The sequence below is a fragment of the Diceros bicornis genome, chromosome 2 (assembly GCF_020826845.1).
Source record: "Diceros bicornis minor isolate mBicDic1 chromosome 2, mDicBic1.mat.cur, whole genome shotgun sequence".
NCBI lineage: Eukaryota > Metazoa > Chordata > Mammalia > Perissodactyla > Rhinocerotidae > Diceros > Diceros bicornis.
The window spans coordinates 8,104,213-8,176,301 of NC_080741.1; the positions used below are offsets into that span (position 1 = coordinate 8,104,213).

Genomic DNA, 72,089 nt, shown 5'->3' on the forward strand with positions numbered 1-72,089 from the left:
CTTTGTTTGTTCTTCTTTTTCTAGTTCCTTTAGGTGCACTATTAGATTGTTTGTTTGAGATTTTTCTTGTTTGTTGCGGTAGACTCGTATTGCCATAAACTTCCCTTTTAGAACTGATTTGCTGTATCCCATAAATTTTGGCATGTTGTATTTTCATTTTCATTTGTCTCCAGGTATTTTTTTATTTATCTTTTGATTTCTTCATTGACTCAATAGTTGTTCAGTAGCATTTTGTTTAGTCTCTACATATTTATGGCTTTTCCAGTGTTCTTCTTGTAGTTGACTTCCAGTTTCATACCATTGAGGTCATAAAAGATGCTTGGTGTTATTTCAATCTTCTTAAATTTATTGAGACTTGTTTTGTGGCCTAATATAAGATCTATCCTGGAAACTGTTCCATGTGTATTAAAAAAGAATATGTATTCTCTGGTTTTTGGATGGAATATTCTGCAAATATCTACTAAGTCCTTCTGGTCTAATGTGTCATTTAAGGCCAATGTTTCTTTGTTGATCTTCTGTTTGGATGATCTATCCATTGGTGTAAGTGGAGTTTTAAAGTCTCGTACTATTGTTGTGTTGCTGTCTATTTCTCCTTTGATGTCTGTTAATAATTGCTTTACATATTTACATGCTTCTATGTTGGGTGCATAGATATTTACAAGTGTTATATCCTCTTGTTGGATCGTTCCCTTTATCATTTTGTAGTGTCCTTCTTTGTCTCCTGTTACAGTTTTTGTTTTAAGTCTATTTTGTCAGATATAAGTATTGCTACTCCACCTTTCTTTTCATTGCCATTTGCATGGAGTATCTTTTTCCATCCCTTCACTTTCAGTTTGTGAATGTCTTTAGGTCTGAAGTGTGTCTCTTGTATGCAGCATATATACGGGCCTTATTTTTTTAATCCAATCAGCCACCCTATGCCTTTTGATTGGAACATTTAATCCATTGACATTTAAGGTAGCTTGATAAGTATGTACTTATTGTCATTTTGTTACTTTTTTCTGGGTGTTTTAGTAGTTCTTATCTGTCACTTTCTTCTCTTGCTCTCTTCCCTTGTGGTTTTATGGCTTTCTTTAGCATTATGTTTGTGTATTTTTTGTGTATTTATTATAGGTTTCTGGTTTGTGATTACCATGAGGTTCATATATAATAACTTACATGAATAAGAATCTATGTTAAGTTGATGGTCTCTTAAGTTTGACCTCTTGCTAAAAGCCCTATTCTTTTACTCCCCTCCCCACACATTTATGTTTTTTATATCATATTTACTTCTATTTGTGTGTGTATATCCATTGACCTCTTATTATGGAAATAGATAACTTAATACTTTTGACTTTTGATCTTCATATTAGCTTCATAGGTGGTTGACCTGCTACTTTTACTGTATATTTGCCTTTACCAGTCATTTTATTTTTGATAATTTTCTTATTCCTATTTGTGGTCTTTTCTTTTCCACTTAAATAAGTCCCTTTAACATTTCTTGTAAGGCCAGTTTATTAGTGATAAACACCTTTGGTTTTTGCTTGTCTGGAGAACTCTTTACCTCTCCTTCCATTCTGAATGATAACCTTGTTGGGTAGAGTATTCTTGGCTATATATTTTTTTCCTTTCAGCACTTTAAATATATTGTGCCACTCCCTTCTAGCCTGTAAAGTTTCTGCTGAGAAGTCAGCTGTTAGCCTAGCAATAAAGTGTTTTTAAATTAACTATGTACATTGTTTTTTTAGACATAATGTTATTGCATATTTAAAATACTACTGTATAGTATAAACATAACTTTTATATGCACTGGGAAACCAAAAAATACTTGTGACTCATTTTATTGTGATATTTGCTTTATTGCAGTCTGGAACCAAACACACAATATCCCAGAGAAATTCCTGTATAAAGAGCTATCAACACTAAACAGTAAAAAAGGAATACAATTAGAAAATGGTAAAAAAACATGAACAGATATTTCACTGAAGAAGATACACAGATGGCAAATAAGCTTATGAAAAAGACGTTCAACATCACTAGCCAATAGGGAAATGCAAATTAAAACCACCATGAGATATCATTATATACCTATCAGAACAGCTAAAATAAATGTTGGCAAGGATTCAGAGAAAATGCATCACTCATACATTGCTGGTGAGAATGTAAAATGATATAGACACTCTGGAAAATTTTAGCAGTTTCTTATAAAAGAAGACATGAAACTACCGTAGAACCCAGAAATTGCAGTCTCAGGCTTTTATCCCAAAGAAACAGAAATGTATGTTCACACAAAAGTCATAGCAGCTTTATTCATAACCACCAAAATCTGAAAACAGCCCAGAGGTCCTTCAATAGATGAACAGTTAAGCAAACTGTGTTACATTCATAACATGTAATACTACTCAGCAACAAAAAGAACAAATTATTGATACATGCACCTCTGATGGATCTCCCGGGAACTAGACTGAGTGAAAAAAGCCAAGCCCTAAAGGTCACATAGTGTATGATTCCATTTATAAAATATTTTTCAAATAATAAAATTTTAGAAATGGAGGTCAGATTCCAGGTTTCCAGTGTTAGCAAGGAGGGAGAAGGTGTATGGGGCAACTGGAGGGAGGTGGGCATGGTTATGTAAGAGCACCATGAAGGATCCTTGTGATAATGGAATGTCCAGTATCATGACTGTAGTACTGGATCCACAAACCTACAATTGTGATGCAATTAAATACAACTAAATCCCCCCCTACACACACACACATGCATGCACACATGCGAGTATAAGTAAAGCTGGAGAAATCCAATTAAGATCAATTGTATCAATGTCAATATCCTGGGTGTGATATTGTACTAGTTTTACAAAACATGACTAGCGGGGGAACTGGATAGAGTGTTTACCCATATCTTACCAGGTATAAGACAGAGACCACATGTTTCTGAATCAGTTTTGTTATTCCTGTTTTTTTCTTACAGATACACAAAAACCTCTTTTTTTTTTTTTTAATTTTGTGCTTTCAAATGGACGCACTATTCCACTATTTGTCCCTTACTTTGACTACTAAGGAATTCAAACAAATGGCTCAAGATAGATACTTTAAAAATATCTGTTGACTGAAATGATAACAGAATAGTCATTTGATGTGTGCTTCAACTTCCTTGTCCCACTGGAGCTCTAAAGGCTGAATTTATTACCTTTCCAAATTGTGTTTGAAAATAGGCTGATATTCTTCATTGTATAAATTCAACTTCGAAACTTCCTCAACTTTTTTAGTTTTCTGATTCTAGATTCTTTTTCCTTGTAAAACACCCTGCAGACTTAGTTGAAATTACTGACATCTTTTATAATTGTATCATGTCCTCTGCTATGTGTAATAATGATATCATTCCAGAATTTATTCAGTTGAAATATATATCAAGTATAAAATAAAAGAAATCGTTAATAATCTGGACTTCACTTAATTAAAAACTTCTGTTCTGTGAAAGACAATGTCAAGAGAATGAGAAGACTAGCCACAGACTGGGAGAAAATATTTGAAAAAGACACATCTGATAAAGGACTGTTATGCAAAACATACAAAGAACTCTTAAAACTCAACAATAGGAAAGCAAACAACGCAGTTTAAAAAATAGGCCAAACGGCCGGTCCCGTGGCTTAGCAGTTAAGTGCGCGTGCTCCACTACTGGCAGCCCAGGTTCGGATCCTGGGCACACACCAACGCACGGCTTCTCTGACCATGCTGAGGCGGTGTCCCACATAGAGCAACTAGAAGGATGGGCAACTATCTACTTGGGCTTTGGGTGCGAAAAAAAGGAGGAGGATTGGCAATGGATGTTAGCTCAGAGCTGGTCTTCCTCAGCAATAAAAAAAAAAAAAGAGAGGAGAATTGGCATGGATGTTAGCTCAGGGCTGATCTTATCACACACACACAAAAGAAATCACAACCAAAAAAAAAAAAAATGGGCCAAAGACCTAAATAGACACCTCACCAAAAAAGATATACAGATGGCAAATAGGCATATGAAAAGATGTTCCACATCATGTGTCATCAGGGAAATGCAAATTAAAACAAGGAAATACCACTAGACACCTAATAGAATGGCCAAAATCCAAAACACTGACAACATCAAAGGCTTGGCAAGGATGTGGAGCAACAGCAACTTGCATACATTGCTGGGGGGAGTGCAAAATGGTGCAGTCACTTTGGAAAATAGTTTGGCAGTTTCTTATAAAACTAAACATACTCTTGCCATACGACCCAACAATTGGGCTCCTTGGTATTTACTTACAGGAGTTGAAAGCTTACGTCCTTACAAAAAGCTGCACCCGGATGTTTATAGCAGCTTTACTCATAATTGCAAAAACTTGGAAGCAACCAAGATGTCTTTTAGTAGGTGAATGGAAAAATAAACTATGATAAATCCAGACAATGGAATTATTCAAAACTAAAAAGAAATGTGCTATTAAGCCATGAAAAGACACAGAGGAACCCTAAATGCATACTTGTAAGAGAAAGAAGCCAATCTGAAAAGGCTACATAGTGCATGATTTCAACTATATAACATTCTGGAAAAGGCAAAACTAGGGAGACAGTAAAAAGATCAGTGGTTGCCTGGGTTGGGGCAAGGGGCGAATGGACAGAGGAATAGGCAGAGCATGGAGGATTTTTAGAGCAGTACAAATACTCTGTATGATATTATAATGATGGATATATGTCATTATACATTTATCCAAACCCATAGAATGAGAAGCCTAAAGGAAACTATAGAATTCGGATGACTATAATGTGTCAATGTAGGTTCATCCTTAGTAAAAAATACATCATTCTGGTGAGTGATGTTGATAATGGGGGAAGCTAGGCATGTTCGGGGTCGGGAGGAATATGGGAAATCTCTGTACCTCCCTCTCAACTTTGTAGTAAACCTGAAACTTCTCTAAAAAAATAAAGTCTTATTTAAAAAAGAAAAAAAAGCTCTATAACTTACCCCAAGAATTCACAATCCTGAATACATTCATAAAATGTCAATAGCTCTGATTCAGCCAAAAATATTTAAATCAGCAGATAATTTACTTTGCATACAGAAATTATACAAAAGAAGCTCTGTTAATAAATTAACTAATTGTTTATCTGCATTTGAGGACAGTGGCCAACTCTTAGATCTTTAGTCACAACATAAACACTCTTATCCTTGAATCTAAAACCTTGATGTCATAATAATTGTGCAAATTGTGGCGTCTGGGACTGCCATGTACAAAAACTGAATTTGAAACATCCTTTTCGTCCACATATAGTTAAACTGCTTGCTTGACTTCAAGAAATATTTCCTTTTCTTCTTTTTGCTGTTGGGAGTGCTGACCTCTAAAATTTCCTAGTTCCCCAAATTTTTATTGAATTGCATTAGGCATTTTGGGATTTTGCATAAATACATAAATATATGATGATCATATGGCCTAGTCAATAGTGAAAAAACTATACTCTAACTAAAAAATATTTTCATACATTTGATAGACCTACACATACATATTAGTCAGTCTGAAGTGGACCTAAGTTAAAAAACTGTTGGATAAAAAAGTAAGAATAAAATCTACATATATCTATATGAATGGACAGAAAAGTTATTTAATATGTTCCATGAGAGGAAAAAGAAGGAAATGTAATATAATTAAATTTTAAGGAACAGAACACACCTTTTTTAAAGGATTATTCTAATGTCCCTTTCTACATTGAATTGAATATCATAATAACATTTAGAACAAAGCTTATGACAATAGTCTTTAGATTCAAGACAGACTTTGGTTCAGATCTCAATCCCATTACCTGTTGGGCCAAGCTACTTTATTGTTTCTAAGCCACGGTTTTCTCTCTCCTTCCATCTTTCCACTGCTGCCACATGCCAGATAGCCCATGTTTATAAGAGTGATTTGTTCTTCCATTTATTCTCCATGCTCATGTAACCATATATAAGCACATCCAGCATATGCATAAATATATGCATGTTGTATATATCCATGTCCATATAGAGGTATGCATATGGGGTATTCCTTTTTAACAAAACATCACCCCATGTTTTTTAGTGCAATTACACTATACAAAGATCTAAGTTCTCTTTTTCTTTACAGCCAGTCATTTCTATTTGTGCCTCCTTGAGGTGACACTGAAATCATTTTGACTTGAGTTCTACGTGTTCCCGAAACACTTCAGTCACTCTTTTCCATGCTTTACTCCCATACTCTTGGAGATGCAACTCACTTACCCTCCATGTATCAAAGATCCCAATAGTATAAATGAGTTCAAGATTTTAAAATCATATAGACTTCATCAATGGACACAAAATAACATGAAAATGTATTTTTGAAACCACGGTCAATTGTATTTTCAACATCATAGAATGTGTGAAGATTCAGAAAACCAGTAAAAGGCAAACTCTCCCAATATTGAAAAAGAGAAAATCAATATTGACTTGTGTAAATCACACATGCACGCACACTTTGTATTAGTTTTCTATGGCTGCCTTACCAAATTATCACAAACTAGATCACTTTAGACAACACAATTCTATTCTGTCACAGTTCTGGAGGCTAGAAGTCTGAAAAGATGGTGTCATCAGAGTTGATTTATTCTTGGGGACTCAGAAGAAGAATCACTTCATGCTTTTCTCCTAGCGCTTGGTGGTTGCTGGTAACCCTTTGTGTTCCTTGGCTTATAGACACATCACTCCAATCTCTGCCTCCATTGTCACACGGTGTTTCCTTGTGTCTCTGTCTCTGTTTCCAAATTTCTCTCTTCTTATAAGGACACTAGTCATTGGATTAGGACCAACTCTGATTCAGTATGGTCTCATCTTAACTTGATTGTATCTGCAAAGGCCCTAATTCCAAATAAGGTCACGTGAATAGGTACCAGGGATTAGGGTTTCAACAGATCTTTTGGGGGGACATAATTCAACCCACGATCCACCTCAATGTGAATTTCAAGCAAATGTATAGTATAACTTTTATAAAAGTACGTGAACGTTTAGCAAAGGGAGTGGTGAACATTAGCAATTTTGTATTCTCAGATATCAAATCTCATAAAATGGACACATTTCCCTTTCCTGACTGCTACTAAAGAGAAGTCATGAGAACACCATGATGAACATTATTTTTAACATACATTTAGCAGAAACTTTAATTTTCATTACTGTGGGCAACAAATATAAAAGGAGATTATATAACAGGACAGTCTGAGTAGATTTTTAGCTAGTTGGACAATTACAGAAAGTATTGATTATTGAATTTCTGTCATCCTGGAAATTAGTCTCTAGTAGTGACCTATAGAATTCTTTATTTGTCCCAACATTTGTATCAGTGACATAAATGCAGACACGAAAAAGCAGGATTATCAACTTTCATATAAAAAATCTAAGAAAAAAGCTAACATGGTAGATTAACAGAATACAGATTCAAATGAACCCTAATAGGCTATATCTAATTTTAGTCATAAGGCTGAGAAACTAAATGGCTTAATGAAGAAGATGAAATTATATAGACAATAAAAATTTCTGTTTCTTAAAATCAAAAATCAGTTCCCCACATAGACACCATATCTGTAGCTTTAAAGAGCTGATTTAATGATATCTTCTAGGGCCGGCCCCGTGGCTTAGCGGTTAAGTGTGCGCGGTCCGCTGCTGGCGGCTGGAGTTCAGATCCTGGTCGTGCACTGACGCACCGCTTCTCCGGCCATGCTGAGGCTGTGTCCCACATACAGCAACTAGAAGGATGTGCAGCTATGACATACAACTATCTCCTGGGGCTTTGGGGGAAAAATAAATAAAATTATAAAAAAAAATGATATCTTCTAAACATGGTGAATCAGATTGTGTTCTTAAATTGCCATTGAATGAGTTTCTGGGTGAGACCTCCCTAAATTAGCTCTAAGTCAGCAGGTAAGGTTCCAAAAACAGTGAAAAACTTCCATTATAGGTGCTCTAGAGAGAAACAATTTCATTAACAAGGATTTCCATCTTTACTTACGTTTCCTGGTTAATGCACCAGAGAAGGTAGTTTGAAACTTAATAAGATTGGTGTTAAGTCCATCCCTAGGGAGAAATCTGACAATGAGAAACTTCACTCTGAAATATATTGCTGCTGGCACCCTGTTCATAGCAAATGCTGCACAGATAGAAATATTGTTCATTGTTCAAATACTCTCCTCACACTGATTAGTTGGAAGTAAAGTTTATTGTCTTGGTCTGTTTTATAATGTACAAACATTGTGGAAGCCATGGAGTACTTTGACTCCCCAAATTTTGAGGACAGCAAGGAGGATTAGCTTGAAAATGGCGAACAATTTGCCTCATACTCTTTGCTGGCAAAACCATCAGGCCATTACTTCAGTTGCTGCAAAGAGCTTCTCTCCCACCATGATCATCTCCCTCCATCCCCAACTTCAGCTTGCTCTCATTTTTGATTATCTTTGTATGCTCTTTTGTTAAAATTCTTTGGGTTCCATTTCCCTTGTCCCTTACATACAGAACCTACTGGACTAGACAACTTAAGTCAGGAAATAAAAGGTAATCTACCAAATACTAATAATTATAATAATTTCTCTAGTATACAATGAAAAGACTGACTCCAGGGTAACCAATGTTGGTGTTTAATTGCCACAAATATACTATAAGTGACTAATATGCCAATAAAGCTAATGCAATTGGGCCTCATTTAATACAACCCTATTGATATTTCATTGTATTATATAAGTATCAAACAAAATATTAGAAGGTAATTAATAACTCTAAGGAAGGTAATCTCAACGTAAGGAATCAGCAAGCATGACAAATAGAAATAACAACAACAACAAAAAAATGGGTGTTCAGTCTTAAGAAGAAAATATTTACGGAAAAGTGGATAGCTACTTACAAAAACATAAAGGTTTATTAAATTAAAGTAAGAAATATATTCTCTTTTGGAACAAAGAATAGAATCAAGAAACAACAAAGGATATCTTGTGGATATAGGTTTTGTTCAATAAAAGAGCTTTCCATTAGTTTGGCTTATCTAGCAATAAACTACTTAAAATTGTTATGAGTGTGTGAGAGTTGAGTTCCAATAATGATAAGTTAGCTTATATTGGAATAACTCTCCCATAGATAACAATAATAAACCCTGGAAAAAATATAAAAACAACTATTTGAAGACACTGGACAGAAGTCAAAAGTAGACAGAACCTGTAGGCACTCTGACCAGTAAAATAAGGGAATTATAATAACTGGGAGCCACATTTATAGCCTTCCCTGTGGGCATTCCCTAGTCCTCAGGTGCAGGGCAGCTAGAACTCAAGCAGACTCAGCTTCAGTCTTATTGACTTGTGAGGTCAGTGAAGAGATTTCTGGCTGCTAGAGTGGCTATACAATAAGGATAATCTCAGAAAACAGAGTGACAGAGGGAAGAACATTAACACATGCCTATAACAGCCCTCAAATCCTTGATTGACTGTTCAACTATACATGTATTGGGGAGACTCCAGTGATGTCAGCAGAAGTAGCAGCTTAAAGGACTGGAAGAGATTCCTGTTGCTGTGCACTGCAAGGAAACAGAGTTTGCAATTTGAGTACTGCCACGGATAGAGAGGCGTGGTAAAACCTTCAGGCATTTGATAGACTGGCCTTAACAATGTATAAACCAAAGGCTCCAGAAGTTAAAGATGATCAGCCTTAAACTGCTTGCCAGAGAATAATCCCCATCAGAGGAATAAGACAGGAATCAGAATCTCTACGATATAGTATCCACAATGTCCTGTACACAATAAAAAATTAACATACATCCTAAGAAACAGAAAATTGTGACATTGTTCAAAAAGCAGCCTATAGAAACAGATCCCAAGGTGAAACAAATATTGGAATAGACTAGTAAAAGAGGTATTATAAATATGTTCAAGAATTTAAAGAAAATGGTGGTCATAATGAACTAACAGATGTGGAATCTCAGCAGAGACAGAGAAGCTGCAAAAAAGAACCAAATAGAAATACTAGAACTGAAAATGGGCTTAACAGCAGATTGAAGTAAGGCCAGTAAACTTTGAAGAGCAACCCATAGAAATTATTCAACTTAAAGAGAAAAATAATGGAAAAAAGTAAACAAAGTCTTGGTGACCTGTGAGGCAACATTAAGTGGTCTAACACACATTTAATTGAATTCACAGAAGAAAAGGAGAGAGAATGGGTTAGGGAGGTAATTTAAAGAAACCATGGTTGAAAGTTTCCCAAATTTGGTGAAAAATATCAACCTACATACCTATGATGCTCAGAGAACTTCAAGTAGGATAAATAGGAAAAAAAACCACACATTATAGACCAGCTAAAAAAGTCCATCTTAAAACCAGTAATACAATCCCACCAAGACAAAAATGGAAGAGAAACTCTTGGGGAAGAAAAGATAAATCTGTCCACCCAGAATTCCATATCCAGCAAAGATCCATTAAAAAAAAAATGCATGCGAAATAAAAATATTTCTGGGGGCCAGTCCAGTGGCATAGCAGTTAAGTTCATGCACTCTGCTTTGGCCGCCTGGGGTTTGCAGGTTCGGATCGCAGGCGTGGACCTACGTACCTACATACCACTTATCAAGCTATGCATGGTGGCGTCCCGCATATAAAGTAGAGGAAGATGGGCACAATGGTTGGCCCAGGGCCAATCTTCCTCAGCAAAAAGAGGAGGATTGGCAACAGATGTTAGCTTAGGGCTAATCTTCCTCACCAAAAAAAAAAAAAATATGTATATATATATACACACACATACACATATTTCTGATAAAAAAAAAAAAACTGAGAGAATTTGTCTCTAGCTGTTCTGCACTACAAGAAATAATAAAGGAAATTCTCCAGCCTGAAGGGAAGTGACAACAGATAAAATTCATATCTACAAGAAAAAAGGAAGAGCACATGTAATTGTGTACATGTCGGTAAATATAAAAACTATCTTTTTTGTTCGCTTAATATCTGTAAAAGACAACTTACTGCTTTAGCAAAACATAATATTTTATTATATAGTTTATAATTTGTGTGCACATAAGACATGATAGCAATGGCACTGTGGGAGATCAAAATTGGCCACCTCAAAATATGTCTTCTTGGGCCGGCCCCGTGGCTTAGCGGTTAAGTGCTCGCACTCCGATGCTGGCGGCCCCGGTTCGGATCCTGGGCGCGCACCGACACACTGCTTCTCTGGCCATGCTGGGGCCGCGTCCCACATACAGCAACTAGAAGGATGTGCAACTGTGACAGACAACTATCTACTGGGGCTTTGGGGGAAAAATAAATAAATAAATAAAATTAAAAAAAAAAATGTCTTCTTTACCTTGATTATTTTCTATGATGGACATTTGACCTCCCCCACTAACTGCCTAAACGAATTTAACTCTGCAGTATGGATAGACTGGGAGGGTTCTTGCTAAACCCATACTTATCAAACTTCTGTTTACCAAACATTTACCTTTGTAAGGGAAATCTCCATTTGTAAAGGTATCTCCCTCTCTGTTCTGGGAAGAGGGGGGATGACCTTATCTCTAGAAACTCTTATCAGTGCTGAAGGTGAGGACTTAAATCTGCATACTCTTGATTGCTGTGCTTTCTGATGGTCTCTCATGGCTGACTCCCCCAGCCCCAACATCCTCCTTTGTCTTTACCTAAATCTATTTAAGAAGAGAACCTCCATCATTTGTTGAGAAACTCAGTTTCCCCGGTTTATCTCATGTATACTTATTATAAAGTTTTATTTGATTTTCTCCTGCCATTCGGTCTCACACTGATACTGAGCAATGAACTCGCTCTGGTCGTCGAGATCTGAACCAATTAATCACAACGAGTTAGAGATTGAGAAACGAAGTTTAATTAGATTAGCTGGCAAATTGGAAGACAGGTGACTGTCTCAAAAACCCATCCTCAAAGATTACAGAATCTTGCTGTACTTATACACGCGAAAAGGGCAGTGAAGAGGGTGTCCAGGGATGTGGGTCTCCAAGCATGACAGGCCCCAGGTATCACATTGTTCCATTCTTCTGTCAGCTGTGATGGATACCTTGTAGGTGTGTTTACCACCTGTGGTCAGCCTGTTCCTGGAGAGAAACTCATAGAAAAAAGTTTTTAATTTATCAAGCTATTGGGGAGTACATACATAAGTAGAGGCCATAAATCAGGACAGCATGTGAATTTTTTGGAGTATGTGCAGCTCAGCGAGTAGTCACACAGAGGAGGGGCTGGGGCCATTTAGTGTAACAAGATGGCTGCACTTATGCTCACTTACACTCTCAATTTAATTTGTAGCCCAGCCAGAAAGGACCCAGAGTGGGTAGAGGATAGTCTTCCTCCCCTTCAGCACATAGGACTGAGCAACCAAAAATTGCTATTGTAAATTTCTTAATTATACATGAAGAGGTACCATATTAACTCTAAGCAGACTCTGGTAATGTAAGAACAAGCAGTAAAAAGAAAATAACACAAAGAGATGTAGACAAGGAGTAAGAGAGCAACTAAAATAGGATTAATACAAAAGATAGTGAATTTGTCACCCCCTGAAGTATTCAAGTTGAACGTCATCAGATCAAGAATTTCAGAAAGACATGGGTTTGAATCATCCTTCTTCTCCTCAAAACTTGTGATTTGGGGCATATGACATATTTTCAATTATTTGTTTATTCACTCAAAGCAATATGTTTCACAAGACATGTTTTGCTCTGGAAGTTTTTGGCATCTTACCCGTGGCCATCACGGATGTCTACGCTCATAAGCTCAATTTCCTGATCACTCTCATGAATTTAAAACAGAGCTAATAAACAGTTTCTATTTCGCTGTAGTTGGCACCAGCCTATTTCATGCTTTCAATATAACACTCTTTCTGTATTTGGGCAAAGTCCTGTACCATTATGACTGAGAAATACAATATGAGCTTTTAAAATCTATTCTCACACGCATAACTAACAAACAGCATACATACATAGGAAAACGGAAAATTCCAGAACTCCACTCCCATATGTCTTCCCCTATCCAAACTTCTCCCATTGTGGAGCCCTGCCAAGTACTCTTCAGAGCTTAATCTAATTTACTTCTGTCCAGTAATCTTGATTCTTTACAAGGTCAGGAACATTGAGATTCTCCCAGTTCAGGTCAGTGAATCGTGCTCCTCTCCACAGACCACCACGACGAGAACCTCATTACTTTGAAAAAAGCATTTGTGCCTAACAATGCTAACTAACGAATGGCTTTTTCTCCCAATGGCAGAAAACACAGGCAACCCTGCTCCCCTGCCCCTCTTTCCTGGCGTCCCTCCCACATCAACTTGGTCTCCTCCAATCCCGTGAAAAAGAAAACAAAAAAGCCTGGGCCCCGCGCCTGAGTGTTTCCAGCCAGCATTCCACGGCCAAGGCCAACTCTCTCAGCCAAGGGTCTGCGGGAGGGAGCAGATGCAAACTAACGGGGCTCTTGCGACAGAGTGGCTTCTCCTGTTCCCTTCCCTGCTCAGCCACCTCTCAGCAAAGGCCTTCCTCGGGGGCTCTAGAACCTGCCTCTCTGATTAGAGGCCGCCGTCGACCTGCCCTTACCTTTGCCTGCCCCTCACTAGAGAGCTGTGACACCTGGTTTTTCTCCATTTCCCACGCGCCCTCGTTTCTTTGGAAGCCGACTCCAGCAGCGGCCCTCCCGGGACCCCCGGCCTGGGCGGCGGCGGCGGGCCGAGCGCGGGGGGCGGGCCCCGAGTCTGGGGGAGGGTCCGGGGGCCGGGCCACGCCCCCCGCCGCGCGCCGCCCCCGCCGCCCCGGGTTCCCGTTTGTTTTTAATTCGAAAAATCCTCCTCTTCCTTTCCCCGCCCCCTCCTCGCGCTCTCCGCTCGGCGGGTGCGAGTCGACCCCGCGCCTGGCGTCGCGGGCGCCGGCGGCCAGCGGCCGGGCGGGGAGCGGGGTCCGAGGCCGGCGTCCTGGGCTCGCAGCCCCGCCCGCGCGCCGCATCCTCAGGTGGTTGCCGCAGTTTCGGGGCGCCCAGCGCCGCGCGCGCCTGGGGGGGCCCGCGGGGTCTGCAGCCCGGGGGCGGGGCGGGGCCCTGCACCTTCACGTGGGCGCGGTGCCCGGGAAGCAGGCTGTGTGCGGGGGCACCTCCCGAGGGAACCGCGCCTGGGAGAGCCGGCTGCCCCCGGCCCCCCGTCCTGGCGTCTCCCCGGGAGGAAGGCGCTGTGAGGGCCGCCCTCGGCCCCGCGCCCTCGGCCCCGCAGCCCGGGCCCCCGTGACCCGCTGCTCTGGGTCTCCCGCAGGCATCACCGCGCGCAGCCCCCGGACTCCGGCCAGGCCCACTCGCAGGTAAGAGGTTTCCCAGAACTTCTTTTCTGCGTGGCGGGCGGAGGGGCGGGGATGGCACGGCGGGTCCCGCGTCTCGCTTGAGCAGTTCTGGCGAACTGGAGAGAGAGAATTTATTTCGGGGTGTACTGGCTTTGTTTTTATAAAATAAAACGTGTGTATTTCAAGACTTAGAATTTTCTTTCATTTATTTTCTGATCTTGTTTATCTTCTCTTAGGATCTGCAATTTGAGTTTGTAGTTTTACGTTGCGTATTTAAAATGTAGTCACCAAAACTAATACAGTTGAAGATATAGTTATGCACTAAGGTTGATTTCCCACCTACTTAAAAGGGTATAGATTCAGTATTTTAAATTGCGTGTCACTACATTAGGAATAGAAAGATAACCTCCATCTATCTCTCTATCATGGTTAGTCTTGAAACACTAACATTATTTCCATTGAATTTGGAAAAACCGAGAATCACACTTTGACATGGCTGTGAATTGTATTGGCCAGTGACAGTAGGCAGGAGAGCACATTACCATTCTGATTAGGAAAAAAGACATAAACATCACTTGTTGCACATAATGTGATTGTATACCTTGGATGGCTACAGGAGACAACTGAAAATCTCGTAGATAAAATAGGAGAATTCAGCAAAGCGTCCATCTTCATCTAACCGTAATTTACAGATATCTATAGATATTATATACATAAACTAGGAAGTACAATAGAGCAGAATAAACCATTCATTTTGGCATGAAATAATACAAAATTGAAAAATTTATTTAAAAAATGTATATGAAATTCCAGGGACATATGAAAATAAATGTATATATGAGAATGCATAGGTAAAAGTACAAAAAAAAAGGTATAACATTTTTCTAGGTAAAGATATCATTTCTCTAAAAGAAGATATAAATTAAACAGATTCCTAACTGAATTTTTTTTGTTTTTAAAGCAACTGTTGAGCTCCTGGAGAAACAAACACTTGCCGGGAAGATTTAAATTAAAGGAAAAATGTACATATAAATGGACTTTATTACATAATCAAAGGTATTATGAAGCTATAGTGATTAAAAGGCAATGGAATAGGGAACAAACCTACTACCAGACAAACGGATGAAACTGAAGAGACAGATTTTAAAATAAAAGGAAAGCTGACATTTGGTAAACATACAACTTAAATCAGGGGGTGGGAAAGAATATTTGATTATGCTTGGACAATCAGGTATTTATTTGGGAAAACTAATAATAAAACTGGAACTTTCCCTCCCTCTTAACACACAAGTATAATCTAGATGACATACTAATTTAAATCTAAATATATGAAACGTAAAAGTAAAAGAAGAAAACCTGAATGAGTTTTTGTGAGCACGGCATGGGGGGAAAGCATTTTTGAGATTGATACAAAAACCCAGAGCCCGTTTAAGTATGTGATTCTTATTAATATTTGCATGCAAAAAACAGTTACAAACAGGGAAACTGTTAGAAGAACTGATTTTACTAATATGCCTAGAACTCTCATTAATGACATCGTCAAACTGGAGAGGATAAAAAGAGTCAAATCAAAGCAAAAGAAATGCAAATAATAAGCAGTATAAAGACTCCGCCACACTAATTATCAGAAAAATGCAATTAAAGTAACAGTTTTTGCCTGTTTTACTGATTTCAAAAGTCTGATAATACTCAGTATTGCTGACAATATGATAAGAGAACAAACTTCGTGGAAATATATCAGTAAAACTTTTTTATGCTGATAGCCGTTAACATTTTTTTCTTTCTTTTTTTTTGTGCTGAGGAAGATTTGCCCTGAGCTAACCACTGTTGCCCATCTTCCTCTTTTTGCTTGAGGAAGATTCACCCTGAGCTAACATCTATGCCAGTCTTCCTCTATTTTGTATGTGGGTCGCTGCCACAGCATGGCTGCATTATCTGGGGTGTAGGTCTGCATCTGGGAACAACCCGGGCGACCAAAGGAGAGCATGCCAAACTTAACCACTAGGCTACAGGGCTGGCCCCTTAAATTTTTAAAATATTCATTCACTTATTGGAATTTATCATTCTCCTAAGTGTGCAAATAAAAATCTGTGTCAAAGATGTTCACAGTAGGATTGTTTGTAATATAGAAAACGGAAACAATTCTATAACCACTGATTGGGATTTGGTTACATAATTTATGGTACGTCCAAAAATGGAATAATATATAGTTTAAAAAATTTGATAGCTCTAAATGTTCTGACTTGGAAATATGTCCAACGTATAAGTTGAAATACAAAAAACAAGTTGAAACACAGTATATATATCATCTATATTTATATGTAATATATAGAGTAACAATATTTCTATAAATAATTTAGAATATAGTCTGAATTGTATTATGTATATTCATGTTCTGTTACATAGTTCTAAAATATATGCATGTTTATAAGGAAAAAGTGATATTATAATAGGAAAAATAATAAAATAATGAAGATCCTGAGAATATAGTTAGTAATTTATACAGAATAATTCCTTTCTAGATATATTAGTTGTCATTCACTGTAGAAGAAATATGTTTTCTTTCACAAAGCTTTTCATATTGTTCTCTTCATTTACTTTCTCTTAGAATATCCTCTTTCAGCTTCTTCCTTTGAAAATCGCTTCCTTTATCTCCTTCCTTAGTATCGATTGCTATGATGTTTCTTGTAGGCACACATTTGGAGAATTTTGACTGTTAACTTTTCACAACCTGTTAACGTTTTTATAAACAGCAAATACAGGAATGTTCATACTCTTTATATATTTTAGCAGAATTGTACTAAAATTTACCTTTATAGTACTCATCCTTTGGGATGAGAAAGAGATGCTATCCTTTAGAAAGGAAAATGTCTAAAATTGGACTACAAAAAATAAAAAAGGATGCATGGCAAAAATGCAGTAAAAATAAATGACGTTTTGAAAAAAATTCTTAAATGTGTAATACCATTCATCTGAATGACACACACACACACACACACAACATAAAAAACTAGCAAACAGAAAAATGGACAAATGACAAATAGGCAGTTCACAAAAATGGTGATGCAGGGGCCAGCCCGGTGGCATAGTGGTGAAGTTTGCGCACTCCCCTGCGGCAGTCTAGAGTTCGCAGATTTGGCTCCTGGGCGCGGACCTATGCGCTGCTCATCAGGCCATGCTGTGGCAGGCGTCCCACATACAAACTGGAGGAAGATGGGCACAGATGTTAGCTCAGGGCCAGTCTTCCTCAGCATAAAGAGGAGGATTGGCAGCAGAGTTAGCTCAGGGCTGATCTTCCTCACTAAAAAAAATCGTGATGCAAATGACTTTTAAACATATAATAACAACTGCTCGACTTTCTCATTATATGATATGGAAAATAAAACTAAAATGTATTTACCTTTCAGATTGGCAATGACAAAAATTTTGATAAAATATCATGTTAGGAATATAACACATTTTTGTCTGGTATGTGAATTGATTCAAATTGTTTGGAGAACAGTTTGACAATAGATGTCAAAATAAAAATGCTGAAACTTTGATCCAGGTCTTCTGCTTCGAGGAATTTAATACACAAATACGTAAAGAAGTATGTATAAGTTTATTTCAGCATGGTTTGTAATAGCATACATTTGGGAACAATTTAAATTTACATCATTAAGTAGCCAGTTAAATAAATTGTGGTGCAGCTGTTAAACAGAATAAGTTTATATGAACCGCAATGTAATCAACATAAAGATACTTTAATGAATGAAAAAACAGGATACAGAAAGGTATATAGAAGCCTGCCATTTGTATTAAAAGGCATATATATTAGTTTGTGTATGCTTAGAAAATCTCTTAGAAGACAAAAAATCTAGTATCTGGTTGCCTTTTGAGATGGGAAATGGGGATCTAGGTAGGAGGGATTCTTACTTCTCCTGGTATAAATATATGTGCTGCTCGACTGGTTTATTCTAGTGTTTGTTTACAGATAACACTTATTTTAAAATATCTGTTTTTATAAATGTATGGTTTCTTATCAAAAAGATTTAATTGTGGGTCACATGATATCCTATTTTGTTACAATTTTTGGTACTAGAAGACTATCCAGAAAATGGCATGATAAGGCATTATCTGGTAATCTTCCAGATATCATAATTGACACAGTAATGTTTCCTTAAGTGTATTATATAAGCATCATGATAATATTCTGATATTTTTTGTACTCCAAGTAATGTAAACATTTCCCCCTTGAAAGCTAAAATAGAGAGATCTGATATTCTCCTTAAGCAATTTCAACTAATTTAATATGTTTAATAAAAGTTATCTATGGGGGCCGGCCTGCTGGTGCAGTGGTTAAGTTCACTGGTTCTGCTTCTGCAGCCCAAGGTTCGCCAGTTTGGATCCTGGGCGTGGACCTACTCACCGCTCATCAAGCCGTGCTGAGGCGGCATCTCACATAGAAGAGCTGCAACTCTACAACTATGATACACAACTATATGCACAGGGGCTTTGGGGAGAAAAAAAGAAAAAATAAAAAGAGGAAGATTGAGCAACAGATGTTAGCCAATCTTCCTCCAACAAAACAAAACAAAATTATAAAAAAAAAAGTTATCTATGAACTGTGGCTATCAGTTTGCTCCCATTTAATCTCATTCTTTTATTCTAAAATAAAGCCAAAGCCAACATCCAATTCTTAACATTTGCTAAAAAGAAGGAAATATCGTACCATAAACCTTTTGCTTAGAAGGACTCATGGTGTGTCTAAAGTAAGAAATACATTTATATAGGTTATAAAAATATAACAATATAAATTGATTAGATTTTGCCAGCATTTTCATTTATTTATAGTGAAAATCACAATTTCTCTCAAGTTTCTTGTAGGATTGATTTCATGCAAAGATATAATTAAATAAATATACATTCAACCTATAGTTCTTTTTTTTCCCCCAAAGCCCCAGTAGATAGTTGTATGTCATAGTTGCACATCCTTCTAGTTGCTGTATGTGGGATGCGGCCTCAGCATGGCCGGAGAAGGGGTGCGTCGGTGCGCACCCTGGATCTGCACCCTGGCCGCCAGCAGCGGAGCGCGTGCACCCAACCGCTAAGCCACGGGGCCGGCCCCACATATAGTTCTAATGAAAGATTCTATGTATCGCTGGGACATTTCTACTGCGTGTTTATCCCAAAGTAACAGACCTAGGTTTATCCTGTCAGTGCAAGCCTCTGTAATGCTTTTTTTGAATAGGATAGTTTCTTAATTCCAGCCTATGTGACAGGAACCCATGAAGTTGCCAAGGTGTGGAACAGGAATGACTGAATCCTTCGCAATCATTGGACTTTTCATTCTTATTGAGCCCACTCAACTATCCAGTTCCCTGGTAACCAAGAAACCCATAAAACAAATCAACACAATACACCACAGGAGCCAAGATTTTGGCTAAAGTCTATAAAAAGAATTGTACTTGGAAGGGTGTGTAGAACCTTTCATCTTTGGTGAACCCAAGGTCTTTTTAGTTATAGATTCACAAAGAGAGTAGATTGTCAGTTCTATTTTTTTTTCTTTTTTTTTTTCAATTGAGATTATAAAATCTTCCTTGTAGAAAATTTGAAGAGGAAGTATTTTTTTGTGTTAGCATATTCTCTCTAGGTTTTAAATACTTTTAAAAACAAAACTACATTATAATTATACAAGTTATTATAAACATTTTAGTGATTTTTACAAAGCTATTTGTGACCATGTTTTTTAAAGGAATATGATTTTTAATGTTTCACTATAATGTGTTTTCTTAACTATGGTGCTAGATATTTGTGTAGTTGACAATTACTACAGTTTGCATCCTATATTCCTTCTACTAAAATGAGAAGATATCACAAAACAAAAATCTTACAGTATATTTTGGATTTCTTTTGAACTTGAGAGAAAATTTACTTGAGTTTACAGATGAGGTTTGAGGAAAAATTTAGATAGGTATTGTATTAGTAAATTGAAGATTTAATTGAGTTTATTAAGATGTGATTCCTTTAGAAGATGGATTTTTGTTTGAATGGGAAAGGCATGTCATAGATCTGTAATTGTCAGTGTGTGGGGGTGGTGGTGAGGGGTACATCAAAATCAGTTGGGAAATGGTTTCAGACCTCATGTACTTAGAGAAAGAAGTCCCCTAGGTTGGTGGTTCTCAAAGTGTGATCTGGAACCAGCAGCATCCAGCATCACCTGGTCTGATGTGTCTAAGGCATATCTGGAATGGTTCCAAATTTTTATACTCCTACCTTCTGTCTCCTTGAGAATCATTTTACTTGATTGATGAGGTACAAAATTTTTGTACAGGAAGGAACTTTGGAAATCACTTTGTTCAAACTTTCATACTTGTATCCTTAACACATACTTGTCTGTACGTGTTCTGTGTGTGACTGAAGCTGTCTTTGTGAAATATTTGCATAATTTTTCTTCAGTTTCAACATGATAAAAATTTTGTAATTTTTACATTGTCACAAGAACAAACTGAACCATAATATTTAGTAATATATTTACCAAATTTGACTTTCTTAGATATTCTGGACAATATCAGAGTGTTTAAGAAGGCAGTCATTTCTCTGCCTTCATTTTGGAAATAACATCAAAGGGTGAGCTAACATTTGGAAAATCCTTGTAGGAACATTGCGAATCCTATTATTCTTTTAAAAATTTCTACTATGTTAAGTACCTTTGAATAGCATTTTAACAAAAGTTAAAAAAAAATACTTGATTTAATGTCATAGTCTAAGAATATTTATCTACTTTAAAAATATCCTTAACAACTTGATCCAATTTAAAAATCTACACAGAATACCCCCTTTAGATTTGGCTAGAGAGGGTGTTAATTTTTATTTCAATTTTATTTTCTCTATTGTTTTAATGATGGAGGTTTATATACTCATAAAAGTTTTTAAAGAAGTTTTCCCAATAAAAAAGAAATAAAAGATCTGCAAATTTGATCATGGCCCAGATTTTTGGAATCATTTTCTTAGTTTATAATATGTACATAAATATTATATGTTTCTCTATTTGAGTAATTAAATAGACACAGTAGAAAAGATATTTAATTCCTATACTTGAAAAAAGGTATTTTCTTCCCCAGCTGGGTTCTGTTGGCAGTGACCGGCCTTTATCCAAGGAAGGAATAATAGGATGTATTTAAACAGGTGATGACTTTATTGAGAGGTAATGAGCTGGATTTTTCTGGGTTCGTGATCTTATTTGCTTTGTGATACATATGGAAAGTCCTTAAGCAAAAGTGTGTGTGCAGTATTTTTGCAGCAGATTTCATCATTGTGAGAAGAATTGACCACACACAGTTGGACTCTAATATATGATCACTGCAATAGCTAAGTCACAGAAAGCTATTGACTGATAAATTTACCATGATGCAGTCACATTTTTTTAAGAGGAGAAGGAAATCATCTGTTAATGTTTTTTAGTGGTTCTCTAAATTTAAATGGACAACATAAATCAATTCGTTTGCAAGTAGAGAATAAAAGATGGTATCAGTAACATTTCAGCTATATGACAGAGTTACGTTACCTGTAGTCGGAATCCAGTATATGAGGTCGGGCTCGGCGGAAATTGCCATACGAATTCCTTTGAGTTAAAGATCCTTGGAAAACAGACATACTTCTGGAGAGTTCACCACATTTATGACCTATTATTTCCATTCATTTCAAAGTATTTTCTTGTTTCTCTTGAGACATCCTCTTTGACTATGGATTATTTAGAAGTGTGTTGTTTCATTTCTACGTGCTGGGAGATTTTCCTGTTCTTCAGTGAGTCCTAGCTACATTACATTATGGTCAGAGAACAAACTTTGATTTTAAGTCTTTGTAGTTTTTAAAGGTTTGTTTGTTTTGTTTTGTTTTGTTTTTTGTGAGGAAGATCAGCCCTGCGCTAACATCCATGCCAATCCTCCTCTTTTTGCTGAGGAAGACAGGCCCTGAGCTAACATCTATTGCCAATCCTCCTCCTTTTTTTCCCTTTTTCCCCCCAAAGCCCCAGTAGATAGTTGTATGTCATAGCTTCACATCCTTCTAGTTGCTGCATGTGGGACGCGGCCTCAGCATGGCCGGACAAGCAGTGCGTCGGTGCGCGCATGGATCCGAACCCGGGCCGCCAGTAGCGGAGCGCGCGCACTTAACCGCTAAGCCACGGGACCCGCCCTGTGACTGACTTCTTAATGTTTTCAAGGTTCATCCAGGTCGTAGCATGTATTAGTACTTCATTACCTTTTATAGCAGAATAATATTCTGTTGTAGGGATATATCATATTTTAACATTTATCAATTCATCAGTTGGTGGACATTTGAATTGTTTCCACTTTTTGGCTATTTTGAGCAATGCTGCTATGAACACGTTTTTGTGAGGATCTGAGAATAGATTGCTGGGTCATATGTTTAATCTTATTAATGATATTAAACTCGATGTTTAACCTTTCAAGGAGCTGCCAGACTGTTTTCCAGAATGGCTGCAACATTTTACATTCCCACCAGCAGTGTATGAGGGTTTTAATATCTCCACATATTTGCTAACACTTGCTATTGTCTTTTTGATTATAGCTATCCTAGTAGGTGTGAAAAGTAACTAATTATAGTTTTGATTTGCATGTCTTTAATGACTAATGATATTGAGAGTATTTTTATGTCATTATTGGCCATTCTATATCTTCTTTGGAGAAGTGTTCAAATCCTTTTGGCCATTTTTCAGTTGGGTTATTTGTCTTTATTATTGAGTTCTGAGTGTTCTTTCTGTATTTTGGATAAAAGTCCCTCACCAGATATATGATTTGCAAATATTTTATCCCATTCTGTGTGTTATTTTTTCATTTTCTTGATAGTATCCTGTGAACCACAAACCTTTTTAATTTTGATGAAGTCCAATTTATTGATTTCTTTTTTTGTTGGTTATGCTATTGGTGTCATATCTGTGAAACCATTGCCGAACCCAAGGTCATGAAGATTTACTTCTATGTTTTCTCCTGGGATTTCTTAGTTTTAGCTTTTACATTTAGGTGTACTGTCTGTTTTGACTTAATTATTTTGTATGGGATGCTGTAGGGGTCCAAATTTATGTTTTTTGTATGTGGATATACAGTTTTCCCAGCACCATTTCTTGAAAAGACTGTTCATTTCCTATTGAATGGTCTTGGCTCCCAATTCTCTTCCACTGGTCTATTTGTCTATCTTAGGCCAGTACCACACTGTTTGGATTACTGTAGTTTTGTAGTAAGTTTTGAAATCAGGAAGTATGAGTCCTTCATCTTTGTTCTTTGTTTTCAAGATTACTTTGGCTATTATGGTTTCCATAAGAATTTTATGTTTAGCTTGTCAATTTCTAGAAAAAGCCAACTTGGATTTTGATAGGGATTACATTGAATCTGTAGATCAATTTGGGGAGTATTGCCATTTTAAAAATATTAAGTTGTCTGATCTATGAGCTTGGGATGTCTTTCCTTTTATTTAAATCTTCTTCAGTTTCTTTCAACATTGTTTTATAGTTTTCAATGTACAAATACAAAGTACACAAATCATTGTACAAAGTACACTGTATAAGTCTTGTTACATTTGTTCCTAAGTTTTTATTCTTTTTGATACTATTGTAAATGGAACTGATTTCTTTATATTGTTCATTGCCAGTATATAGAACACAATTGATTTTTGCATTTCGATTTTGTGTCCTGCCACATTGCTGAACTTGTTTATTCTAATAGTTTTTAGTAGATTCCTTTGGAACTTCTGTATACAAGATATGTCACATTTCTCATTTCCAGTCTGGATGGATGCCTTTTATTTATTTTTTCTAACCTCCAATACAATGGAATAAAAGTGGTAACAGTGGACATTCTTGTTTTGTTCTTGGTCTTAGGGGGAAAGCATTCAGTCTTTGTCCATTGAGTGTGATGTAAGCTGTGGGGCACTTTATAGGTGCCATTTATCAGATTAAGAAAGTGTCATTCTATTTCTAGTTTATTGAATTTTTTTTTTTAATCATGAAAGGGTACTGAATTCTGTAAAATACTTTTTCTGCATCTATTGAGCTGATTTGTGTGGTTTTTGATCTTTATTTTATTATTAACTCATTCATTGATTTTTGTATGTTAAACCAATGTTTTATTACTGGTATAAATCCCACTTAATCATAGTGTATGATGCTTTATACGTGTTGCCTGATTCCCTTTCCTAGTTTTGTGTCTATATTCATAAGGGGTATTAAGTAGCTTTCTTTTCTTGTGATGTCTTTGTCTGGTTTTGATATCAGGGTCATAATGACTCATACAATGAGTTGGGATATGTTCACTCTTATTTTTAGAACAGTTCCTAAACGTTTGGTATTTATTATTAAGTATTTGGTAGAATTCACCAATGAAGTCATCTGTGCCTGGGCTTTCTATGGGAAGTTTTTTGATTACTAATTCAATCTCTTGTTATGATTCTATTCAGGTTTTCTATTTCTTCTTCAGTCAGTTTTGGTAGTTTATGTCTTTCTAGGAATTTGCCCATTTCATCTAGTTTATCTAATTTTTGGTATATGGTAGGTCATGTTACTCCCTTATACAGTCCTGCATCACTTAATGACAGGGATATATTCTAAGAGAGGCATCATTAGGTGATTTCATCGTTGTGTGAACATCATAGAGTGTACTTACACAAACCTAGATGGTACAGCCTACTACACATGTAGGCTATGTGGTACTAATCTTATAGGACCACTGTCGTATATGCAGTCCATCTGTGACCAAAACTTCGTTATCTGGCGCGTGACTGTATATCATATAATCATATAAATATATGTGTGTGTAATATATATAAAATATAGGTAAGTAGTATGGTATATATAAATAATTTAACATAGTTGCTTCTATATAGCAGGGTTGTAGAGTTATTATGTGGTCAAAAGAATTACATTTTATAATTTATATTATGAGCAGAACAATGTAATAATATAGACTAAAGCAAGAGTGACAAAAACTTGCAAATTCAAGGGAACTATCTCCATGTTAATCAACTAACAATCAAAAAGTTTTTAAATAAAGAAATTTAATTTAACTTAATTTTCCTGTAAATTTATTTAGAATACACAACCTCCCTTTTTTTCAGAGAAACTGACATGTGTAAAGTGTGTAAATCCTGTGGTCTGTCAAGATCCAGAACGTGTGGGGATTTATATTCAGAGGAAACAAAAATATACCTAGAGACGTGGAAGAAAAATTCAGGCTTTCAGTGTAGATTTTCTTAAAAGAGGTGGCATAGGATTTTACACAGTGAAAAGCTTCATGTAAACAATATTTATTGGATACCTGCCATTTGCAGGCACTGCTGTATGTACTGAGAATGTAGGAGTGAAAAAAAAAGTTAAAAGTCTCTTCCTTCAGGAAGCTTACCTTCTAGTTGAGGCTTCCACCAAAATTTAATCTTTAAGGCTCATACCTCTTCAAAATGGTTTATTCTTGTAAGTGCTGCTGATTTTCTCTCTCCTGACTCTCTCTAAGCTTCCTTACCAGGAACCTCACTCTCCACCGCCCTACCTGCTCTTCTCCACTCTCCCTCCCCCAATGGCAGCACCTCCAAGCCAGAAAGGTGGGGGTTTGTTTTGTCCAGCGGGTCTATTGGGACGCAGTAGGATGGCCAAGACCCCAGAACTCCCTTTCATAAACATGATCTCCCCTTGGGCCAGTTTCCCAGGGAAGCCCGTGAAAAGCATCTTCTTCATGATCGCAGTTTATGTCATGAGAAATCTTGCTGCAGAATTTTTTTGTGAAATGAATTTTTTACCTACCTCATTACCTTTACTAAAATACATAAACTGACTCAGTTTAAAATTTTACAGCTAACGTTATCCATGGTAACGTCACTTATGACTTAGTCTATTTATAATCCACAAACTTTTGCCGAGCCAAAATAGATAAATATAAATGTATCACAATACTGTATGAACATTTCAAAGATCAGACCCACCCTGTTATGAAGTGAATTTCATATTCAAAGAGAAGTGTGTTTAAACTAGTTGTTTCTGCTTTTTGATTCTACCAAGTCTGTTGGCAGAATTGCTGTGTTTTATGGAGACAAGGAAAAGTGGCTCATTAAGTTGTATTTATTTTTCTATTCTTTTTCCACTCCCCCCTGCCTCAAAGGTAGATATTGAAGAGTTCTGGTGTGGCCAAAAGGAGGGCGGCTGCAGTGGATAAGAGGGAGGCAGAGGTGTAGCAGCACCACATTGTGGTCTCGGAGGAACCAGACTGCCAGGCCGATTCCTGGCCGTACTTCTCACTAGCTGTGCAAAAGCCTTTAAATAACTTCTCTGTGCCTCAGTTTCCACCTCTGTTACAGTACCTGTTTTATAAAGTTTTTTATGAAATTAGTATTTGTAAATTGCCTATGAAGATGTTTTCAAAGTGTTTTTGTTAAATACAATTTAAAGATAAAAGGGGATCATCAGAGGCCAGCCCCATGGCATAGTGGTTAAGTTTGGCCTGCTCTGCTTCGGCAGCCTGGGTTCTCAGGTTTGGATCCCCGGCGCCGACCTACACCACTCCTCAGCCATGCCGTGGCGGCAACCCACATACAAAATAGAGGAAGATTGGCACAGATGTTAGCTCAGAGTGAGTCTTCCTCACCAAAAAAGAAAAAAAATGGGATCATCAATAATGGGAGATTGGATTCTGAGTTGATACAGTGGCCACAAAAAATGATAATCAGATCTTGGGCATCCTAGCCTTTTTTATCCATTAATGTAAAGCTAAGAAGTGTAAAAAGAAAAGGAAGCAAAAGGACACATAATAAGTCCAGTGAATTCACTGCAAAAATCTGGTTAAACCCTAATTGTATAAGATGTGGGAAGGACCAGAGGGCACGTTTCTGGATATTCCTGTCAAATCTGATTTGAACTAGTGTGTTTGTTAGCAGTGATTTCACAGAGGCTGCCCCTGAACATGGTGTTAATTTGGATTTTCTCTCTTTCGGAAAGGTAGTAACCTAGCAATTTAATATTCAATCCAGAATCCACAGGCAAGCTTAATAGAAGCATAATACATCTGTTGCTTTTAAACCTGCAATTTTGGGGGCTGTTTCCCTAGGCAGCCATTAAATTTCCATTTGTCCTTGTCTTCTTTCATGTGAAGAAATGAATAAAAGTTTTATATGTTTGAATTAGAAACAGGTATTTAAAGGTCACTTAACAAGGAAGGATCAACATTCCTTTTAAATGTATAAATAAAAGTTTCTTCCATACAATACTGAGTACCTGCTATTTTGTAATATTTTTGCATTAGTGATTCTTTAAAATCTATTAAGCCACCATATCAAAGTTTGTCAGGAAACAGAGTATTATTTTTAATATTTAAGGAATTCAGAATTATATATATTTAGTGGCATGGTAATACAAAAGAAGATTTTCACTTAGCAAATTGGCAAAGCTTAAAGGAAGATAATATTTATTACTGAGATGGTTGCTCACATATGATTTGGATTTAAACTGAAGGAGCCTTGCTAAAAAGAAAATAATTTGGGGGCCAGCCCGGTGGCGCAAGCGGTTAAGTGCGTGCGCTCTGCTGCGGCGGCCCGGGGTTCGCTGGTTCAGATCCCGGGCGCGCACCGACGCACTGCTTGGCAAGCCATGCTGTGGCGGCGTCCCATATAAAGTGGAGGAAGATGGGCACGGATGTTAGCCCACGGCCAGTCTTCCTCAGCAAAAAAAGAGGAGGATTGGCAGATGTTAGCACAGGGCTGATCTCCTCACAAAATAAAAAAATAAAAAAATATTTGGCAAAATGTTCCCTAAATTATAGATTGTAAAAAATTCACCTATAGAACATGAATCCATTTTAAATTATTTTATCATAAAGGAATAGCTAGAGGTATGTGTAAATATTTATGTAAGTGGAAATTTTATAACATTAATCTTGATATCAAAAAGGTGTAAACAATAAAAATGGAATAGTTTGAATAAGTTAAGGTACAGTCATTGGTACCTTACACGTAAACAAATATATTTGTTAGTTTCACAGTTTTTCTAATAATATTTATTATAAACCCCCCCCCATGCATATGCACAGAAACACAAACACATACACACACACAGGACATTCACCAACATTTTAAGAATAGTTATTTTGGGAAGATTTGTTTAAGCATTATGTTCATTTCTTTATACTTCATTTTTTTGGTTTTTTACAAATACAATGTATTATTTTTGTAATCACATATATATATCATATATATGTGAGTGTGTGTGTTTGTAATAGTTTAGCAACTTTTCTAGCAAACTAGGTACAACTCAGTTCTGACACTAACCACTCAGAGTTAGCACAGACTCCACACGTTTAAGGGCACAGTCCTCAATAAGACTGCCATCACTTAAGATGCCAGCTGTAAGTTCAGGGGTCCCCAGGTCACCCACTCTTCTGAGCAACTGGCTACAAATTCAGGTGTTCCTATCACCCCCTCAGGTTTGATCATTTGCTAGAATGACTCACAGAACTCTGGAAAGTGCTATATTTATGATTAAAGTTTTCTTATAACGGATACAAATCAGCACCAGCCAAATGTACAGACACACGGGTAAGGTTTGGTAAGATCTGGAATTCAGAACTTTTGTGTCTCCTTCGTGTGGAGTCAGGATGCATCACCTTCCTAACATTGATGTGTTCACCAACCGGAAGCTCACCCAGGCCTCGCTGGCCAGAGTTTTTATTTGGGTTTTATTACATAGGCGTGATTACTTGAATCATTGGCCGAGTGGTTAAACTGAATCTCCAGCCTCCCTCATCTCCCCAGAGGTCAGGAGATCAGTCAAATATCACGCAGCTCAAAGCCCCAGTCCTCTAAATCATATGGTGATGATTCTGGCATGATCAGTCCCCATCCTGTGACATCTCCTTAGCGTAAACCCTAGTGTGATCCAAGGGCCCACCATGATTAATAAAGACACTCCTATCACTCAGGACATTCCAAGGGCTTAGAAGTTTGTCCCCAGAACCTGGGACAAAGGCCAGACAAATTATTATACAACACTAAGTTACACATAACAATTAGAATTGAGTAGCCATCACTTCCTGTGGAGATAGAAGAAAATAATTAATACCTGAGACATCTAGTAAAGTCTAATAGAAATTTATTTTTTAAGCAAGGCATATATACATTCCTAGCACTATTAGCATTAACATATGTTCACCCAGCTTGGATCCTTGTGAAATAAGAGGTTTATAAAATTTGAATGTTTAAAAAATACCAAGATTTACATTTATTGAGAGTTTTATCAAGGCTTTCAAATAAATCATATGCAATATTCTAATCACTTATACATATATTATCTCATTTGAATTTTATACCGTGAAGTACTACACTAATATAGACTTAAATATTCAGTTTTTCATAGTGCAGGATAATTAAAAAAATAACCTCAATATTTATATCTTGGAGATGTAATGAATATTATAGTCTTCTAGTTTTTAGAAGATGTCTTTAGTGTAATTTTAATTGCTCTTTTTAAAGTCTATTTCTAGATAAATCCATTCTCCTAAATAATATAATTAAGGTCACTATCTTAAACTAAAAGCAAATCCTGTAGACACTTAAGCTGTACCCCAACTGATTTGTCTTTCATTTAGCTACAAATAGGAAAAAGCCCTCCAGCAACATCTCCATTTTTTTCCTCCTAATTCTTTCCAATTTGAACTCATTACAAACAATCCTCATAAAATGACGTCTGCTAGAACCATACTCACTGGTGGTAGAAGATGGGCGTTACTGATGAGAGCTCGGAACCCAGTATAAAGTCTTACATGCGGATGCTCAGTAATACATGTTAAATGGCTGACTGGCAGACAACTCTTGTTTATACTACATTTGAATAAAGGTATTTGTTCTTGTCTCTTCACCAGTGGGTTTATTTTACCTGGTGAAACTGTAGTGATAGTGCATATTTATTGAGGATTTGCTATGTGCCAGTACTGTTTTAAGTGCTACCCAAGTGTAACCGTTTTAGTCCCCACAACAGTTCTCTGAGGTGGATCCTGCAGTCATCATGCCCATGACACCCAGCATAACCCAAGAACAGAGTGGTCACTCAAGGCCACACAGCTGTGAGGGATACCTGGGATCTCTCTGTCTGAACCACTGTCCGTACTGTCTGAAGTGTGCTGGCATACACCGTTTACCAGCCACCAAATCTTCCGCCCTCCCCCAAGTACCCTACCTTTTGTGCAGAGGACATCATCTCCTAACAGTCACATGTTAAACCCGAATGGGGGACTGTGGTAGATAGACTAGGACTTTGCAGGAGCTAGCTGTTTTTCCTGCCCTTGCTAAGAAGCAGAAGGAATGGTACAGTGACCTCCTGCTTCCTTTTCTCTCCTCTCACAGCTGAAGGCACTGGAGACGGGCAGAGCCCAAGGTTTTCGTTTGCATATGCATGTTTCCAAGCCTTGTGCCTAGAGAATTGCAAGATTCTCATGTGTCCAGAGGCTCCCTTGCCAAGGGGCCGGGACAGATTCCAGTACATACTCAACTGCAAAGAGCAGACCGTCATTCTCAGTTTTGTGACTGAAGTTTCGAATGTCCGTGACGTGGCTCTAGAGCTGTGGCTTGAGTGAGCTTTGCTAACATGTCACTGTTTGCAAAGCTGAAACTGAAGCTTGTTATTGCAAAATTGAAATTGTTATAGTGAGCCTGTAACATAGCTGCAATGTTGGATGTAGCAAGTGGTATCCATGTAAATGCTCTCTTGCTGTAGGATGCCATTTACCATATCAGGGCTGCCTTGCAAAGCAACAAACCACAGCTTCACCAGTCACGTTTTATCCCGCCCATGTCTCCTTTTCCTCTTTATTATGTTCTAGGTGGCTTAGATTCCCCTGTATGCAGCTTAAACCCTGAAAATGCAAAAGGCTTCTGCAGTTAAGAGCTCTCAGGACCATGTAATGCTGAACTATTATGGAGACACAGTTCAGTGTTCTAATTTGGGTTCCATCTGAAATAAAGCCAAAAGTCAGTCTCTTTTCAACCTCTGGCAGTTTTTGCCCTTGCTGAGTGATTGGGAAACCTGAAAACAATTCACTGAATGTTAAGAGAGGATTAAGTTACAACATTCATGCTTGTACCTACTGGAAATTATCCTGCCTTATATAACATTTTGGATAAAACTATATTGTAAAATTTTATAAGAAAGAGAAAGAATTTAAGGTGGTAAAAAAGGAAAGAAACTAGTGGCTCGAAGGAGGGGGCAAGTAAATAAATTCTTTGAATACTGGCAGCTTGTGAGGCCATGTGTAGGTATATTTTACTTTGTTTAAATTCATTGATACTAGTTTTTTAAAACATTTTTGTGGATTTAAAACATTTTCAAGATTGGTTTATTTTTTCAAGTTGTTATTCAATCACTTGAATCAGATTTGATTCTAATTTCTGCCTGGCATGGTTGAGAACTGTTACTTTTCTGTATGCAATATCAGTCTCAAACACGCCTGATCACAGGGATCACCTGGGACTATGTAAATCTATAAAAGTACACATTTCTAAGCCTAGACCCCAGAGGTACTATTCATGTTTGGGGTTCAGAATTCTGCATTTTTTCTTTCAAGTTTTTATTTTGAAAATAAAAATATTCAAATCTGTATCTTCACCTAGATTCAGCAATTGTTAAAATTTGCCTCTTTGCCATTTGCCACTGTAGATAGTTAAATAGATGATGGATGGATGGATGGATGGATGGATGGATAATTCAGCCCCTTTTCGCTAAGGCACTTAATAATCTGTTCTAATTAGTTTCCTTCATGGTTCCTTTACAGTTTGCAGTCCCCAGGGTTAATGTAGAAAGGAACAGCAGATGTTTAGTTAGAAGGTTACACTCAACATATAACCGTAAAATGATTCTTTTTTATTGTGAAACAATTTCATACATATAAATATGCATATTTAAATATATATGTACCCTTTAAAGACTAATAACAACCCATCACCCTTGTTCCCACCTCCCTGTTAGAACTAGAACCTTAGCAGGAACTTCAGGCCCCTGTGGGCCACTGCTAAACACTTGCCCCACATCCCTTCTCCTTCACATGTGACCATTTTCCTGAATTTTATGTTATTAATTCCCTAACTTTTCTTTGAAGTTTTCCCATATATATAAGAAAAAAAGTGTTTTTGTCTCATTTTCCTCCTTTTGAACATTTTTAAGTGATACATGTGTTCTCTGGTGACTTGCTTTTATTTTTCTGCTCAGTGTTGTAATTTTGAGATTCATCTCTGTTGATGTGTGTGGCTGTAGTTTGTTTTCACTACAGTATACCATTGCATCATGTGAATGTACTAGAATTTATTTATCTAGTGTACCACTGATGGACATTAGGAATGTTTTCAGTTTCTTTTAATATGAATTGCAGCGTGTCGAGAACATTCTTGTATATATCCTCTGCATACGTGTGCAAGAGTCACTTGAGGGTAAATTCCTAGGAGTGTCCAGAATTTAAGGTTCTAGAAGTATGCGGTCGTTCTCCTAAACACCAGAGATTACCATCATTGAGAGAATAGCACCAATTCCTTGACCTCCTTTGGTTGGCCTGCAATTGGGTCTTGCTTTTTGGTGTGCCCCAGAATATTTTTTTAACCTTTAAGACACATAGGGCACTATTCAACTAACTCCAGCTCCAGACGTGAGTGGAAATGGTCCAAGACTGCTGGAATTCTGACCCATGCTTGGCAAGACAGTCATTTGAGCTGGGAATCTATGTACTGGCTTGTGCCATGGTGGTGTTCATTGAGTCAACTCACAATCCAGAGTGACGGCTCACTCCTATGGTGTTCTGATGCTTCTTTGACATATCTACTCAAAGTTGGTGACCTCCCATGCTACATGAACAGCACAAATGACCACATTCTGTACTCTGATAAACAGAATGACTCATTGGAAATAAAATGGACTTTGGATTTAGAAGTACTTCACTTTAGCAGAGCTGGCTATTTACGTATTCGATGTTATAATTAGAGATAGTATATGAAAGTGCTCCGCCCTTTGCCTGAGATTTGATAAGGATTCAGTAAATTAGACCTTTGTCGATGCTGTTCTCCTTGTTATTTATCATCACCCAGAACTCAGAAATCCTAAAATTCCTTTCTCTGGTAATAACTTCTTTTTTTCTCAGTCTTAACTGAATCCATGAAATCTCTCCCCTACCCCTTGTTTCAAATCTCCTCTCAACTTCTAGTTTACTTCCCTGAGTTATTCTCCTAATGTTCACATATACATACATATACATATTTTTTATTCAAATGTTTAACGTGTCTTCTTTTGGCCTCTCGTTAAACATAACATGTCCCAGTTTGAACTTTTGATTCCTGACCTCCCCAGGCCCACCATTTTCCTCTCTACTTCAGTTGATACCATCCCATCAACCTAGTTTTCCTGGTCTAAAAATTGAGACTCAGCCTTGACTCCTCTCTTCTCCTTAGTCCATCAGCAACTCCTGTAGGTTCTGCTTCCAAACTGTGTCACACATCTGACCACACGTAACCCTCTGTAGCGTCACTTCCCCAGTCTAAGCTCACATCAGCTCTCACCTGGATTACTGCTGCCATCCCTCTCTCACTGCCCCTTACTTCCATTCTTGCCCCCTCAAGATAAAATATAAATCAGATCTCATCATTCCACTGGTTAAAATCCTCCAAAAACTCCCAACTGCAGCTACAACAAATTCCAAACATTTCACCACGGTCCTCAGATGTGATCAGACCTCTGTCTACATCTCTTACCTCGGTTCTCTTCGTTCACTGTGTCTCAGTCACACCTGACCTCTTTCTCTCCCTTGAATATTCCAAGCTCAGTGTCGCCTCAGGTCCTTTGCACTTACTTCCTGTCTTTCTGGAACTCGCTTCCCACATTTTTAGTGTAATGCCTCCTTTCATAGTTCAAATAGCTCAAAAGTCACCTCCTGAGAGAAGCTTTCTCTGACCCTCCTGAACTTCTCATCCATGTTTTTCTTAAACTTTTTGCTTTGTTTTCTTCATAACCGTACTGTCTAAATTTAAACATATATTTGTTGACGTGTTTATTAATCTCACTCCGCTAGAAGGTAAGTTCTGGCAGTGTCCATCTGCTTACTGCTCTGTTTTCAACATTTGTGATAGTGCCTGGTGCATAATAGGCACTCGGTAAATATTTGTTGAATTAGTGAAGGTATGAGTGAAAGGTAACTAGAGGCTAAAAATACTACAGAACTTCATATGTATCACTAAGTAAAGTAGTAACTATATGTATTTTCTAAGGTATTAAAATGTTTTCTTTTTCAGGACTAATTGGAATTCTTCAAAATGTCAGGTAAGTTTTTGTGAATAAATTTTTATATGCTTTATTTTCAAATGCGAATTGTGTGATTGCTTTCCTTAAAAACTTGGAGTTTATTCCATTTTGAAGTTTTCTCTAGTTTAACATTTGAAGAAAAAAAAAATATATATATATAAGTATATACAGACAGTCCCCAACTTACTATTGTTGGACTTATGATTTTTCCACTTTATGGTTATGGGAAAGCCATACTCATTCGGTAGAAACTGCACTTTGAACTGTGAATTTTGATCTTTCCCTGGGCTGGTGATATGTTGCACGATCCTCCCTGGTGATGCTGGGCAGCGGCAGCCCCGCGGCTCCCGTCAGTCACGCGATCATGAGGGTGAACGATACACTTACGGCCCTTCTGTTTTCACTTTCAGTCCAGTATTCAGTAAGTTACATGAGATATTCAACAGTTTATTATAAAATAGGCTTTGTGTAAGATGATTTTACCCAATCGTAGGCTAATGTAAGGGTTCTGAGCACGTTTAAGGTAGGTTGAGCTAAGGTCTGATGTACAGTAGGTTAGGTGTATTAAATGCATTTTCATTTACGATATTTTCAACTTACAATTGGGACATAACCCCATCGTAAGTCAAGGAAGATCTTTGTGTGTACATATATATATGCACATTTATAATATGAACATTCCTATCTATCTTTGACAGAAGATTAAAAGGGATTTATATTGGCGTATATATACCAAAAGGTCTCTAAAGTATGTAGGGAAAATTAGGTAAAGGAAAAATACCGGTAGGAATGTAAGTCTGCAGAGAGAGGTAGTAGTAATAAAAAGCCTGCGATGCCAGCCTGCCTTCACAGAGGAGGGTTCAAAAGTAGGCCCTGCATTTTCAGGCAATGCAGAAGATGACAGAAGGAGAGAAACACTACACTTATGGGATTTGTTTTTTCTGAGATAAAAGTCAACCAGTTAAGAAATTCAGAACTTCTCCTTACAGTGAGTCCAGAATAGTGTCTAATTTCAACAGAAGGACAAGGTATAACATCGTGAAAAGTGTCTTCAATACAGTAGTCTCCCTTATCTATGGAGGTACATTCCAGGACCCCCCAGTGGATGCCTGAAACAGCGGATAGTACCAAACCCTATATATACACTGTGTTTTCTTCCATACATACATACCTATGATAAAACTTAATTTATAAATTAGACACAGTAAGAGATTAACAATAATAACTAATAATAAAATAGAGCAATTATAACAATATACTATAATAAAAGTTATTGTAGATCTTATCAAACTCAGCATGTGATTTTTTTTCTTTCCTGAAGTCAAAAACTTTCACCTTTTCACTTAAAGGAAGCACTTCATGGCTTCTCTTTGGCATATCCAAATTGCCAGCATCACTACTCTTGTGCCTTGGGGCCATCATTAAGTAAAATAAGGGTTACTTGAACACAAGGTCTGTGATACCACAACAGTAGATCTGATAACCAAGATGATGGCTAAGTGACTGATGGGCACGTGGTGTATACGGCGTGGATACACCGGACAAAGGGATGATGTATCTCCCAGGTGGGACAGAGTAGGATGGGGCAAGATTTAATCACAATACTCACAACAGCCCACAATTTAAAACTTATGAATTGTTAATTTCTGGAATTTTCCATTTAGTATTTTCAGACCATGGTTGACCGCAAAAAGTGAAACTGCAGATAAGGGGGGACTACTGTACCTTCCTTGCAGCAATTGTAGTGACCTGGGTTGCTTTCACTGGAGATACAGACTAAACCACCTCTGACTAGTGTCTGGCACCACTGCTTTTTAAATCATTAAATATTTATTGTGTTATGTTTTGAATTTATTTAAACACAGTCATTTTCCAAAAAGGATTAGGGAAAAAGTCAGATTACTCTATGTATAACTGTGTTCTCCATATTATATAATGGGAAAAAGAATTTTTGCTGAATTTTTGCTGCTGTGCAAAGAATTTATGTAGGTAAGGATCAGCATCAGGTCAACTGAATCACTAGCATGAAAGCTCTTTGCTTTAATCACAGCACAATATAATTGCTTAGTTTTATTTTTAAATCTATATTCAGCCTGAAAATTCATCAAATATATTAATAGGTTGATGTCTAATATGCAGAATGAATTATGTTTTTTGTAAGAAATATGAGTGTATTTCATATTGATTATACTCACTGATGCATACCAGCAAGAAAAAATGAACATATTCTGTTATCATATTATCATCTCCATTGCAAATCTTGTCCCCTCTCTCTCCCCAAGGCGCAGTCCCCACAGCCCCTGAGCAACCTGCAGATGAAATGGAGAATCAAGTAAAGGCTCCTGATCCAGGGCCTGATAATCCTCCTGACTACGAGTCCCATTTTGTACAAGGTAGGTTAAAGATTCAGGGAGGATCTTTTCCTTCTCCAGAAAACCATACTAATAGTTAAGATTGCTTTTAAAAGTAACTAATTAATTAATTGAGTGATTCGATAGATAAATATTGAATACCTACAGGTGCCAAGTAGTGTACTAGATGTTAATTAGAACGTGTTCTGTCTTCGTAGGATTTGTAGGCTGCTGAGGAAGGAAGCTGTACAAACATTGATGGTATTCTCTTCATCTAGTGTGGAAGTATAAAGAGAATGTTGAGGGGCACAGAAGAGAGTAACTGACTCTACCAGGGGTTTGGGGGAAGCCCTAACTGAGGAAGTTAAGTTTTGTTGGCATGATCAAGAAAAGAATAGGGGTGGGGAACCACGCCTGGCGGAAAGAACAATACGTCCAAAAGCACAAGATCATGAAGGTCTGGGGTGAGGCGTGTGTGGGACAAACGGCAGGTGCAGTGCAGAGAATTGGAGGTGAATGGCCTTGAGTGTTGACTACGAAGTTTGTAGTTCTGTAAATATTTTTGTAAGTCTGAATACACTACTGGTGGTGACTCAGGAAAATGGACACTCATACTGCTAGTGAAAATTTGAGTTATTATAGTCTTTTTAGAAAGTAATTGGGCAATGTGTAAAATTTTAAAAATTAAAAATATATTTACTTGTGACTAAGGAAACGGTTTTAATCAGGATTGTATTCAAATACATTTTTAATGACTTAGTGATAGATAAGATGTAGGAATATTTCTTTAAATACATATTTAAGTGTATATTTAGAGGTGGAAATCGTTGAGTGAGTCTTAAACGGACAAAAGAAACCCCAGTATCCACAGTATGATGGCAAAGATGTTGTTTTGCTCTAAACAGATGACCCCTGGAGCCCAGGTGACCTCTGCCCCTGCGACGTTTTCTGAAAACAGCAAGGCTTCCTTTTCTCCTTTCTCTCCTGTGTACGCGTGTCGTGTAGATCTGATCCGGTATAACTCCTGATTACTGGCCCCACCCCTGCTAAATCTAATGTCTTGACAATCCTAAATTATAATCACGCTATATCTGACCATTTCTATAAATTTACCTCAATAGTCGACTACCAACATGGTCTACATACTCTATCTTATATTCACCAATCACTCTATACCCAAGAACCTAGATTCTACTAGAAGAGAAGCTTCACCATTTCTAAATAAACATTGGTTATAAATGATGTTCTGCTCATCTGGGAAAATGTCTGTTCCTCTCTATATCAAAAAATTAGCAAGAGAGTAGGATACGCCCTTCAAAATAAATTGACTACATTAAGTTGAAAAATACTATAGTGCAGAGCATACAACCAATAAATTTTCAGTTATGAAATATAGTAACAAAAATTTACTGTGATTGCCACCTAGTGGCTGTACTATATACTTATTTATGATGACTGATGCAAATTATGTCCCTGTAATTCACGTTAACGAACTTGAAATACTATACTTGAAATATTTGGCATTAATGAATTTCTTTAAATTCAAGTATGTAATTTTCATTTGAATTATAATACTGGATATGTGTTCCCCCTGAAAATAATTTTGTTGCAAATATGTTTAAAAGAATACTTAATAAAGAAATCTTTGTTACATGTAGTCTATTTAAAGAGAAAATGACACAATTTCTTGACATAAAAAAGGATGATTATATTCAAAATAACTAAGAAAGCACAAATCCCATAAAGCAGTATTTCTTTCAGTGTATTAATAGGACAATGCTCCATAATAGACTTCTTTCTTTAAATAAGTGTGGGATACTGTAGTTACACAAAGTTAAACATGTTCTGTTTTGTTTGGTTTTCCTGCAGAATGAATCAGAACCCTTAATGGCAATTTCAGAGCTCAAAAGGGAGTAAAATATGCTTGTTTCCCACACATAATTTGATCCTGTTTTTTCCTTCACTTCTTGTAACATCTCTGAATAATACATACTTATGACAAAAATCATTTGATTACATAAATTTGTATATAATTTTTCTTAGAAATCTTTATACTGAATAGCCACATAATCTAAATTATAAGTTTCTTATTTAGTGATCCTCGAATTTTATTACATGAGATACTTTTATATTAAAATCACATGGTTAATATCACAAGAATTATCCATCAACTCATCGAAATGATATAACAATTAGTATTCTTATAACAATTAGTATTCTTAAGATAGTTTATATGACTTTTAGTTGCATTGTTATTTTTAATAATAATTCTAAAAAAGCAGGGAGGGATATCTGATTTCCAGTCCAATCTGAGTACTCTTAAACACAATTCTTAAAGGAATTAAAGTATATTCTTCATGAGAAACTGAAGCATGTAATTTCCTCAACTTTTTTCCTAAAGACATTGGATCTTTTTTTCTCCCTTAGCTCTAAGTTGACGTTGTTTCTTGTTGCTATTATTTTTACTTTAGTCTCTCCTGACTCTCAGTCTCTGTCAAGAGCTCTGTGTCCCCTACCCTTAAACACTGGTGTCCCCACAGCTCCTTGGTACACTCCCGTGCCCTCCCCTGCCCTGCCTCCCGCTCTCACATCTTCCATTCACCCTCCTTTTACACACTCTCCTCAGTGATCTCGGTAATACCCATGGTTTCGTTTGCCTTTAACCACTTATGAACCCCTTAGCCCCCGCCCATATCCATCTCCTTTGCTCTAAATTTGCGTTTCCAACTGCCTGTAGACCACTTCCCCTGGATGACCCTGGATCTCAGACTCAGTGATCCTCAATCCAACTTTGGCGTCTTGCTCCCGAACACATAGACTCTATTCTTTCTGTACTCTCGAAACCCAAGGGACCCTAATCAGAAACTTGAGAATCTTTCCTTGCATCTAATCTGTTACCAGGACAATACTGTCTCTTAAATGTCCATTATTATTTCTCTGCTTTCTGCTCCTTTCATCACAATCAAAATTCTTTGCCTTCCATCTGGACTCCTGCAGGCACCTCCTGCCTAATCTAACCTTCTCATTCACAAAGTTCCAATTGTGAAACTGATCACTCCACTTTCCATTTTATCTGCACATGGGTCAAGTTCTTTGCACAGAGTATAGGTCTTTCCTAATCTTCACTCCCTCCCCACCTCCTTCCTAGCGTTGTCTGCTAAATCTCCATACAGGGCCTTTACTCCCACGGTACTGAGCCTCCCTGGGCAACTGCTTGCTTTGCGCCTATGCTCACTGTAAAACCTTTGCCCATCACGGAAGTGCTGTCTGGGTCTACTGTGTCAGCACTTGCATCATAGGGACCCCCTCTGCTAGGTCAGGTGCCCCTCCTCTCTAATCCCTTCACACACTATGCACTTACCTATGGTTACAACAGTTACTCACTTCATGATAACCATTCACTTTTTTGTGTGTGTGCGTGAGGAAGACTAGCCCTGCGCTAACATCTGTTGACAATCCTCCTCTTTTTGCCGAGGAAGACTGGCCCTGGGCTAACATCCGTGCCCGTCTTCCTCCACGTTATATGAGGGACGCTGCCACAGCATGGCTTGATGAGTGGTAAAATAGGTCCAAACCTGTGAACCCCAGGCCTCCAAAGTGGAGTGCACGAACCTAACCACTAGACCACCGAGCCAGCCCTGACCCTTCACTTTTTCTCATAAATCTGTGTGTCCTCCACAGAACTGGGTGTCCTTGAAGACAGACATGTCTTTGTACATCTTTCTGTCCTTAGCAGCAAGCTCAGCAGCTGGTCCTTGACAGGGGCTTGAGGAATGCCTCCTAGATAAGGGAAGGATTAATTTATCTCATAGCCTTATTTTCAGATGGTGTTAGGAGAAATGGTTTCACAATTCATGACTTTCATAAGTGGGATTTTTATGTGTAACATGTCCCAGACTTCATCAGCTTCAAAAGCCACTCTTCCCTTTGATGCCCGAATCACTGGAATGTGAGCCTCTGTCCAGTTGGCCTCACAGGAGGTGCCATCTTTGCTTTATTTCTCATCCCAAAGAACTTCTCGGGCAATGTCCCTTCCTGGTGGTGGCTGGATTTCTCAGCTTAGGCTGACCCCAGAGCACTGCTTTGTCTCTATGCTGGTCACCTCTGACTGTCCTGAGACCAGCTTTCTGCTGGCTGAGCTATTTTTTCCTGTACTGTGTTGTCCCGTGGGAGGTGGGGGGTGTGCAGAACCTAAAGATTTAAGGACTTAAAAATAGCTGCTCACTAGAGTTCCTCCTCCGGTCTACAGTTCCAAGGCTTTCCAGAGAATCCCGTTTTGGATATTCCTCTTCCTAGCCTCTGATCTAGGGGGAGTATTATCACAATTTAATTAAGGATGCTTGAGTTTTAGTTCTGACTCTGCCGCATATTAGCTATTAATCCTTCAGCAAGTCACTTAACCTCCTTATGTCTCAGTTTCCTCCTCTGCAAATGAAGGATGATAACAGTACCTACCACATAGAGTTGATGTAAAGATCACAAGATTTAATACTTGTAAAGTAGTTAGAACAGTGCCTGGCACATAAGAGCTCAGTAAGTGTTAACTATTATCTTGGTTTTTTTTTTTAATAGTCAACGTAGCTTCCTCTAACAGGAGTTCCTTCCAGATCTGCATGGTTTGCAGGACCCAGTTCTTTGGGTTCTCTGAGAGAGCATCGTCTCCATCTTACCCCACTCTCTCAAGTCTTTTTCGTTCTGCAGCAGTGACCTTTTCAAAGAACAGCTGCCAGTGGAACCGTCCACATTTTTCAGGAGCTATCTGTCAGTCCCTGCCCTACACAGCTGTGAGCATTGCTTTTTGTTACAAAAAGATACCAGATTCCCTAGTCTATTGACCCACAGTGTCCAAAGCCTGGGTTACTTGGGGACATGTGATGCCATTTGTGGGGCTTCCTTATCACAGCCCCCGTTGGGCTTCTACTATCCAGTCTTGTTCCCTTTTGCATTCTTACCTGGACCTGAGGTGGACCTTGGCTTCTAATACCTCTTGCTGTCATCTGGACTGACATCCCAATAATTCTTGAGCAGATATACAAGAAAACACAGATATATGCACATACATACAGTATAAGAACAAACAGTAATTTTCAGAAAGAAACTGCAGTTTAACCTATATTTAAGTAAGATTTTTTTTTTTCCCCCTCAAGGAGGGGATCCACAGAGAACTGTCTCCAACCGTGATAAAAACAAGCTCCTGTGTGGTTATACATCACAGTTTTGTAACATTGTCTCTATCTTTTCCATTCCAAAATAGAATCTTTCCTTTCTTTACATTGGTTAAATAAAAGGGTCTTTAAATCAGTGGCTTTCAAACATTCTTGATGATAATCTACTATGACCCACAGTAAACAATACATATATATTTGTATTTATTTTTATTTAACCAGCACAAGTTTCACCAAGCAATACTCAATACAGTGAGTATATAGCCTGTGGGCAGTACGGTTTGATATTTGCTATTTTATTTTAATCCGATCTAGTCAATTTTATTTATAAAAACTGCAATTGTGGACCATTAAATTGATTTCATAGACCATGAATGTATCTACAGTTTATAAAACACTGTATTAGAATAATGTTTCTCAAAGTTAGTTGTTGATAAGAATTAATGAAATAGCTATACTTGTATCAGACAAAATATACTTTAAGACAACAATTGTTACTAGAGATAAAGGGCATTTCATAATAATAGAAGTGTCAATCCATCAAGAAGACATAAGAATTATGTACATATATACACCTAAAAACAGAGCTCCAAAATACGCAAAGCAAAAACTGACAGGACTAAAGGATGAAATAGACAATTCAGTAAATTAATTGGAGACTGCAATATCCCACTTACAAAAATGGATAGAATGACTAAGCAGAAGATCAGAAAGGAAATAGAAGCCGTGAACAACACTATAAACCAAACGAGACATAGTAGACATGTCTAGAATACTCTACCCAACAATAGCAGAATATACATGCTTCTCAAGTGCACATAGGACATTCTCCAGGATAGACCTACTAGGAAGACCATAAAGCAAGTCTCAATAAATTTAAAACAACTGAAATCACACAGAATATATTCTGCCACAGTAGAATAAATTAGTAATCAATAATAATGAAAGGAAATCTGGAAAATCACAAATATGAGGAAATTAAAAAATACACTCGTAAATAAGCAAAGAGGCAAAAAGAAATCACAAGAGAAATTAGAAAATAATTTGAGATGAATGAAGAGAAACACAATATATCAAAGCTTATGGGATGCAGCTAAAACAGAGCTTAGAGGGAAATTTACAGCTGTAAACACCTATCTTAAAAAAGAAGATCTCAGATCAATAACCCAACTTTCCACCTTAGAAATAAACCAAACCAAAAGCAAGCAGGAGGAAATAATTGAGATTAAAATAGAAGTAAATGAAATAGAGAGAAGAAAAACAATGGACAAAATGAACAAAACCAAAAGTTGGTTCTTTGAAAAGATCAACAAAATTGAGAAACCTTAGCCCAGACTGACCAAGAAAAAAATAGATTCAAATTATTAAAATCAGGAATGAAAATGGGGACATTACTAACAACCTTACAGAAATTAAAACATACTCTAAAGAATACTATGAACGGTGATATGCGAGTAAATTAGAAAACTTATATGAAACAAATTCCTAGAAAGACACAAGCAACTGAAACTGACTCAAGAAGAAATAGAAAACCTGAATAGACCTACATAACAAGTAAAGAGATTGAATTAGTAATTTAAAAATTTCTGACAAAGTAAAGCCCAGGCCTAGATGGCTTTATTCGTGAATTCTACAAAATGCTTAATTAAGATTTGAATACCAATCCTTTACCAAAAAATGGAAGAATAATGAAAACTTCTCACTCATTCTGTGGGACCAGTATTACCCTATTAGCAAAATCAGACAAAGATATCACAAGAAATGAAAATTACAGACCAATATCTCTTATAAATATAGAGGCAAAAATGCATAACAAAATACTAGCAACATAGTGACCAAATCCAGCAACATATAATAAGGTTCATATAACATGACCAAGTGGGGTTTGTCCCAAGAATAAGAGGTTGGTTTATCATACAAAAATCAATCAATATATATACCATATTAATGAAATATAGGACAAAACCCACATGATTGTGTCAATAGATACAGAAAAAGCATTCAACAAAGTAAAACATCCTTCATGATAAAAACACTCAACAAACTAGGAATAGGCGGGAACTGCCTCAATCTTATGAAGGGCATCCATGAAAACCCCACAGCTTAACATCATACTTAATAGTAAAAGCTGAAAGTACTCCCCCTAAAATCAAGAAAAGACAGGATATTCCCTCATGCCACTTCTATTCAACATTGTACTAGAGGTTCTAACCAGGGCAATTAGGCAGGGGCAAGTAATAAAAGTCATCCAGATCAGAAAGGAAGAAGCAAAACTGTCTCTGTTTGCAGATGACATGATCTCGTATATAGAAAATCCTAAAGAATACACACACATGAACAATTAGCACTAATAAATGAGTTGAGCAGTGGGAGTTTAAAACAGTGAAGCCACTTTGGAAAATAGTTTGGCAGTTCCTCAAAAAATTGAAGCTATTCCACTGCTCGGCATGTACTCAAGAGAACTGAAAACATGTCCACACCAAAACTTGTGCACCAGTGTTCACAGCAGTGTTCTTTATAATAGCCAAAAAGTAGAAACAACCCAAATGTCCATCAACTGATTAATAGATACATAAAATGTGACATATCCATACAATGGAATATTATTCGACCATAAAAAGGAACGAAGTACTACCAATATGTGCTACAACATGGATGAACCTTGAAAATATTATGCTGAATGAAAGAAACCAGATGCAAAGGCTGCATGTTACATGATTTCATTTATATGAAATGTCCAGATTAGGCAAATCTGTAGAGACGGTGGTTTCCAAGGGCTGGGGCAGAAGATGGGAATGACGCTAATGGGTATGGGCTTCCTTTCTGGGATGATGGAACTGTTCTGGAATTAGATAGCAGTCATTAAAAGCACCCTGTTGAAGTTAAGTAGACCTTGCTATCTTTGTGACCTTAAACAATAATGACAATAAATATAATAAAAATGTACAGTGCTGATTACGTGCTAAGCCTGGTGCTAATCTTATCACAACCTAATTAAGTAGGTGTATTATAATCTCCAAAGGAGAAACCTAATACATAGAGAAGCTAACATGTTACTTAGTCTCAAACCTTATTTATACACCTCTGAAATGGGAATAATTATCTCATAAGGTTTAAGAGGATTAAATAAGATAATATGTGAATCTCCTTAGTACCTTTTTGGTGTATGGTACACATTCAGAAAATGGAACTTGTTATTTTTTAAGTGAACGCTGTGTGATCCATATTATCTTTCATGTAGAAAGTCATGCTAACTTCCAATATATTATAGTGTTAATAATGTATAATACTTTTATTTGTTTTTGAGCACAGGACCCCCTGGACCAGCTGACCTTCTACCTGCCGGCTACCCAGGAGGCTTGCCTACAAGATGCTACAGTCCACAGCAGCCCAGTACCTTCCCCTTGTACCAGCCAACTGGTGGTGTCCATCCTATCCAGTACCAGCCTGGCAAATACTCTATGCCACATCAGTCAGCTCCAGTAACATGGATGCCAGGGCCAGCTCTTATGCCAAACTGTCCTCCTGGTCTAGAATACTTAGCCCAGGTACTCCACACAAATCCAAGTTATTTTCTTATGAAGTATGACTGAGGATCTGACAAGAAGAGACAAAGGGCTGGATGGAGTAGATAGAGGTGATGGGTCAGTGGTGGCAGATGTCTAGTTTGTGAGACTATAGGAATGGTAGTACTAATTTCAGAAATGTGAAGGGGGAACAAAGAGTATAGGAATGTTTTTGGTGGTTGAGTATCGTTTTCTAAAGGATGTACATTGAATTTTAAGATAACCAAGATGTCCTATTGAAGGCAGTTTAAAAAATAGGAACCAAAGAAAACCTATCAAAGATGCTAATTGCGGTATCATTTGCTTAGAAGTAGAGTTAACGTCAAGAAAAGCAACATGAAGAACAGAACAGTAGACAATAAGTGAATCATGAAATGCCTCAGCCCGTTGCTTCTTCTCACCACCTATAATTTTCATTAGCCATTCCTGCCACCCCCCAAACATACAGTGTAAATAAAAATAGGAGACCTACCAAGGGTGTTGCTTCAGATCAAGTTAACAGAAAACCCCTTCCCACAATACAGCGACTTCTCATTTTCTGTCTGTATAGACATTCTGGAGCTACGAGGACATCCAGATCAGAAACTGGGTCAATATGTCAAATTGATGTACCAAATGGTATTGTTTAAAAACACGTCACAAACAAAAAAAATTGCTTAATGAACATAAGACAAAGCTAGTATTGGAAATCTCTTACAAGGAATTGAATCATGTTTTGCTTTTAGAAAAGCGAAGTGTTGAAATACATTCTGAGCGAGGGACTGGCCAATTCAATACATGTCTCCTTGCATAGTCAATCAAATATTCCTTGGAGTTGACATATTTGTCTTTTCAATTTTATATTTTGGTAGAGACCCTGTTAAAATCCTGTGCATTGAGAACCATTGGTACTATGTTATGGTATTGATATTTGAAAAATAAAGTCAGTACAGTTGGATCAGGAAAATTGGGATTTTATATGAGTCAAAAATTTTATTAAATTGTTGTTTTGGCAAAATATTGACAAAATACAAAGCCAGTTATTCAGGTATACAGTCCTAGAGTAAACCCCCCTACATTATTTCAGAAGCTTACAAAATGGTTATAGTTAATCAAGTTTAGAAAGTCTGTTTTTTATCCTTGATGATAAATACCAAAATTGTCCTTAGAAATCCAAGATCTGGAGTCATTTCTCTTTTAAAAAGGTATAGCTTTGATATTGTTCATTTTAATATAGCAGTTTCTTAATTTCGTCTATTATTCTGACAGAAGTTAAATGAACATATTTTATGATTTCTATTTTCTCTTTCAGGAATGTTTTGAGTTAAAAAAATAAATGAGAAAAAGAAACAAAACAGGTTTGGAGCCAGACAAACCTGGGTTTTCCTTCTGGCTCTGCTTCCTCTTCACCGTACAGCCTTGAGGAGCTTCCCTGACCTCGTAGTGCTTGCATTTAATCATCAATAAAATAGTACTGGCAACACATACCGTATTACATTGTTAGGAGAATTTTTAATGAGATGAGGTTTATAATGTGCCTACTAGTTTTGGCCTCCAGGGCCCACCCAATGGGTGATAGCTACGTGGATGTTATTCATTAAAATACCTTATTTGTGATTGGAAGACACAGAGCCAATCATTTTTTTATCATTTATCCTAGTCTTTTTGCAATCTCAGGTGCAGATGACACGAATCTTTATCAGGACTGTCAAAACTCCATAGCGTCCAAAGTAGCAGGATTCTGTTATTTCTAGAGTATTGGCTTGGCCCGTGACTCCACCGATTTGTGAGAGAGCTGCTCCTAACAGCTGTAGCATCTTACTGGGCAAACTTCATCCACACTAATGGGCCTCATTTCTTTAGAATATTTTGCTCAGCAGTGGATACATTTACCAAGCAGTGAACATTTTTACTTTTTAGTTCTAGATTTTAACATCCTGGATTTTTTAAAGAAACTATAAATCACTTTAGTGGCCATTTTTGATATTTTATAAGACATTTTTAGACCCCCTCACCTGATTGTTTTCATACAAGAAAAAGGTTTTAATGAAGGAAAGATTGTATTCTCTCTATACCCTTCTGTAATCAATCATACCACAAAACATTCAAGTCCAGTTATTTTTAATTTTATTTTTTACCACATTCATGTGTTTCTCATTAATTAATGTATTCAATGAATATTTGGTGAAATATGGTATTTCAGGAAGTGTTCTGGGCTCGGGTTATCTAAAATTATATTTTTAGATTAATATTATCTAAAATTGTATAGATATGATTAGTCTGTCCTCAAAGAGGTTTCTTCTTTTCTGCTAGAATATTCTCAAGTATAACAGGTAATGGGCCCATCAGACTGTCTGTAGAGTGATTCCTAAGTGAAGTTAAGGTTGAAGTTTATCTAATGGTATTCCCAATCTCCCTTTTCAAGGAATTCCATTCCAGAATGTTTCCTCCCCTTTGTGCTAATCCTTCACATGCTTCCAGTCCTCGTGGACCCTCCCCTTATTAAAGTATGCACCGAGGGAAGACCCTGGCATTAGTAGCTGAAATGAATGGAAGTTATTGTGTTAACCTCTTCCAGAGGTACCTGTGAAATACAGTTACGTGGCGCATAACGGCGTTTCAGTCGACGACGGACCACATACATGATGGTGGTCCCCTAAGATTAGTACCACGTAGCCTAGGTGTGTAGTAGACTGTACCATCTAGGTTTGTGAAGGTACACTCTATGATGTTCCCACAACAATATTGCCTGAGGCATTTCTCAGAACGTATCCCTGTCATTAAGTGACGCACGACTGTAACATAAAACTGAACACTCCTGTGTGAGGTCCACCCTGGCAGATTCACTCTCCTCATGCCACTGAGAAAATTGCTTTCTCTATGGCTGGTCTGTGTTAAAGCGTCCTGAACTTCTTGAGCAACTCTAGTCTGGGTGACATGTCACAGAGACCAGTGAGTAGGGACTGAGCTAGGAACCATCTGTGTCAACACAGGTTCTTCTAGATGCTGTTACTGTAGCAGGGAGATGATTTTCTGATATACCAGGCACCTGTTTATCTTTAAAACTAGAAATAGAGAAAAGTGGTTTTCCTGTCCAGACAGCTGTGCTAATAACCATCTGATGAGGTGCAAATGGGCTAATTTCATTCGATAAAATTTTTTTTTGATTGCGTTCAATTTCAAAAAAATATTTTAGTATCAATTGATACATTTTAATACCTATCTCATCACTTTCTTTTCTCATGCTGATTTGATTTAATTCTGTTTTTTCTCTTTCTCCTAATTGCTTTGTTCTGTCCCAACAGTTGGACAACATACACGTTCTTCAGCATTTTGAGCCTCTGGAAAGTATGTATAATTTTGTAGTGTTCAGCAGTATTTGAATCAGGTAGAAATTTGCATTATCCAATATTTAGTTCTTTATTTGTACTGATCATTTTTTAGTAGTTGAAAGAGAAAAAACTCTTCTCTATTACCCTCTCTTCAAGAAAGTAATGAAGGGAATTATTTTGTATAATTTAATCCATTTATATATCATATATAAGTTCTTAGACTTGAAACTAAGAAAGGACTTACACTTTATGTGGTCACGCCCTCTAATCCTTACCCATCCCTTCTTCTGCATATTCACTTTTCATGCGTGAGGAAAAGAGAGAGCCAAGAGACTAAATGGGTTAGCCAGGGGCACCATAGTCAGCTAAGCAGCAGGAGAGCTGGAAATAGACTCCAAATCTGCTGAGTTCTAGTCCAGTGCCCTTGCTTTGGAAATAAAAAGAAATCACAGTAAACAATGCCTGTTCTCAGTTCATCCTCGCTAGATTACTGACCCTCATGTTCCAGCCCTACACGTTCATTTGACCACCACATGGAGCCTTACTATCCTTGGCTCATTTTCTTATTTGCAATTAGTAATGACCCTCATCATCTTAGCGTATTTCATGAGCTGATTAATTTATGGTGCAATGTGTAATTTTATCTAAGTAGTTTTATAATTAAAGTTTACTGAATTTAGGTATTCCAGGAATACTGTTTCAATCTTTGCTTTTATTGTTTTTAAAATTATTTTATACTGAGATTCTTAGAAATGTTTTAAATTTTCAAAATAACTAAGTACTTATAGGGCATATTACTATTTTGATGTTCTAATCGCATATATTTCACCTGAAATTTTTAAAAAACGATTTTTCTTTAAGCCCCTAAGAAATACTGCAAAAGGACTTCTTGAGGCCCATTTTAACTGCTTCTAATTTAAGATGGCTTTCTCATTTTATTTTTTGGGGATGACAGGTATTGAAACTAATAATAGATATGATATTAAAAACAACCTGGACCAGATGGTGTACATCGTAACTGAAGATACAGACGACTTTACCAGAAATTCTTACCGGACACTAAGGCCCTTCGTCCTCCGGGTCACTGACTGCGTGGGCCGAGAAATCATGACAATGCAGAGACCTTTCAGATGTACCTGCTGTTGCTTCTGTTGTCCCTCCACCAGGCAAGAGGTCAGAGAACAGAAGTCTAATCCATTGTCCCCTCCTGTTCCAACTCTTCACGGCATGATTGTGCTCCTTCGAAAACGACGCAGGAGGGAATTTTCACTGGATCTCCTTGTCACAATGAAGGAAGATAGTGGGGAGGGAGGAAGCCAAGTTAGCTCACCTACAGAAAATCACACAGGGCTTTTTCTTGTGGGTTCATGTTTTGTGGTGCTATTCAGTGGGTTAAACACAAATTAAGGTTGTTTAGTCAATGAACACAATTCTATCAGTTGTGTCTTCTGAATCAGAAATTTGCCTGTCACCTAGAACAGTAGTCACACACATTTTATCTGAATGTACCTATGTATCCAGATAAGCACAAACATATGCTTTTAGAATTGGAAGAGACCTTAGATAACTTTACACTACCATCTCAGCTCATACCTTGCTACAGGTAAAGAAAGGGTGGTTAAGTGCCTGATGATGGTGCTGGAATCAGAGTGCACATGTGCTAAGTTCCAGTGGGGTTGCTCTTCTGTGACCTGCACAGCTCTAGGAAAGTTGTTTGCCACAGGGAAAAGAAAAGCAGTTTTAGAGGGAGGTCCAAGAGAATTTGAATTTCAGATATGCCACCTACTTAAATTTGGACACTTTACTTCTTTGAGCTTCAGTGTTCTTATCCATACACTGGGCATATACTCTATTGGATTACTGGGATACTTAAATGATATGTTAATTATCAGCATTTACAATAGTAATTTTTTTACAGCCCTCTCTGTGCCTTGATTTATTCACCTGTAAAATGGAGATATTAATAGTACCTATCTCATAGCATGATTATTTTGAGGATTAAGTAGTAAACAAATATCAACTGCTTAGCACAGTGTCTGACAAACAGTGTGGTGCTCAATGAATACTAGCTGTTGTCAGATATCTTACTCCTTTGTCATTCTTGTCTTTGTAATAATAGTCTTATATTTGAGGTGAATCTCTGCCTCTTATCCTTGATGCTATTGATACAAATAGCCAACAACCATTCTATAGATAAGAGAGAGAAAGTGAATTTTACTTGAGCCAAGCTGAAGATTATAACCCAGGAAAGCAACCTTCACAAAGGACGAAAGTGTTCCGGAGAAGCATGGTTTTCAGTATACTTTTTTACCTTTTTAGAACAAAGAACATACATCAGACATGCCCAGGATACATATCCATCAAAGTTTTAAATATTCAGTTGCAAATTAGCAGGTCAACATGACCCTGTTGTCCGAGACAGGAAACATCTTCAGGAGTGCTGATACTGGCCTCAGGAAAGGAAGTATATCTTCCTTATACAGGAAAGGAAGATATCCTTATCTTCAAAGAGTGCATTCTTGTACTTTGAGATAATGTTTAATGCATTCTTCACTTTAATGGTTAAAGCAGATGTACAATGTATGTTTGATAGGCTGTAAGTCAGGCTTCTTTAGTTCAAGCCAAATCAGTTTAAACAAGAATAGCTACCCCATATACCTCAATATGTGAAAATTTCTTCTTAATGCTTTTGTATAGTAGGCATTTTTCTTCATATTCATAAGTTGAACTTAGTAAATCACAGCCTCTAAGTGCAGCCTTCCGAGATTATAGGAAGCCAGCATAGAGTAAAGAAAATCAAAATTACAATCTTAGTCCAATGTATGGAACTTTGGTCCCACAGTGTTATCTAGATTTTTTTCTGATTTCTCCAGTTTTACTTGTATTGACGTGTGTGTGTGTGTGTGTGTGTGTGTGTGTGTGTATTTATTTATTTCTATGCAGTTTTATCAGCTATGTAGATTCCTGTATCCATCACCACAATATAAATACCAAACCGTCCATCACTGCAAAAAAACCCTTTTATAACCACACCTCCCTCCCTCTCTCCTCTTCATCCCTAAACCCTGGAAACTACTAATCTGTTCTCCATCTCTATAATTTTGTCATTTCAAGAATGTTATATAAACAGAATCATATAGTATGGAACCTTTTAGGACTGGCTTTTTTCACTCAGTGTAACTACCTTGAGATTCATACAAGTTGTTACATGTATCAACAGTGCATTTCTTTTTATGCCTGAGTAATATATCATGGTATGCATTTTTTAAAGGTAATTTATTTGTATACAGTTTTGATGTTTTATCTCTTAAGCCTAGACTTATATGAGATCTCAGTCCTAGGAAACTATCACATTTATATGTTTGTGTATGTGTGTGAATGTATATACATGAACAATAATATCTTGATTTGACAGTTCATGAAGCTGCATAGTCCTGCCCCATGATGAGACCTAGGGGACTCAAAATTCTTAGGAAAGTATATATGACACCAGAGAAATTGTCAGTAGAAGTTTCACTGTGGGCTTTTACCAAATAATTTAATTTTATGACTCTTTTGTTATTATTAAATATGAAGATCTAAGTTCTTCACAAAGGAATATTACAAATATAATTAGCTAAAAGAGGGTAGTGGACAATATTTTAAAACTCTTTAAAAATGGGTTTATATTCCCCTACACACATTCTGTTGTTTTCACATTATACAATTTTTAAAATGCTTCTTTTTGTTTTCTATTATAATTGTCATGTCTGAAGATTTAAATCTAAGAAGTTAGCCTTTTACTTTTTTGTGGATTATGCCAGAAGACATGAGACTCCTAGATCAGAGACAAAGAACTTGATTACAGCATAGTAAGCAGCACGAGCATCAGCGTGTTTGTGTAGGTGCCCTTACCCCTAAGTTGTATGGGGTTGACTTGGAGGGGCTAGGCAGATGCTACATGTATAGCTGAGGACAACTGAGCTTGGAGAACTGGCCATTTTGTAACTAGCAGTAACTTTGTCCCAAAGGGAAGCATGACTTCGTCTCTCATGGCTATTCACTGAAATACAATCCCAAGAAATAGACCAGGTAAAATGGAAGACTCTCTCCCAAGAACAGTTCCCCTAGTCCTTGAATGAAGGACACATCTGTGTTGTGTGTATGTGTATACGTACGTGTGTAGCATCCTTGCCTTGTCAATGCTTCATTTGCAGCTGGAGGTGCAGTGTCCTCCTGGCGTCACCATTGGCTTTGTTGCAGAGCACTGGAACCTGTGCAGGGCAGTTTACAGCATCCAAAATGAGAAGAAAGAAAATGTGATGGGAGTGCGTGGGCCGTGCTCAACCTATGGCTGTGGTTCAGATTCTGTTTTTGAGGTAAACAAATGTAAAAATAATATTTCTACTATTTTTTCTACATGTGCTAACAGACCTCAGAATGGTCTGATTTTAGATGAATTTTTCCTGTGAATGAATAAAATAGTATGAGGAGAGAGTTAATTAACCAGTTGACATCAAATGATTTTCAAATTATTGTTAGCAGATTGCTCAGTGTTTTCCAAAATGTGAGCTCCTTTTTAATGATTTCAGTGTTTGATAAAGGTAAGAAGAAATCATTTAAAACATGAAACCTGAGAGTAAATAGCTTGACCTAATCAATTTATTTTATTCTTGGCTGCATTTAATTAACCATTTTTACAAAGATTTCTAGGATCGGAATAAAGGTCCTAAGTAATGAAAGCGCCCAACATATCACAGAACGTATAGAGCACTCCTGAGATTGTGCAAATTGCTTGTTTGCAGGATAGAAGTCTGTCTGCGTCCTCAAGAAATAGGACAACATTGATAGCATGGATAAAACACATAGGCTATAACATTTTCTCAGGAAATAGAAAAATCCTTTTGTTTTGCCTTTATCTCAATGGCTACAGAATGATTGCTTATTACCCTACAATTCTGACAAAGGAGATTCCTAGAAATACTTCCTGGGCTTCTTAAAGAGTTCGTTCTGAATGGCTTGCAATTCAGCAAGACTCATCATCTAAAATTGCTCACTCAGATATTTCCTGTGACACCCAATAAACTTTCCTTAGTTCTCATGTTACATCACCATGTCATCGAGCATTGCTTGATAGAAAACCATTGTAGAGAAATAGACAATGTTAAGAAGCCAAATTTCAGGGGCAGGTGTGTGGATCATTCTAATCACCAAAAGTAGTGTTTGGGTATTTTCTTTGTGGCAAGTGCCCGGGTCCCCCTTTCAAAAGCTGAAGCCCTTCGAGATCTTGATGTACTGTAAGAAGCCAGGGTGGATTTGGCCCACACAAGCTGGAGTGATTATAGGGAGTTTGTGAAGCACACAGAACCATGCCTCCTTGCTTTTGATCCTGTTTCTCCCTCAACTGGAAGAGACTCCTTCCCAATCCCCAATTCCCACCCTTTGCTATATGGGAAAGAATTTCAAAATCAATTCAAATGATGCCTCCTCGGACAGGCTCCCCTAATAACTGATTTGAGGATGAAGAAAGAACACTAGCCTGAGAATTGTAAGATAAACCCCAGCTTAGTCATTAACCAGTTGCAAGGCACTTAACCCTTCTTGGCCATAATTCCCTATTTGAAGTTATACTATTACTATATTTGTTTCCTGCACTATATTTATGTTACCTCAGTGTAAATGGCTTATAAAAAGAATAAAACATGTATTATAATATCTTTCAATCATCAGGAAGTCACATTTTCATCTTCCTAGGTCCTATCCCTTGATGGCGTATCCAGTGTCGGCAGTATTATTAGGAAGTGGAATGGTCTCTTGTCAGCAATGGGCGATGCTGACCACTTTGATATTCACTTCCCGTTAGACATGGATGTGAAGATGAAAGCCGTGATTTTTGGAGCTTGCTTCCTCATTGTAAGCCTTTTGCTTTTGAGTTATCTTGAGAGAATTATTCTTTGTGACGAGAAGCAGTGTAGTACAGTGGAAAGGCAATAAGCTTTGAAACTAGGCCAACTTCTGTCTCTGCCACTTACTAGTTACATGTTTGGCAAAGTGTTTAACACTTGCAAGCCTCAGTCTCTTCATCTGTAAGATGGAGGTTAAAATATTTATTTTTTTCAAGATTGTGAATATTGGCTATCATGAGTAAAGGGGCCAGGAGAGGGCTTGGAAGATATTAGGCATCCAATGGGTATAATGGTCATCATTGCATATATTTATCATTCCCACTACTTAAAGATGGCCGTCCTATGATTTCTCATTGAAATAAAATAACTCTAAATCTGATGTTTTTTCCCTCCACTTACTACCTCTCTATCAGTGTACTGCTTGGTGTTGAACCATCTTTAGACTTATTAGGTACAATTCCTTTGCTGTATTCCTGACTGATTAATGGTTAATATTCATAAGTTAAGTATAGAAATAAAATTTATAGTATTTACCTTAAAAACCTAATTAACATATTGCAATTGGTATAATTAACATGTTTAATATTGATTTTCAAGTTTTTCCTCCTTTTAACAATGAAACTTTAGTTAATTGGTACCCCAAGTGGAAAGCGTATTGGTTACCAACAGCTTCAAGTTTGTAATTGCTGTCCTTCATGCTAGATTCTCTTCATAAAGATTTCATTAGATTTGTTTATTCTTAACTGGAATGGGAGGATCACCTGACACATTATAAAGGATAGTATTTTATGCGTTGCATCTAATTATTTATCTGCCTACATACATATAATTCTATACTTATCTCTCTCTCTATCTACATATAATTCTTTTTCTAATTTCAGGACTTCATGTATTTTGAAAGATCTCACCACAACGTTCATCAAGATAGATCAAGACAGCAAATCAGCAATTATAATTAATAAAAAAAAATCAGAGAAGTTGATTGGGCTTACGGTCAACCCTCAATTATTTGCAAATACATTTATCTGTTTTTGCAGATTATTTGTATCGGGTATTACTTTGACAGGTAGGCTGAGAGTGTAAGAGCAAGAACAGTCTAACTGTGTATTTCAATTGAGTATCTGTCTTCTTGTCTATGTGGTAGGCTAGGAGTTCACCCTGAGAACACTATGACTTGTTAACCAGGTAAATGTATCTACAGTGAGCTTGAAAACACTTTAGCATGAAATAAGAGAAAATGCATCCCAGAGCTCTCATATGAATTAGTGGTACAATGACTGGGTCTTTAGAGCAATCTTTGTGAAGATAGAGTAATATAGCTGCCATCTCTAACCCTCTTCTCTCCATCAACATGTCCTGTTACTGAAGACAAATTTGATTCTAGGTGAAAAGAATGATATTCTTCATCTGTGAAAACAAAAAGAAGGCAGACAGAAATATTATGTTTTATTGTACAAGGAAAATTTTACGTGTGCACAGGTATCAAAACCTCATTTTTCAAAGTTTATAAAAGTTTCAGTGGAAATTTTGATTTTATTATAAAATAAAACAGGTTTTTTATATGATGAGGTTTATATTTCCCATGCCTGGTCCATCATTCACCAGCATGGACAATCAGGAGCTGCCTATATATGGAGACAGGGTCAGGCTATCAGGGAAGGAGGTGACCAGGGCCACAGCCAGTCTAGATCTCTGAGAAACTTAGAGACATCAGCGCCCTGTAAGAAGCTCGCATTTAATGCATTTAACCTCTCTTGGTCACAGACGCCTTATATATAATATATGTTGGGCCAAATCTCTAAGATTGCCTGTTGAACCTTTGTATCTCATTTTATGTGACACAGAGGATATAATTATTTTTTCTTTCAAGAAGATCCCTGATAATCACTGTGCTGTTCTAATTGCAAGCGTGGAGTTTTGTTTTTAAATTTTGAAATGTGACATTCTGTGTAGCGCTTTGTAAAAGCAAAAACTACAAATTCTGACACCGCCTAACATTGCTTTGCTGCTTTTTATTTAAATGATAGATAAATCTATATCTTTGGAAAGAAAATAATAAAACACAGCAAACATGCTGCTTCTCTGGGATCTATAGCTTATCAGTAAAGATTATGTAGGCTCAACATAGTTAAAGTATAAACTCTGCTTGTTTGTATTAACTAGTTAAAAGCATAGTGTGTTAGTGAATACACTGATAAGTCAACTTGCAACTATTGCACTTTAGCTTCCTATCTGGACATGGACTGTGTTCTTTCAACACAGCCAGTACGTAGACTGGAATGGATTCTTCTGTGGCTCCTTATCAAATAAAGCAAGCCTGAGTGTCCTTAGATGTGCTTGTTCCGTGGCCTTCACCCGCAGTTCTTATGGGAGTGAAAGAAAGGTGCCTTGTTTTTTAATGATACTCATCTTCTCATGGTAAAAGTTGTTTCACTCAGTTTCTTGTAATGTTCATTGTTACGTACTACACCTAGCTTTTTTAAACAAAATGTTAAAGCTGCTGCCTTCTAAAATAATAATTACCTTATATTTGTAAGTGCAGTTGCAGTCTTAAACAGACATGTATATTATTTCTTATAATGATGTCAGATATTTTATATAGAAAATCAGACAAACAGTATTCAGAAAGTTTATCTATATAAGCTTTCCACTTTTACTTGCCTACATTCCTTCATCCCAGGAGCTGCTGCATAATACTAAGAAAAGATTATTCCAACCATGTTTTAAATTCTTGTTTAAAGTTTTTGTGGTATTAACATATCTGTCTTACAGTTATAACTTCTCTTTCTTTAAAAGTAGTACCATGTGTCTTATATTTTTATACTACAGTTCATATAATTTCTATATTTCTTAATGTTATTTCATTGTGGAAAACTGATCAGATTTATTTTAAAAAAGCTATTCTCTGAAATTTGTGTTTCGTGCTTCATCATATTGTTTTTGGCTTTTAAATAAATACGTGGTTTATAGTAAAATCCCGTTTTGTTTTTTGACTTGTGATTGAGTCTTTGCTGTAGACCGAATGTTTATGTTCACCTCCCCTAAATTTATGTTACCTCAATTTGATGGTGTTAGGAGGTGGGGCCTTTGGGAGGTGATAGGTCATGTGGGTGGAGCCCTCATGAATGGGATTAATGCCCTTATAATCTGCCAGCACCTTGATCTTGGGCCTCCAGAACTGTCAGAAATAAATGTTTGTTTAAGCTGTGAAGTATTTTTAAATGGTACAGTATTTTTGTTATAGCAGCCGAAACAGATTAAGAAAGAAAGTGGTACTGAAAAGTAGGGGTGCTGATGTAACAAATACCTGAAAATGTGGAAGTGGCTTTGGAACTGGGTGACGGGCAGAGGCTGGAATAGTTTTGAGGTGCCTGCTAGAAAAAGCCTAGAATGCAGTGAATGGAATTTTAAAGATGATTCTGGTGAGAGCCCAGAAAGGAAAGAAGAGAACTGTAGAGAAAGCCTCAGTCTTCTTAGAGAATACATAACTGTCTCCACAAAATAACTGATAACCATTCTATAGATGAGAGAAATAAGGTGAGTTTACTTGAGCCAGAGTGAGGATTATAACCTGGCAAGGCCTTAGAAAGCGTTCTGGAGAAGCATGGTTTTCAGTACAGTCTTATATCTTTTTGGAAAAAAGAACATATATTCATAACCCAGGACACATTTTTATCAAAATTTCAAAGAGGTATTCAGGAAAGGGACTAATCTGGGCGTTACCAATAGGGCATTACCAATAGGGCGTAGGAGGGGAAGTATGCACTCTTATCTTAAGATAGTGCATTCTTTAATGATTAAGCAGATGTACAATGTGTGCTTGATAGGCCATAGTCAGGCTTTTTAGTTCAAGCTGAATCAGTTTTGAACCCAATACTTACCCCATATACCTCAATATGTGAAAATCTCTTGGCATAACTAATCCTGAACAGAATGTTGGTAGGAATATAGATAGTAAAGGCCATTTTGATGAGGTCCCAGACAGAAATGAGAAACATGTTATTAGAAACTGGAGGAGAGGGGATCCTTGTTACACAGTGGCAAAGAACTCAGCTGAATTATGTTTACAATGTTGATGCAAATAACCAGTAATCAATCTATAGATCAAAATTGAGGGGAGTTTAGTACATGAGCCAATTCTGAGGACTGTAGCCCGGGAGGGCAGCCTCCACCAAGGAAGGAAGCACTCAGAGAAGCGATGTGTGCAGCGTGGTTATATACGGTTTTGTAACAAGGAACATACATCAAATATGGTCATGAACATTTGAAAAATATCAGGAATACTTTTTCTTTTTACTACGGTCATAATATGTTTTGCTACATTCAGCGGGTCAATCTGACCCTGGATTCTGGGAAGGAATGCTTATCTTGAAAGAAATGCTGATGTGGGAAGGAGGCAATCATCCCTATCTTTAAAGGCAGCATTCTTTGCTGTGGGATACTGTAAATGTTTAAAGCAGACATACGATGCATGTTTAGAAAGACAAGGTCAGGCCGAATCAGTTTTAAACCAAAATGACTTCCGCATATACCACAATATATTAGCTTTCCCTATTGCTTTTTATTTATTCCATCAATGTTCTTGTATTTTGTGGAAGGTAGAATTTGTTAGCAATGAAATTGGATATTTAGCTGAAGCGATGTCTAAACAAGGTGTTGAAGGTGCGGCTTGGGTCCTCCTGACTGCTTATGGTAAAATTCAAGCAGAGAGAAATGGCTTAAAGACAGAATTGTTAAGCAAAAAGGAAGCAGAATTTAAAGATTAGAAAAACTCTCAGCCTCTCCATATTGCAAAAAATAAGAACACCAAGGGCATGGCCACGTGACTGATAAGGAGATTAGCATGGATCAGCCAGGAACTATTTTCCAAGACAATGGAAGAATAGCCCCAAAGAGGATTCTGAGATAACAGAGATGCCACTCCCACTACAAGCCCTGACTACAGGGGCCCTGGGAGCAGAGCAGTTCCATGGCACCTGTGGGACCTTTTTGCTGCTTAGGCACCACCTCACATCTTAGGCTCTGTTCTCTGCACTCTGGCACCACACTTCTCCACTGCCGCCGATGTGGCTCTGGTGGGCCCAGTGTGGCACGGCCCTCAGTGGCTGCCCCTCACAGGCAGCAAACTTCGGTGATGTCCATGTGGCCCCGTCTCCGCCAGCACAGAGTTCAGAGGCCAAGGAGGCATGGCTGTCTCCAGCTAGATTTCAAAGGACGGAGCCACCTGGGAGAGCCACGGGCTAAGGACCCCAGACCCAGAGAGCCACAGAGCCCAGACAGAGTCTCTGTGGTGCCTCCCTGCTGAGCCCTGCAGGTGACTTTGTCACCCCAGTGGACCTAGAAGGCAGAGCATTGAGTCCAAGAAGATGATTCTTGAGCCTTAAGGTTTACTGTTGTTTGCCCTGTTTGGTCTTGGACTTTACCTAGGACCTGTCACTCCTTTCTTCTTTCCTATTTCTCCCTTCTGGAATGGAAATACCTATCCTCTGCCTGTCCCACCATTGTATTTTGGAAGCACATAACTGATTTGACAGGTTCACAGCTGGAGAGGAATTTGCCTCAGGATGAATCTTACCTTGAGTCTTGCCCATACCTGATTTAGATGATATTTAGATGAGACTTTGGACTTGAGACTTTTGAGTTGATGCTGGAACAAATTAAGACTTTTTGGCTGTTAGGATGGAATTTTTCTTGCATGTGAAAATGATGTGAATTTTCAGAGGCCAGCTACAGAATGCTGTAGACTGAGTGTTCATGCCCCCCTCAAAATTCATATGTTGAAATTTAATCCCCTGTATGATGGTATTTGGAGATGGGGCCTTTGGAAGGTGATTAGATGATGAAGGTGGAGCCCTTATGAATGGGATTAGAGCCCTTATAAAGGAGACCCTGGGGACCTTCCTTGCCCCTTCTACCATGTGAGGACACAGTGAGAAGACAGCCATCTGTGAGCCAGGATGCATCCTCTCACGAGACATGGAATCTGCCTGTGCCTTGATCTTGGACTTCTAGAACTGTGAGAAATAAATTTCTGTTGTTTAAAAGCCACCCAGTCTATGGTATTTTTGTTTTAGCAACCCAAATGGACTAAGTCTTTGAGTACTTTTTTCCAAAGGGATTTTCGAAGCAATTTCTTATTAATTATCAGGTTCATTCATGGTCCTTGCTTTCTTATATAAGTGTAATACTAATAAAGTCATTTCTGCAGTATCATGTAGTAATAACTAGCTCTATAAATAACCAAGTTACTTATAAATGCTTGTTTCTAGTCCACTTATTTAAGACAGATTTAAATTTTAAGTACGATTTCAACTGCAGTATATCCTGCAGGAAAGCTGTTTGTTAGAATATGTAACTGTCAGGGAAGGATGCATTTTAAAACAGTTTTTTCATAATGGCCAGATTTCCCAGAAATTTTACAAAAAGCTGGTTACCAGACTTAATTTACTAGCTGAATTTTCCAACCAACTAGATGTTAAATTAAGCTCAAGTATAGAATAAGTAATGATCTGGGGGAATGGCATCCTGCCTCTGTTGGGACAGCTGGCTACTTTTCAGTCTTTTTTATCCGTGTTCAAGGTTTAATTTAATTTATATTGAGAGATGCAAGCTTGTGAAACCCAAAGGTCTGGATTTAATAAACTAATACCAAATTCAGCTTTTTGTGAAAGCTAGTGAGAGCTAGTATATAAAATTAATCTTTTCTCATAACTTGGTTGAACTTCACAGAATGCATTTTTCCATTTGCCTCTAGGCCTCCTAAACTGTAAATCCCAGAAAAGAGAAAAACAGAATGATACATTCCAAGTGTAGTCAAAGTGAGGCAGCATAGGATGCTACATGGTGACACTTAGCATGGTTAATAATAGCACACGGTAAGCATTCATTCAGTAGCTGCCTAATGAATAACAATATAGTCAGTGGATATATATTTTTAAATACTTGTTATAGTAGCCAGTAAAAAGTTTAACCATCCTCTCCACTATTTCATTCTATCAATCATTACTTTATTGAGCATCTGCTAAATTCAGGCACTGAGCTGTTTCTGAAGACAGGGAAATGCAAAGGTGAAACAGACGTAATTACTATTCTCAGGGATTCACAGGCTAATGGATGAGAAGACAGACTTTCAAACAAACAAAATGCACATCTCTGAGGACCACAATGGACGTGTGTTCAATGGTATGTTGGCACATTTGATAGAGGCCATGACACTAGCACCATCTTAGGTGCTGTATAATGTATTTCTGTCCCATTTAATCAGTTTAGCCTGGCTGGTTGTGTCATACGCTCAGGTCACATCATACACCCAAACTTCTTGGCACTGCTGGAGGTGAGTAAGATGCATTTTACAGTCTTGTCTGCAAGCTGAATGCATGGTAAATACAATTGAAAAGGTCAATTCAGTGAATTTTCATCAAGCAAATCTGCGATTGATTATTACAGTAAACATAGAGCCCAGGAGAGTGGTACATCTAAGATGCTCAGCAAATATTTGTTGAATGAATGAAAAAAGTCCTAATATGTGTATGACACTGTGCTAGGTATTCAAGGAGATAGAAATGAAAAGGTAGTCCTTTATCCCTCAGCAAGGATAAAGCAAATAATTATGTAATTGCAACACAAAGCTAAAGAATTTTTGCATAAAATAAAAATTATTTTGTTTGAAAATGTATATTACTAGATTCTCACAACTGTATCATGAGATAAACGTCAAGACAATTTTTCAGAGGAAGAAACAAACTTCGTCAAGAGGTAATAGTAAGCAGGAGATGGGTGCTAAGAAATTTCTTCCTCCTGCTGTAATTGTAATGAAAGAAAATTGAAGGGTTGGATAAAACGTGAGAAACATGAACCCTCCTGGAAGAGGGAGAGCAGAACAGTGGAATTTAGCTAATGCGAGAGCTGGTAGAGTTGCCCACTCTCAGGTTCCAAGTAGAAATCTGGTCAGGCAGCCTGCTGTCCTAACTCCACTTTCCCAGTTGTCCAGAATGGGTTGGTGATGGGTGCTCACTGATGTGTGTGGTGGAGTAGGGTAGGTGCTAAGGTGTGGGTGATGCTGGTACCACTGTACATAATATCTAAACAAAAAGTAAAGAGCAAATTCTAAAAACACTCCGTAATTATCTAGCTTAATGGTTGCCATTAGATTTTCCTGCAGGTCTTAGTTCTGCTTCTCAACAAAGGAGCCAGTCATGTGAAATAATATAATTTTAGATGTGTAGTTGCTAAGTTTACTTTAAGATTTAATTCTAGGCTAGATGAATATGCATCTGGGCACATAGGGAGAAAAACCAACTTAATCAGGAGACAAGTGGGATAATGTGACCAGCTACCTGTAACAATGATGATGATGATGATGATGATGGTACCAACCAGCTAACACTTTTTAGTGCTTCCTATAAGCCAGCCACCATTCTGGTTCTAAAGACTTTCCAAATATTAACTCACTCAATTCTCATAACCCTATGAGATAGATTAGTATAATAATTCCCATTTTACAGATAAGAAAATAGAGATTCGGTATCTTGCACAAAGTAACCCAGCTAGCTTATGTCCACAAAACCATTATTTGCGGGTAGCTCCAAAGGCTACACCCTGAACCCATGCGCCCTGTGCTTCTTTCATGTCTGTGTTATACGTGGTTTCTTCGTGTGTTGACACAGAAATAGAGGGAAACAAAAGTAGAGGAAAGTGGTGCTACCGTAAGCGTTTCAAGTTTAGAATTACGACTGGGAAGCCCATGAGGCTCTGAGGAGTTCTCGTCTGAGTGTGTGCTGTCTCCCAGAGGGTTGCTTTTGCTTCTGCTGGTGTCTCAGTGGTGCTACCAACTGGAGACCCCTTTATGTTATTCTGTCAGTTTGGTGCTTCCCAAGTCATGCGTGCATTTTAAATATGAACCCCGAAAGAAAGAAGACAAATCTTGGTTAAGAATTGTCAGTGAACACTTTTTTCTCTACCTGTAGCACAAGCCCAAACAGTCAAGCTTTCTCTTGATTTCTGCTTGCCAGTAGGTGAAGTTTTCCTGATTTAGATCCCTACTAAATTCTCTTACTATTTTAGGAGCTACACTTTGTTTTTAAATGATTTTTGGTTATACTTTAGCCAGACTTTCTAGATGTTCTATAGCCAGAAGGTTTTAAGATGACCTAGTTTGAACGTTGCCAGCAATGGAAGTGACCAATTTTTTAAAACAGCACACAATTTTATTATGAAACATTCAGGGGATAATGCTTTAACATAAACGTAAAATTAAAACAATTTTCAACTTGTAAATTATTACTATTTGTTAGACTTAGTTTACAACTAAATCCTTATTTTCTATTTGTGATAATAGATATTATCTTTGTATCATTATATTATTGAATTCCAGATTCTCTTAAAACATGTTTAATGTTTCTAATACTGTCATTAGGTAAAAAGAGATTCATATAAAATGGTGCCAGCTCTTCTGCAATCCAGGCTCACATACATTTATTTTGGGAAATTACAGAAACAATCCTTTCCTTGAACCGTTTTAAAAACAAGTTTGCTCAAATTGTCTTAGCTAACAGTCATTAAACATAATTTATTTGAGTTTTAATTATAACAGATAAAAACAGACAGAAATTAGACAGTTTTTAAAAACTCTTGATTATGCAGGAATAGGCACACAGAGAGTGAGGGGAGAGAAGCAATTAGAATGACTAAATATTTATCTGGTTTTGCAGTCACTCACCCCACCCCATGACAGTCCACTATAGGAGGCAGCACCAGCTCATGGATAAACTGCTCACTTTTTTTCAGTCAGGAATATATTGGGGAGAGAAGTCAAGATGGTGGTGTAAGCAGACTCTGAACTCAGCTCCTCCCATGGACACAGCCAATTTACAACTACTCGTGGAAAAATTACCCCTGAGAGAGAACTGAAAACTGGATAAGAGGAACCCCTGCAACAAAGGACAATCCTAATTGAGGTGGAAGATGCAGAAATTCCCTTCTGGAGAGAAAAAATGCCACCTTCACAAGTCGCCAGCTTCACGGCCACCCGGGAGCAGCCCAGAGGTACGCAGCCCTCCCTGGAGGAGGAGGGCCCTGAGCCAGGGAGCGCCCCCATTGTGGGCATTCTGTGGACCCAGCACAATCGAGACGAGTGGCATAATATGTGACTTTGCCTGCTACTAAAACATTGGGGAGTACCCCCAGAAAAGCTGGTTCACAAAGAAATTAAAACCGACTCTTAAAGGGTCCACGTGCAAACTCACCCATTTCAGAAAGCAACCTAAACTCACCAGAAAGAAAGGCACACAGTGCTTTGGTGAAAAGACACTCACCTGATAGGCTCTGAGTGCATCTCCGTGAGAGGTGAGACCTCTCCAGGGACTGGGACATTGGCGGCGGCCATTGTTGTGGCCTGGTGTGAGCGTGCTGACACAGACGCCATTGGAGTTCTCCCTGAGGCCTGCTAGCCCAGGTCTGCGCCACCAGCTAGAGCACCTATTTAATCCAGCTCAGCCAGGGCAGGCAGCCCACCCTAGAGACTGGCCCCACCCAACAACAAGCCCTCAGGCAACTTGTGGGCCTGCATAGATTGGTGACTGGATTCTCTGCAGCCTGGCAACTGAGCCCACTTCAGTGGGGCAGGGCGTGCACGAGGAGTGGGTGGAGAGTGTGGGGCAGTGGTGGAGTGTGTGGGGCTCCCGTCATGGAGAGACTGGGTCTACTTCAGGAGGTCAGGGCGTGCACACGGTGTAGGACTGTGTTGACTGTGTGTGTGGACCTGTGGGCAGCACAGCTTGTCAGCTGCAGAAGACTTGTGCTTCTCAAAGACCCACATAGGAGGTTTGCCCCATCTTCCAAAGCCTGAAACAATTGGGTGCTCTCGTGCCTGAGGCAAGCCCCACCCAGATGCAATCCTCAGAGAGCTGACAAGAGACCTAAATGCTGGAGGCATATAGCAATTGTAAGGCCCTGAGCCTAACAACCTGCCAAGCTGGGGGCCTACTCACTTAAAAGGAATACTGCAACACAAATGTGGTATTAGAACTTGCAGCCAACTGTGCTGGGGCTCCACACACCTGATAAAGAGACTGAAGGGCCCACAACAACTACAAACAGCTGAGCATTACAACAGCTGACCAGGAGCATAACTCGGCCTACCTGGGTGCATACAGGGAGAGCAAACAGGCCACAACAGAAGGACACATGCAGCCCACATAGGGGTCACCCCTGAAACATTGAGAACTGAGGGAAGCACACTGCAGGCCTCCTAAGGCATCACTTATATAAGGTCACCTATCCAAGAGCAGGAGACGTAGCTGATCTACCTAATACACAGACACAAGCACAGGGAAAGAGGCAAAATGAGAAGGCAAAGGAATACGTTCTAAGTAAGGGAACAGGACAAAACCCCAGAAAAGGAACTAAGTGAAGCAGAAATGAGCAACCTACCTGACAGAGAGTTCAAACTAAGAGTGTTAAGGACGCTCACTGATCTGGGGAGAAGAATAGATGAACTCGGTGAGAATGTCAACAAAGAAATGGAAGATATAAAAAAGAACCAATCAGAAATGAAGAATACGATACTAGAAATGAAAAATTCACTAGAGGGACTTAAAAGCAGAGTAGAGGATACAGAAGAACGGATCTGTGAGCTGGACAAAAGACTAGAAGAAGTTACCCAAGCTGAACAGGTAATAGAGAGAAGAATTAAAAAGAGTGAGGATAGTCTAAGGGACCTCTGGGATAACATCAAGCGCACTAACATCCATGTTATAGGTGTCCTGGAAGGAGAAGAGCGAGACAAAGGGGCAGAGAATCTATTTCAAGAAATAATAGATGAAAACTTCCCTAACCTAAGGAAGGAAACAGACATCCAGGTACAGGAAGCACAGAAAGGCCCAAACAAGATAAATCCAAAGAGGCCCACACCAAGACACATCATAATCAAAATGTCCAGAATTAAAGATAAAGAGAGAATCCTAAAAGCCGCAAGAGAAAGACAAGTTACATACAAAGGAAACCCCATAAGTCTATCAGCTGACTTCTCAGCAGAAACCTTACAGGCTAGAAGAGAGCGGCACAATATATTTAAAGTGCTAAAAGGAAAAAACTTACAGCCAAGAATACTCTACCCAGCAAGGTTATCATTCAAAATGGAAGGAGAGATCAAAAATTTCCCAGACAAGCAAAAACTAAAGGAGTTTGTCACCAAGAAACCAGTGCTACAAGAAATGTTAAAGGGACTGATTTAATGGGAAAAGAGAAGACCACAAATGGGAAAACTTATCTATTTCCATGATAAGAGGGTAATGGATACAAATGCACAAAAAAGAGGTTAGATAATGATATCAAAAACATAAAATGAGGGAGGAGGGGAGTTAAAGAGTAGAGCTTTCAGACAGAGGTCAAACTAAAGAGACCATCAATTCTGTATAGAAGGAGAAAGGAACAGAGAAGGACTACTAAAACACTGAGAAAAAAAAGGTAAAAAATGGCAGTAAGTACATACTTATCAATAGCTACTTTAAACGTCAATGGGCTAAATGCTCCAATTAAAAGGCATAGGGTTGCTGATTGGATAAAACAACAAGACCCATATATATGCTGCGTACAAGAGACACACTTCAGACCTAAAGACATTCACAAACTGAAAGTGAAGGGATGGAAAAAGATACTCCACGCAAATGGCAATGAAAAGAAAGCTGGGGTAGCAGTACTCATATCAGACAAAATAGACTTTAAAACAAAAACTGTAAAAAGAGACAAAGAAGGGCATTACATAATGATCAAGGGAACAATCCAACAAGAGGGTATAACACTTGTAAATATCTATGCACCCAATGTAGGTGCACCTAAATATATAAAGCAATTATTAACAGACATAAAAACAGAAATAGACAGTAACACAATAATAGTAGGGGACTTTAACACTCCACTTACACCAACGGATAGATCATCCAAACAGAATATCAATAATGAAACATTGGCCTTAAACGACACACTAGAACAGATGGACCTAGTAGATATATACAGAGCATTCCATCCAAAAACTGAAGAATACATGTTCTTTTCAAATGTACTTGGAACATTCTCCAGGATTGATCACATATTAGGCCACAAAACAAGTCTCCATAAATTTAAGAAGATTAAAATAATACCAAACATTTTTTCTGACCACAATGGTATGAAACTAGAAATCAACTATAGGAAGAAAATCAGAAAAGCCACAAATACGTGGAGATTAAACAAAATGCTACCGAACAATGACTGGGTCAATGAAGAAATCAAAGAAGAAATCAAAAAATACCTGGAGACAAATGAAAATGAAAATACGACGTGCCAGAATTTATGGGATACAGCAAAAGCAGTTCTAAGAGGGAAGTTTATAGCAATACAGGCCTATCTCAACAAACAAGAAAAACCTCAAATAAACAATCTAACAATGCACCTAAAGAAACTGGAAAAAGAAGAACAAACAAAGCCCAAAATCAGTAGAAGAAGGGAAATAATAAAAATCAGAGCAGAAATAAATGAAATAGAGACTAAAAAAAAATAGAAAAAATTAATAAAACCAAGAGCTGGTCCTTTGAAAAGATAAACAAAATTGACAAACCTTTAGCTAGACTCACCAAGAAAAGAAGAGGGAAGGCACAAATAAGTAAAATCAGAAATGAAAGAGGAGAAATTACAACAGACACCTCAGAAATACAAAAGATTATAAGAGAATACTATGAAAAGCTATATGCCAACCAATTTGACAATCTGGAAGAAATGGATAAATTCTTAGAATCATACAACCTTCCAAAACTGGATCAAGAAGAAGTAGAGAATTTGAATAGACCAATGACCAGTAAGGAGATCGAAACAGTAATGAAAAACCTCCTCAAAAATAAAAGTCCAGGACTAGACGGCTTCCCTGGTGAATTCTACCAAACATTCAAAGAAGACTTGATACCTATCCTTCTCAAACTCTTCCAAAAATTGAGGAGGGGGGGAAGCTCCCTAACTCATTCTACAAAGCCGACATTACCCTGATACCAAAACCAGACAAGGACAATACAAAAAAAAGAAAGTTTCAGGCTAATATCACTGATGAACATCAATGCAAAAATCCTCAACAAAATACTAGAAAATCGCATACAAAAATACATTAAAAAGATTATACACCATGATCAAGTGGGATTTATTCCAGGTATGCAGGGATGGTTTGACATTCGCAAATCAATCAACGTAATACACCATATTAATAAAATGAAGAATAAAAATCACATGATCATCTCAATAGACGCAGAGAAAGCATTTGACAAGATACAGCATCCACTTATGATAAAAACTCTGAATAAAATGGGTATAGAAGGAAAGTACCTCAACATAATAAAGGCCATATATGACAAACCCACAGCTAATATCATCCTCAATGGTGAAAAACTGAAAGCTATCCCTCTAAGAACAGGAGCCAGACAAGGGTGCCCACTCTCACCACTCCTATTTAACATAGTACTGGAAGTCCTAGCCAGAGCAATCAGGCGAGAGAAAGAAATAAAAGGGATCCAAATTGGAAAGAAAGAAGTGAAACTGTCACTATTTGCAGATGACATGATTTTATATATAGAAAACCCTAAAGAATCCACCAGAAAACTTTTCGAAGTAATAAACGAATACAGTAAAGTTGCAGGATACAAAATCAACATACAAAAATCAGTTGCATTTCTATACATTAACAACGAAGTAGCAGAAAGAGAAATTAAGAATACCATCCCATTTACAATTGCAACAAAAAGAATAAAATACCTAGGAATAAACTTAACCAAAGAGGTGAAAGATCTGTACACTGAAACTATAAAATATTGCTGAAACAAATTGAAGAAGACACAAAGAAATGGAAGGATATTTCGTGCTTTTGGATTGGAAGAATTAACATAGTTAAGATGTCCATACTTCCTAAAGCAATCCATAGATTCAATGCAATCCCTATCAAAGTTCCAACAACATTTTTCACAGAAATAGAACAAAGAATCCTAAAATTTATATGGAACAACAAAAGACCCAGAATAGCTAAAGAAATCCTGAGAAAAAAGAACAAAGCTGGAGGTATCACACTCCCTGATTTCAAAATATACTACAAAGCTATAGTAACCAAAACAGCATGGTACTGGCACAAAAACAGATACACAGATCAATGGACTAGAATCAAAAGCCCAGAAATAAACCCACACATCTATGGACAGCTAATCTTTGACAAAGGAGCCAAGAACATACAATCGAGAAAAGAAAGTCTCTTCAACAAATGGTGTTGGGAAAACTGGATGGCCACATGCAAAAAAATGAAAGTAGACCCTTACTTTACACCATACACAAAAATTAACTCAAAATGGATTAAAGACTTGAATGTAAGACCTGAAACTATGAAACTTCTAGAAGAAAACTTAGGCAGTACGCTCTTCGACATCAGTCTTAGCAACATGTTTTCAAGCACCATGACTGACCGGGCAAGAGAAACAATAGAAAAAATAAACAAATGGGACTACATCAAACTAAAAAGCTTCTGCACAGCAAAGGAAACCGTCAACATAACGAAAAGACAACCTAACAATGGGGAGAAGATATTCGCAGACCATACATCTGATAAGGGGTTAACCTCCAAAATATATAAAGAACCCATGCATCTCAACAACAGAAAAACTACCAACCCAATTAAAAAATGGGCAAAAGACCTGAACAGACATTTCTCCAAAGAAGATATACAGATGGCCAACAGACACATGAAAAGATGTTCAAAGTCATTAACTATCAGGGAAATGCAAATCAAAACTACGATGAGATATCACCTTACGCCCGTCAGAACGGCTATAATTAACAAGACAGGAAACAACATGTGTTGGAGAGGATGTGGAGAGAAGGGAACTCTCATACACTGCTGGTGGGAGTGCAAACTGGTGCAGCCACTATGGAAAACAGTATGGAGATTCCTCAAAAAATCAAGGATAGAACTACCATATGATCCAGCTATTCCACTGCTGGGTATTTATCCAAAGAACTTGAAAACACCAATGCGTAAAGATACATGCACCCCTGTGTTCGTTGCAGCATTATTCACAATAGCCAAGGCTTGGAAGCAACCTAAGTGCCCATCAAGGGACGAATGGATAAAGAAGATGTGGTATATATACACAATGGAATACTACTCAGCCATAAGAAACGATGAAATCCAGCCGTTTGTGACAACATGGATGGACATTGAGGGTATTATGCAAAGTGAAATGATTAAGAGGGAGAAGGTCAAATACCGTATGATTTCCTTCATTAAGTAGTAGATAATAACAACAACAAACAAACACATAGAGACAGAAATTGGATTGGTGGTTACCAGAGGGGAAGGAGGGAGGGAGGAGGGCAAAAGGGATAATTTGGCACATGTGTGTGGTGATGGGTTGTAATTAGAATTTAGGTGGTGAACATGATGTAATCTATGCAGAAATAGAAGTATAATGATGTACACCTGAAATTTATACAATGTTATAAACCAATGTTACTGCAATAAACAAAAAATTAAAAAAGAAGAAAGAATATATTGGTACTAATCTATAAGTTTTCATGCAGAGAATCAAAGGATTTTGGAGTTAGAAGGGGCGTTAAGGACTATCTGCTATACATTCTAATATACGAAGAAAGAAATTGAGAGAGGCCATGTGTCCAAAGTTACCCTGGGAATTAGCAGTAGAATCAGAAGTAAAAGCACAGATCTCCAGTTTTTATTCCAATTTCCCGCCACCACACCAAAAATTTAGCGATTTAAAAGGTTTTAATGCAACATCTTTCATGACATTGAAATTTTAAGCAATAAAAAAAGTAAAAATCGAGTTTCCAATGTTTCCAATGTTCCAAATCATTTTCATGTATATGGTCACAAAGTCTACCTCAATAAACCAGATTAATTTCACAGAGGTCTTGCAACTGTAAAGGAGAGACTAAATTACCATGTTATAAAAATAACAAAAAAACATTTAAAATGTTTATGTGGTGGATAACATAGAGGTTTATTTATTCATCCGTTGATACAATGATATATTCTGTAGTCACCACTCACATCTGAGTTCAATTTCTTTATTAAAATTTGTATATTTAGGTTTTTGTGGTAAAAGGCTATTCATTGTTTGACACATTTTCCTGCTTCGAAGAAACGTAATTGTTCAAAAACAGACATCAATGGAGCAAAGACATAGTCACACCATCACTCTGAGTAGGGAAGGGTAATG

At 37.6% G+C, this 72,089-nt stretch overlaps 1 protein-coding gene and 1 long non-coding RNA gene across 3 annotated transcripts; one reads left to right on the plus strand and one right to left on the minus strand.

Annotated features, from left to right (window-relative positions):
• Positions 1-11,815: 11,815 nt before the first annotated feature.
• LOC131411992 (uncharacterized) lies at positions 11,816-13,668 on the minus strand. The gene is made up of 3 exons (XR_009221684.1): positions 13,547-13,668; positions 12,705-12,875; positions 11,816-12,064 (listed from the first exon to the last, which is right to left on the minus strand). It is a non-coding gene; the product is annotated as an uncharacterized LOC131411992 (long non-coding RNA).
• Positions 13,669-14,017: 349 nt separating this feature from the next.
• Positions 14,018-57,824, plus strand: PLSCR4 (phospholipid scramblase 4). 2 transcript variants are annotated; one of them, XM_058551318.1, is made up of 10 exons: positions 14,018-14,293; positions 15,234-15,328; positions 34,565-34,592; positions 36,857-36,967; positions 45,403-45,638; positions 48,941-48,983; positions 49,923-50,140; positions 53,164-53,325; positions 54,701-54,859; positions 55,734-57,824. In XM_058551318.1, the coding sequence occupies exons 3-10, from the start codon at positions 34,586-34,588 to the stop codon at positions 55,809-55,811; spliced, it is 1,014 nt and encodes a 337-aa protein (XP_058407301.1). In that variant the 5' UTR covers positions 14,018-14,293; positions 15,234-15,328; positions 34,565-34,585; the 3' UTR covers positions 55,812-57,824. The 2 variants fall into 2 exon arrangements, with proteins under 2 accessions (XP_058407301.1, XP_058407291.1); XM_058551308.1 differs by lacking the exon at positions 15,234-15,328.
• The last annotated feature ends 14,265 nt before the right edge of the window (positions 57,825-72,089 follow it).

Coding starts and splice junctions, on each gene's coding strand:
- PLSCR4 (XM_058551318.1), top strand. Junction 36,968..45,402: donor CGAGTCCCATTTTGTACAAG/GTAGGTTAAAGA, acceptor TTTTGAGCACAG/GACCCCCTGGACCAGCTGAC. Junction 45,639..48,940: donor GTCTAGAATACTTAGCCCAG/GTACTCCACACA, acceptor CTGTCCCAACAG/TTGGACAACATACACGTTCT.